Source organism: Hibiscus syriacus, unplaced genomic scaffold (genome assembly GCF_006381635.1).
Source record: "Hibiscus syriacus cultivar Baekdansim isolate YM2019G1 unplaced genomic scaffold, ASM638163v2 tig00110239_pilon, whole genome shotgun sequence".
Lineage (NCBI taxonomy): Eukaryota > Viridiplantae > Streptophyta > Magnoliopsida > Malvales > Malvaceae > Hibiscus > Hibiscus syriacus.
In genome coordinates, this window is record NW_024062641.1 from 920,551 (window position 1) to 992,639 (window position 72,089).

General features: G+C 34.6%; 1 pseudogene; it reads right to left on the minus strand.

Moving 5' to 3' along the window:
- Positions 1–18,540: 18,540 nt before the first annotated feature.
- Positions 18,541–26,485, minus strand: LOC120114648 (annotated as a pseudogene).
- Between the last annotated feature and the right edge of the window lie 45,604 nt (positions 26,486–72,089).

The window sequence follows — 72,089 nt, forward strand, 5'->3', positions numbered from 1 at the left end:
TAACATGTAATATGAACATGCCATATTCATCACCATAATGACTTAACAACCATACACACACATGGATCTAATTGAAAAATAATATATAAAGAGATATTATTAGAATTAACTTGTCTACTAACATGTACATCATCATAACGACTTAGCAGCCACACAAGTGCACACATATACTCTTTTAATTTTATTTGATAAAATAGGGATGTAACACCCTGAATTCTAGGTTAGTAGTTTCGGGTGGACTTGAGAGGTATGTGGGCCCTGTGGAGTTTCAATTAAAAATGCATCGAGCCATGTTGGGCTTGTTTGGACTAGGATTGAGCTGAAATGGTTGATAAAAATGAAATTATCCTATTGGTGAAAATGAAGCTGATTTCTTTGTATTTTATTATCCTAGGGAGTGACTTTTGGATAGAAGAAAACAAAACGCTTCATCATTCTTCATTTTTCTCCTTACGTCATATTTTTTTCCTTCTCTAAGTCTTCATAGCTCCTAGTGGATGGTAAGAACATCTTTTTCCTTATCCAATAGGCTTTTAATTTGTCTCAAACACTTCTTACAACCCTTTATATGTTAAGAAATCCTTGCATCTTTTGTTGGCTAGAGGAAAAGAGTTGAGAATCAACCAAGTTCTAAGATGAGAGTTGTAGTTAGTTAAAGGTGCTTTATTTCGAGTTTCTAACATCAAGGTTGTGTATTTCTAATCCTTTGTGGTGTTATGTTTTCATAATCATGAAGCTTTATTAGGATTTCAGTATTTAAGTGTTTTAGGGTTTGTTCTTGGTTCATGCCATAAGTGACATATTTGGTGCTTAGATTGTGTTATTAGGGTGTTAGATGACCCTAAGTAATTTCCCTAAGCTTTAGCACGTGATTTAGGATCAAAGTAGGACTCTTGAGAGGATTTTTGAGTGTTAAATGAAGCTATTTTTAGTATCGATACTTAATGGAGTATCGATACTTGACTAGGGAGTATCGATACTACATGTAGGGATAGGCATGGGTCGGGTTTTTGGTCCACCCGACCCGAGTACAAGAGAGCCTCCACCCGAGACTTGACCCGACCCGACCCGAATATATGACATAGAAACTCGATCCGACCCGACTCGAAATAATAAAAATATTTTTATTCAATAAAAACAATGACTTAATGGAAAAAATTATATATAGAGGGGTATTATTATAATTATCCCTAAATATATAGGGTAAAATTATATATTTTTTTCGGGTCGGATCGGGTCAGCTTTTTTTCACCCTAAACCCGACCCGACCCGAACACTACATAAGAAAACCCCACCCGACCCGAACCCGATTTGTATTAGAAAAATCTGACCCAATCGGGTTGGGTCGGGTCGGAACCTGTCAGGTCAGGCATAAATGCCCATCCCTAACTACATGTAAGGTATTGATATTAACTGTTTTGGATGATTAAATTCGACTTCGTTAAGGCCCATAAGAGTTAGGAATGACCCGCACCCGTAATAAAGGGACTTAGCCGGTAAGAGACTTAAATGGCTAAAGGTGCTTGAAAACACTCTTAGGAGTGGGTTATGACCGAAATAGCCTTAATGGGTGTAATACTTCTAAGTATCCTCAATCGACCACGTATTGAGTAATTGAGAACAAAGGATTATTAAGGAGGATATACCTAAAAATAATAAGATGAATTAGGTGATTTACGTGATAAAGGAATCATGTATCATATGAGCATCGATAATCAAAGACGCGCAAGTTGCCTATCTTGTTTGAAGGTGAATCGAAAGGTAATGTGACTTGAATGACTAGTGAGTTGCTATCGAATAATGAACCTGATTCGAGTATCAGGATAACAAGTAATATAACCTAGTGAGTAACGGTAGTAACAATCCTGTAAGATCATGAAACACCAAAGGTAACTGTAGAGGTGAAAATAACTAAACACCCTTGGGTGTTAAATAACCAGAATAAAGTGACTCAATGAACTAATATATATGAAAGACTAATAACCCCTTCTAAAACATTCTAGATAAGAGAACAAGCAATATAGCAGGCAGAAGTGATATAGCATCCAACGAGGGGATGACATCAATTGAGTATGATGAACTATGCTAGTGAGTAGGTAAACTACCTTAGTTGCCCTAGTGTGGCATTGATTTTTGTATGTGTGTGGCCTTTGGGCACCAAAGTATGCATTTGTAATTGCATTGGTATTGTATAGTTGGTATCCTTAATACTTGTCTTGACAACTGTGTGAGACTGAACCAATGCTCTGTTTGAGCGAGAATCGTATCGAATCTTATATAACACCGAGTTTACCTACATGATCTACATGAAAGCTTTGTAAGGACCATAAGATCATTTAATACCTTGGTGGGAATTTTCTAAGGCTTATGCGACATCAAGTTCCCCTATTTATGATTAGTATCTAACTATTGTGTGAGACCAAGATTGCATTCGAGAATGCATAGTAGTATGATATTGTGGTTAGAGACCTAATACATGTACTCATGGCGAGGTCCTTAGTAAAGGATTAAAGGAAGCATGAGGCTCATACTTTAGTGATAGAATAGTTGAACTTTAAGTAGATAGCACTTGATCATGATCTTGCATGTATCTACTGCTTATTACCATATATGTTAACATGATTATGTTTCTGAGATCCATAATGCTGCTCTAGATTAGCTAATATACTGATGGACTTTGTAAGCTCAACTTTCATATTTTTTGTTTGTAGATTAACAGTTTGAGCCATTCGAGAAGAACTATAGCATGATTCTCAGCATCCCTTCCAGAGTACTCTACTATTATATTTAGTGGGCATGTGTATTCATATGACCTTTATGTATTTGGATTTGTAAACTTTGAGTTTTTTATTTGATATAAACTATGTGTAATAGAGCTTCGGTTTGTAAAAGTATTTTATAACAGTTATGGAGGTCTATTTTGGAAAATATATCTTAATTTAAATGGATTTTTTTTAATTTAGTGGTTGCATCGACAACCAATGTGACACTTTTGGCCCAGTCAGCTTTATATCCAATTGAAAAATAATATATACAATTAACTTTCTACTGATATGTAATATGAACATGCCATATTCATCATCACAATGACTTAACAACCATAGTAACTAAAGCATCAACACTTATATGCACAAATCTTACAATCCTATCTAGTATGAACTTAAAAACATCATGACATAACTTATAATTACAAAACATATACACAACAAAATGAACATATACTACCATATAATATTTTAACAAGATAACACTTACTTTACTTTGAGAAGAGTGACTTACAACCCCTAAACATGATCGAAGAGCAATTGAACTTAATTTTCTGAAATGGTGAAATAAAGAGAGTGTAAGCTTATATAGCTTAGTGACACATTTAACATAATATATTAAGTTGTCTTTAACATGCTTGAATGAAAAATGACATATAATAAACATATCATAATATGAACTTTCATGGGACAATGTATATCATATTAAATTATAATTTACCTCGTTGGGCTATAAGTAGCTAAGAATACGCGGATATTCTACTCCCAAAATAACTGAGAATGATTTCCCTCTTCTTCTCTGGTGATCAACAACTTCCCCCATCATCGTCAAATAAAGATTGTAATCCAAACCTTGAAATGAGTTCAAAAGGATTCTATGACATGTCAATTGTCCTCAAACTAAACTTATCATCCAATGGCAATACTTATCTTTAACTTATCATGTTCACATTACTAACATTTTCTTACTAATGAAAAATGTTTTTTTTATAAACACGAGAAAAGATAGGAAGATTGTTTTTAATAAAACATGGAAATACAAACAAAAAAATAATCACATAAATACTGGTGAATGTATCTAGAATAAATACATTGTGAAAACAAGGAATTCTTCTCTTAACAAGTAGAAAAATTTAGAACATGTTAAAATAGGAGTAAACTCATAACACAAGAATAATCTTGTATACACCCGATTTTGATCGGATTTAAAAAAATTATAAATATTAATTATATATTATTATTATTATTAATACAAATTACATTATTTATGTAGGCCTGAAGTTCAAGCCCACTACAACAAATGCAATCTCGGAGCCCAATGCAAACCCAACAAGAATCCAACAGTCCTAAAATAATTACAAGTAAATCAATTTAAGCACATGAGCTGTTCCCATATACGCGTATGAGCTGCCGTCAATCATGCCACCACCAAATGCTTCTAGAAGTTGTCATCATCTGGTCATTTCACCAACTGGATCAAAACCAAAGTCAACACAAAATTATCAGTCTACCTAAATCTTTGAAATAAAAGTAAATCCCGAAAATTACGGGGTTAAGCATAACTGCTTCAGCACTAATCCAAGGAAAATGGTGGATTTGAAGCAACCATATGGAGGCAATTATTCAGAGTAAAAGGGGGAAAAAGCAGAAAACACAAACAGAGTAGAGAATTCACCAACAACAGGGGGCTCTGGATCAGAAAACATGAACAAGAGGTGTCCATTCGAAGAAGAGGTGGTTCTCGGTTTTCAACGTTAAATTTCCAACAACAATTGTAAGGGGATAAAGGGTTTTGCTAGGCTATTCGAAACTAAAAAAACAGTGTAATCCCATAGTTAAAAATAAAAAAAAAGCATCATAACTACAGATTTTCGTTTCAAGGTATTCTTCATCAATTTCTTATATTTTTTTATTTTGTCTTTATGTGCTATTATTATTTTAAAAAAATAGACAGAGAGATAGTGGTAGTATTACCTTAGCCATGGTTCTTGCCGAGAGAAAGAAAGAGTGAGGGAATGGGTTTTGAAGTGGTAAAACAGAATAGAATAGAGAAAATCTATTTTACCTGTTCATATGAGGGCTTCGCTGTTTGAAGCTTGCGTCGGAGAAGACGATCTCCGTGAAGTGGTTAGGAGTTTGTAAGGTTTTCAATTAGGGTCTCGTTTGGCCGATCTTAAGGGAGGATAGATGTCAAGAAGTGAGTTCAGTTCGGTTTAGACTCAACCTTTGTGGTCGTTGAGACTGGTGACCGGTGAAGAGCTTCGAAGCTCTTGGAGAAGAAGAAGAGGAGGGCGAGCAATGTTGCGGCCGAGTAAAAAAACGAAATAAATGGGGTTAGGGAAAATTCTTAACTAAATTAATTAATTTATCAAAACCGCAATATTCAATAGTTGTAACCATATGTTTTGCGTAGGGAGGGGTGAATCCTTTGGCTAATCCTTTGAGCTTTGAAGTATTCAAATCGGGTCCTTAAGTTTTTTAATTTCTGATTGTAGCTCTTATGTTTCACTCGCGTTTCATTTAGGTCCTTAATTGTAGGTTTATATGTTTATAATTTTGTTCCTCCATTTTATACGCATTTAATTTTAGTCTTAAAACGTATTGTGTTTAATTTTTTCTATTTTAGACATTGGACCCTTAGGTTTTTGCATGTTACATCTTGGTTGTGGGTATGTTTGGGTTTATTATATTTTTAGTCCCTTATATTAGTTATAATTTTATTTTAGTTTTTGTAATTGAAATGGTGAAATGTTGTTTTTCATTTCAATTGTTATTATTTTTGTAGTTAAAATGGCAAATTTATATTCTTTATCATTTAATACCTAGTTTAAATAATTTACTTAGTTTTTTAACTTTGCATTTTTAAGTGTTATGTTTCCCTTTATTTATTTTAGTAACATTGGTGTATTATATATATATATATGGTATAATGCGTGGAAATAAAGTATGTATATAATTGTTGGTAGTAAAATAACATTGCATGATATCTTAATCATAATATTTGTTTAATTAATTTTTGCATTAACATCATGTTGCATAATATGTACGATATCCTCATGTGTATGACTCAACCTATCACATAATTGGATTAAGGGTAATACCCGTTTAATTTAAAATCGTTTTAAGTGGGTTGTCTTAACTCATTCGAGGTCCGTTTTTAATGATGTTAAATTGAAAGTGTATCTTATTAGTGACACCTAAGAAATTGACTCATCACTTTAAAATTTGGTAATGGAAGAAAAAGAAATGTTCGACTATTTAAATTTATCAAGAAAAGGTTGTTATAACTATTTAAGATATGGGCTCGATATTTTTAAATAATCGAATATTCTTTATCTTTCTAAATGGCTTGGTAATTTTAATTTAATCTATTTGTGTACTTTTGAACATTGTAAAATTCATATGTTTTTTTGGGATCGTAAATCAAATTAAATTTGAACTTGTAAATTTCATTGCAAAGACAATTAATTAATCGACTAGGTACCGATTTAGGGCATTGTGGGGGTGCTAATCCTTCCCCCACACGTAACCGACTCCTAGACTAATTTTTCTGGTAATGCAGACTTTAATTTGTTGTTTTAATTAAAATTAATTTTTTATTTAAAATGACAACATTTTTGGGTGCCCAATCACACTCTAATCAAAGATTGGTGGCGACTTTTCGAGCTGTATGTTTTTTTATCATAAAGAAATCCCAAATTTTTCGAAACGAGAGGTTTTCTAAAATAACATTGTTTTTAATTAAAAATCAATCATAGAGAAGATAAATAAAAATGGCATGGTTTTTTTCAAAATCTCATATCTCTCTCTTTAAGAAAAACATCGCCACTGGGGAATTTTTTAGAGAGTCATGCCAATAGTCGATTAGTTAATTGTCTTTGCAACTGAAAGTTATAAGTTCGTTTTAATTTGGTTTTTTTATCCCTGGTTTGTTTTAATTTTTTGTTTGCATTTTAGTTTGTAACTTGATTAACAAATAAATAGTTGTACTAACGTGTGATTTACATGTTTCAGTTTTCTATCCTTCACTTTAGTCTTTTGTTTTTCTTGGATCGAGGCAAAGGATTATAAGTTTCCCCCCACTGTCGCTATAACCTTTCGATATTAAGAGCTTTATAACTGTGCTCTGTCCCGTTAGGTAGGGGTGAATGCTACGCTTACGTGAGAAAAATTAATTTTCTCCACATGGGCTTTAGCAAGTAACCTCTGGGGTACATATGCCTTATGTTTACGAGTGAAACATTGCGTTTTCTCGCACGGACACAGGGAAATGTATCCTCTCGATTTGAACTCGATTCGTTTTAAGCCTATAATGGGTGAGGGTCGAGGGTCTGGCAAGCCCAATGGGGCACCAGTAATGGACAATTCGAGGACCCTGTTAGTGTTACCAAAACTCTGCCCGTCTTATGCTGAATCTCTATCCGCAGACGCAGAGGGGAAATTCATTATAACATTTTCCTCCAATTCATGTATTTTTGCAAGAAGTATGAGAACTAGAAAAGCATGTGGTTAGGTTTTATATTTCCGTACGAAGCATGTGAATTAGATATCATGAGGTTAGGGTTTGTTGTGAATAACAAAGCATGTGGGTAGATATCATGTTGGGTAGGATCTACTAAAGCAATATTGGGTAGCTATTATGTAAGGGTAGGTTTTATTTGATGTTTACGGTACTTACTATCTTATTGTTTATCATACTGACCTATTTTTGTTCCGTGTCTATTTTATTGTGATTTTATTGCATTTGCATCTTCATGTCATTGAGGGGTGTTAATTCACAAGTGATTGACTAATAAGAAGGCTGGCCATATTGAGGCATGATATTCTCATCCATGTAGTCAAAACCGGGAGATCTGAAGATGTTCAAAGGATCCATGAAGAATGACATTCGATGAATGAAGAAACCTGAAGCTGATTGGAAAATTCCTTTAAAGGTACAAAGGCCAAGATGTTGACTAAAGAGATGGAAATAGTCATACCAAGGATGAGAAGACCCTTCATAAAGACATGAAGACCAATTCACGTTGGAGATTCCACGAAGAGTACGGCTCAAGGAAATGGAGAGATGAAAAATCACATTTATATTTTGACTACATGGTGTACTTACTGAATTCTTGTCGTCTAAATGAAGGTTGTTCTATAAGTGGTCACTTTCGAAATTAATACCTCGTTCATTTGCATTTGCATTCTTATTTTTGCATTAGCTTATTGATTTATTTTCCTATTGTTGTTTTTTGTCATTTTTTTTACCTTATTTGTACTAACTTGTTTTTACGTTGTTTGCATTGCATGATCATGACATAATCAAAAGGTGTCGATTTGTGAGTGGTCAGTATAGTAGAAGGTTTTAGTGATGAACAAGAGGTTTTGTGATCAAGCATACTATAACGTAACTAAGAGGTGGCATCCTCAGAAAGCTTCGAGAATAGTGGAAAGATCTGTACCTAATGATCACATAGCTGAGGAGGAGAAAAATGAGATAGGAGAGATAAAAGAGCAAATGTCCAGGATGATGGATAGGATATATGCTTTGCCCAAAGGAAGTTGGACTTCTATAACAGGAAAGAAATAGCTCGATGAAAGCATCATTGAGGTGTCAAATATGCAAGAGACTACTTTAGAGCATGATGTTCCTAATCAATATGAGAAATCATGCACAATCACCATTCGTATCAACAAGTTGTTTGGAGACCCTAAGGAAATGGTGACAATTGTAGAAGTCCAGAAAGATGAAAAGAAATCATGTAATCAGAACTCGTGGTCATTTGAGAGTATAATGTCAGGAGGAATAAACCTGAAGACTCCAGTTCCATCCAAGCCGAGAGGTGGCTCTCATTTTGATTATATCCCAATATCATATAAGGAGTTGTATGATAAGCTTTTAGAAGCCCGGGAGGTGTCCCCGCTATATGTGAAGCCTTTACAACCTCCATATCTGGAGTGGTACGATGCCAATACCAACTGTGAATATCACACAGGAGCTCAAGGATATTATATCGAAACTTGTGTTGCCTTCAAGCGTTAAATTAATTGCTTGCTAAAACATGGAGTATTGGAATTTGAGAATGAGGGTCAACCGGGTTCAATAGTCGAACATCTGGTCGAGGCGAAACTGAGTGAGTCTAAGGATAAAATCATTAGTAAGGGTATTCAAAACGAAGAGCGTCTATTGAAATATGAAGCTCAAATACTTCAATTGTAAAACGAAAAGGACATTCTAAACAGAGAATTGGAAGCCATGAAGGATGGTTTTTAAAGAATCAATCAAACCTTTCAAAGTGTTGGGTTATGCAATAATCCAGAAGAGTGGGCAAAAGAAGCCTCTAAATTGAAGAGTGGTGTCGAACAATGGAAAAAATTGTAAAATGCACGAAGAACGAGCTAAGAGGTGCTCTCGTGATCTACATATTGTAGAAAATGAACGTAAAACAGCCTTACAAGGGTTAAGGATATGGCAAACAAAGAATGAAATATTGAGAACAGCCTTACCGACACAGAAGTCTGGTTTTAAAACCATAATCGTAAGAAAGATATTGAACTCGAAATAAGTAGAGCTGATAATAAAACAATGACATAATTGGTACATGATTATAGAAATCTTGCACGAGAACTTCATGATCGCATCGAGTCTCTTAATAGAGAGAATGGTCAATATTGCTTACAACTTCAAAGGTTGAAATGTAAAGTGGAGAAAAAAGACAATGATATGAATGAGGCGGTTACTCAAGTAAGTAACGTGGCTCATAAGTTGGTCGAGTTAGTTGTCTTTGCAAGAGAATTGATGTAGATTGACTACTCGACTCCCGAGCATGAGTAGAAGTTAAATTGGCTTTTGAAGGAGATAGAAAAGCTAGGAGTGAAAGTTGTCTATTATCTGTAACGTTTGTTTGATGTATTGAGACCTTTGTGTTCAATGAAAGTTGTTTTAAGATGGTCACTCTAGAATGACACCTTTTGTATTTGCATTTAGCATGTGTATTTGCATTGATTATGCATTAATTATAAAAGCAAAGAAATAACATATGGAAGATTATGTGATAGTAATAACAAGATCATTCATTCATACTACTTTCTCATCATCATAAATAAACAAATGGAAGTAATGGAGCAATCTATTGAGGAATCTCAAGATCAGTTGCAATAGTAGTTCATCAGGTTACAACGAGGTACAAGGAATCAAAATCGGGTTCTCTGCAAGGCGCAACGAATCAAATGATCCAGGTGTTGGTACCACGAGCTGTTGGTGAAGAGAAAAGGGAGGATAAAGGAAATCAATAACATCAGACTGGTATGTCAAGAGTGATAATTTGCCCTGAAGTATCTAACTCAGACCTAGGGAAGATCCTCGTCAATTATGAGCTATTTGAAGACAAATTCAAGTGGTTGGAAGAAGCCATTAAAGATATGATGGTCGTTAACGCCTCTCACAAGGAGTTAGAAACTAGAGAACTCAGTTTGGTCCCTGATTTGTTCATCCCACATGAATTTAGGGTACCTAATTTTGAGAAATATGATTGCACCAGTTGTCCCCTAATTCATCTGAAGATGTTTTGTAGAAAGATAGAAGGGTACTTAAATGATGATAATTTACTGATTCATTTCTTCCATGATAGTCTTGTTGGTCCAGCTGTAGTATAGTATAATCATTTAAATAGAGAGCATATCAAAACATGAGTCAACCTAGCTGATGCTTTTCTGGGGCAATACCGATATGTTAGCGGCTTAGCCCCAAAACGTCATGACCTTCAAAGGATAAGGATGAAAGTTATTGAGAGCTTTAAAGAATATTTCCTAAGATGGAGAGGAGTGGCATCACAAGTTCAGCCTCATTTGTTAGAAGAAGAAATATCATGTATGTTTCACGATTCTTTTTTCGCTCCTTTCTTTGAGTTAATGCTGGGAAATTCGATGAGGGGCTTCAATGATCTTATGACAGCTGGGTAATTAATTGAATATGCAATCAGCAAAGGAAACTTGAAAGTCACTTCCAAAAGTCCAAGTGATCAAAAGAAAAAGGTTGATGAGGTGAATGAATGTCACATCCAGAGCTCCCACAACCATAAAAGAAAAGGGGCAGCAGGTTACTTGAGTCGTCCAAAGAAAGTCCCAAGATCGAAAAATACTTTGAAAGTATTCTAAACTTCTATCTCAGATTTGTATTCCCATTCGGTTAAAGGTCATACCTCACACCGAGGCTAGTGAAAGTGCAACCAAACCCTTTTGCTCACAGCTATGATCAAGATAGTGTCTGTGATTTTCACTTGGGGACATTGGGGCATTCTACGGGAAATTGTAGGCCGTTGTTGAAGAAGATAGAGACGCTTGTGGAAAATGGGATGTTGACACAAGAATTGTTTGAACAATGGATAACAAACTCGAATGGGGCATCAGAGCACAATATATAACATTTGATCGAATCAAATTCCATTGCATCAGATGAGTAATGGGGGCATCCTAATTATACAGAAATCCTTTCATCCTTTATGAAACTTTATGTCATTAACGTCTTGTTTGAACATGTTTTTTTATTCCTTTCTCATCATTTTTGTGATAAATAAATTTGTATTGCTTTCATGATTATGAGCAAGGAATCAAATTTTAATCTTGAAATTTTTGAGTATCAAGTGGTAAAATACAATTATATCTTTGGCAAGTGGTAAAATTATATCTTTCATATCTCATCCAAATACAATTACATGATTTATTTTTACCCTTACCAGAACCAAATTATGACCATACATTTATCTGAGACTCTGAAGTAATGTTTGTATCTTTTTTTGAGACACCAAATCCAGATGTTTACTTTCTTGGGTAGAGTTGATTGGTTTTCCACCATATACATGACTTCAAAAGTCACATATTTGTCCTTCATATTGGTGAAACCAACAGACCTCAAAAGAACCAAACTTTCAATTATCTGTGAATCTTCCTGCAAGAAGAAATGAGATGGGGGCATTATGGACCAACTTACCGAAGAGAATTTTGAATAATTGGGGCATGCTTGAAGTTAGAAGAAGAGAAAGAAAAAAAAAGAAAAAAAAAAAAATGAGTGTTTGATTTAAATAATTATATCATGCATTAATTACATTATTTTCATGTAAATAAAAGTTAATCCTGAATATTCATCCTGGGGATATCTCTTTTTACATAGACTTCTGTGTATAAAATGATGAACAACATTCTTTCATTTATCCCTTCGCAAAAGGAGAAAAATATATCCTTTGTTGTCCCCATTTGAGCCTGAATGATTTTTCTTTTGATTCAACCATAACCAAGGATCACCCTCCACATTAGGGGCAAGGTGAAGGATATTTGCTCACAGGAATAAAGATCATCAATTCAGTTTTTATCTCTATGGAGTAAAGAGAATTTTGAACCACAAGACAAGTCAAATATGAGGTGCTTCAAGATCAAATCTAGTCAAGAATAACAAATGCAAGAATAAGAGGAGGTACTCAAAGCAATTGAAGTCTTATACTTATCCATCAGAAAAAAGGGAAAAATAAAAAAAGAAGAAAAAAAAAGAAAGAGAAAAGAAAAAGAAAAAAGAAAAAAGAAAAGGAAAAAAAATTGAATCAAGATGGGTGATTCATTGAGCCATAAGTTATAAGGTTGATCAAGTGCAATTAGTTCAAAGATTCATATTCAACAAAAAACACAAGAAAGGTTGGAGATATAAGAAAATGGAAATGAACTCAAAAATTGGCAGTCTAGAGGGATCCAAAAAAAATGATGAAAACAAGTAGCAAAGCAGATCCAAGTCAAGCAAGGCAAGATTGAAGGCATCAGAATGAATTGATCCTTGGTTCAATTACACTTAAACACTTGTTTGGGCCTTTTTATCCATTTCTTTCATAACCATGAGCCCTAGCCTACATTACGTCCCTGAAAAGTCTATTCTAATCATACATGGATTTTTAAGTAAAAGAGACTATCTTCAGATTTTATTCCGCCTCTCAGGATTGATTTTTATTTATAAAAATTGGTTTTTTAAAACTCTTTAATGCATGATATTATAAAAGGGGGTTCAAGATGTAAATTTTAAAAAATGTTTTGAAACCAAATGAGGATTCGAGGTGAAAACCTGAAAAGGCAGCTCGAATATTGAATGGTGCAACAATGACATAAGAGACGATCTTAAGCTCTTGATGAAGAACCATGCATCCTAAAAATATTTCTGAGAGTCTGGAACCAAGAAGTATCTCTGAGCATAACAATCATTTCTTCAAGTTAGTGAAAGTTCAAAGAGACATTTGTGTTGGACCAACCTGAGAGACCTTTACCAGAATCAACCTACACCTTAAATTAGTCAATAATTTTTACACTTGCCATAGGACTATGATTTTTGAATGATTTAAAGGAGTAGTTGATTTATTTGATATTCATTAAACTCATTATTTATGATTTGATTCAATTGTGAACATGTAAGAAGCAATACTTTACAAAATTCTTTCATTCTTTGATAAAGAGAAAAGGAAAAAAAACATTTTCAAACAAGACAGTCTTAAATGTGAAAGGTCCTTGAAGCTGGTAAGGCTTATTATGCCTCTATTGGAGAAAAAGAATAACCGATGCCAGAACATGAAGTATTCCACAATTTTGAAGCAGATGGTCTAAGAGATCAGAATGACTGAAGAATAGAACTAGTAATACTTTATCGGGACGTCATCGGTAACCTATCAAGAAGTAGATGTTGCCATATTTGAAAGGGGCACATATCCTTGCTCGTATAAAAGGCAAGACATTGTGTTAGAAGGGTTGATCATTTCTTAAGTTTCCATGGCCACATGAAGAAAAGCCCTCAAACTATTTGATAACACTCATGTTTAGAGCACTAGAATGTGAGCATTCAAAGTTAGGATATGTTGGGCACGAAGAGATCTATGGGTACCCACTTTGGGGCATGACCAGAAATCCATATCATGTTGGGATGACAAGATTCATACCAAGAAGATATTGAGAATGAGTCTCACAACTTTAAGTGCCAGGGTTAGACCGTGAATTTGAGCAAAGCTTACCTTGTAAAGCAAACCAACCGAGCATCAATCAATGGCAGAGTCCTGAAACAACAACTCGGAAAGCGTCATTGAGTCCATAACAAAATGGGGCATTAAGATTATAAGTCTGATTATGGCAAGAGTTCCACAAATGAAACATTTATTTTGAGGCTTTAATGAAAAAACACAAAGATACAAGTGGATTAGATGGTTCATCGGAAATGCCAGCTTGAAATGATATTTTGACTAAGTGAAGGAAGACCGAGATCACCACTTTGAAGTCAAATGAAGATTGCATTAACATTTTTGCATTCATAAGAACATCATTTGCATCAAAGCATAATTTTACAGATTTTCAAGAAAAAAGAGAATGAAAAGATAGAATTCAAGTCGTGAATGAAGGGAATTATATTCTGAGTGGCAGAACCTCAAAGAATTGATGAACCCAATACACAGAACAATCATCATTTTTGAAGTGGGGCATGTTACCCAGCTAATGTGTTTTTAAAGAAACTAAGTCTGATTTTCGGAAGTTTCTTAATTTCTCAAATGAATTTCAAATAAATTAACCCTAATTTTTAGGGATTTTTCTCAAATGTTTTTTTTAGAAATTAATCCTTTTGTAAGTCTTTCGGGCCATCCATAAGACCTTCAGTGCAGGATGTTTTCAAATGAGATTTTAGAAACTAAGCCTTAGGGGGTTTCTTGATTTTTAATTCCTTTGGGTCATCAATAACCCTTCAGTGTAGGATGTTTTCAAATGATATTTTAGAAACTAAGCCTTCAGGGTTTCTTGATTTTTAAATCCTTCAGGTCATCAGAAAGTCCTTCGAGTATGATGCTTAAATCTTTCAGGTCATCTATAAGCCTTTTGAGCAAGATGATAAGTCTTTCAGACCATTCATAAGACTTTCGAGCATAATGTTTTCAACATTTCCAATGGAGAGTTCATAATGAGAAGAACTCATCCGATAGAGGGAGAAGACGTTCATAATGAGAAGAGCTTGTTCGACCTATCACTCGATTCACGATATTTCGAATCTGTGACACCTTGCTTGAGAGATCAACATTTCCAATGGAGAGTTCATAATGAGAAGAACTCATCCGACAGAGGGAGAAGAAGTTCATAATGAGAAGAGCTTGTTCAACCTATCACTCGATTCACGGTATTTCGAATCAGTGACACCTCGCTTGAGGGATCAACATTTCCAATGGAGAGTTCATAATGAGAAGAACTCATCCGACAGAGGGAGAAAAAGTTCATAATGAGAAGATCTTGTTCGACCTATCACTTGATTCACGGCATTTCAAATCAGCGACACCTCGCTTGAGGGATCAACATTTCCAATGAAGAGTTTATAATGAGAACTCATCCGACAGAGGGAGAAGAAGTTCATAATGAGAAGAGCTTGTTCGACCTATCACTCGATTCACAACATTTTGAATCAATGACACCTCACTTGAGGGATTGACATTTCCAATGGAGAGTTCATAATGAGAAGAACTCATCCAACAAAGAGAGAATAAGTTCATAATGAGAAGATCTTGTTCGACCTATCACTCGATTCATGGCATTTCGAATCAGGGACGCCTCGCTTGAGGGATTGAAATTTCTAATGGAGAGTTCATAATGAGAAGAACTCGTCCTAAAGGAGAAAGTTCATAATGAGAAGAACTTGTTCCTTTCAAATTCACCACAGAAGGGGGTGAACCAATATTTCCAGAAGAGTTCATAATGAGAAAAACTCATCCAATGAGGAAGAAGAAGTTCATAATTAGAAGAACTTGTTCAACCTTGGTTTGATTCCATCACAGAAAGAGGTGAATCAACATTTCCAGTGGAGAGTTCATAATAAGAAGAATTCATTCAACGAAGAAGAAGAAGAACAAGAAGAACATGTTCAATCTAATGCTTTATAACGAAATATATCCAAATCACATGTTAAAAAAAGAAGACCGGAAAAAAACTGGTTCTCTTTTTCATCTTTGCCCTATTCTTGTTAACACAAGAATGCGCAAAGAAGGGAAGCTGTAGACACCCATTTTTGATTGGGCTTAAAAAATTATAAATATTAATTATATATTATTATTATTAATAATACACATTACATTATTTATGTAGGTCTGAAGTTCAAGCCCACTACAACAAAAGCAATCTCGAAGCCCAATACAATCCCAATAAGAATCCAACAGTCCTAAAATAATTACAAGTAAATCAGTTTAAGCACAGGAGCTGTTCCCATATACGCGTATGAGCTGTCGTCAATCATGCCACCACCAAATGCTTCTAAAAGCTGTCATCATCTGGTCATTTCAGCAACTGGATCAAAACCAAAGTTAACACAAAATTATCAGTCTACCTAAACCTTTGAAATAAAAGTAAATCCTGAAAATTACGGGGTTAAGCATACCTACTTCAGCACTAATCCAAGGAAAATGGTGGATTCGAAGCAACCATAAATATGGAGGCAATTATTCGAGTAAAAGGGGGAGCAAGCAGAAAACACAAACACAGGAGAGAATTCACCAACAACAGGGGGCTCTGGATTAGAAAACATGAACAAGAGGTGCCCATTCGAACATGAGGTTATTCCCGATTTTCAACGTTAAATTTCCAGCAACAATTGTAAGGGGATAGAGGGTTTTTCTAGGATATTCGAAACTAAAAAAATAGTGTAATCCCATAGTTAAAAATCAGAAATCATCATAACTACATATTTTCGTTTCAAGGTATTCTTCATCAATTTCTTATGTTTTTTTTTATTTTGTCTTTGTGTTCTATTATTATTTAAAAACAAAATAGACAGGGAGATAGGGGTAGTATTACCTTAGCAATGGTTCTTGCCGAGAGAAAAAAAGAGTGAGGGAATGGGTTTTGAAGTGGTAAAACAGAATAGAATAGAAAAAATCTATTTTACCTGTTCATATGAGGGCTTCGCCGTTTGAAGCTTGCGCCGGAGAAGACGATCGCTGTGAAGTGGTTAGGAGTTTGTAAGGTTTTCATTTAGGGTCTCGTTTGGCTGATCTTAAGGGATGATAGATGTCAAGAAGTGGGTTCAGTTCGGTTTAGACTCAACCTTGTGGTCGTTGAGAATGGTGACCGGTGAAGAGCTTCGAAGCTCTTGGAGAATAAGAAGAGGGGGCGAGAGAGAAGGATTTGAGGGTGAGCAATGTTGCGGCTGAGTAAAGAAACGAAATTAAATGGGGTTAGGGCAAATTCTTATCTAAATTAATTAATTTATCAAAACCGCAATATTCAATAGTTGTAACCATATGTTTTGCGTAGGGAGGGGTGAATCCTTTGACTAATCCTTTGAGCTTTGAAGTATTCAACTCAGGTCCTTAAGTTTTTTAATTTCTGATTGTAGCTCCTAAGTTTCACTCGTGCTTCATTTAGGTCCTTAATTGTAGGTGTATATGTTTATAATTTGTTCCTCCATTTTATATGCATTTAATTTCATTCTTAAAACGTATTGTATTTAATTTTTTCTATTTTAGACATTGGACCCTTAGGTTTTTGCATGTTACATCTTGGTTGTGGGTATGTTTGGGTTTATTATATTTTTAGTCCCTTATATTAGTCATAATTTTATTTTAGTTTTTGTAATTGAAATGGTGAAATGTTGTTTTTTTATTTCAATTGCTATTATTTTTGTAGTTAAAATGGCAAATTTATATTCTTTATCATTTAATACCTAGTTTAAATAATTTACTTAGTTTCTTAACTTTTCATTTTTAAGTGTTATGTTTCCTTTTATTTATTTTAGTAACATTGGTGTATTATATATATATATATATATATATATATATATATATATATATATGGTATAATGCGTGGAAATAAAATATGTAAATAATTGTTGGTAGTAAAATAACATTGCATGATATTTAATCATAATATTTGTTTAATTAATTTTTGCATTAACATTATGTTGCATAATATGTATGATATCCTCATGTGTATAACTCAACCTATCACATAATTGGATTAAGAGTAATACCCTTTTAATTTAAAATCGTTTTAAGTGGGTTGTCTTAACTCATTCGAGGTCCGCTTTTAATGATTTTAAATTGAAAGTGCATCCTATTAGTGACACCTAAGAAATTGACTCATCACTTTAAAATTTGGTAATGGAAGAAAAAAAGAAATGTTCGACTATTTAAATTTATCGAGAAAAGGTTGTTATAACTATTTAAGATCTGGTCTCGATATCCTAAAGTTTAAAAACATTACACATATGGATGTTAAATACATACTTAAATTATTAACTGTGTTGTTTCAAGTGATAAGCAACTTGATATCATTTGATAAGCAGCTTGATATTGTTTAAGTAAAGTCTCAGGTTTGAATCATTGTGTATGCATAAAATTCCTATTGAGAGACTCACATATCAAAACCAGATGTGCGACATGGATTAATCCAGATTAATTAAAATAAAGCCCTGAAATTGGAAGTATAAAAAAATACATACTTAAACTTGTCTTCGATATGACTAAAACGGTTTGAAATGAAAACGTTATATATAACAATGCACCATCCTATATTAAATTATATTACAAATAATCAATATAAATATTGAAAACTCGTAATATTTATAAAATCACGTATTAGTCTTATATAGGAATTTCTGCATGCGATGTCTTCACTAAAATGAATGTATCTTCAGTTCCCGATATCAGATTGATGCGATTCAAGAATCATTGGAAAGATAAGAGACATATGGTTTTATCTCCAGAAGACATATTGACCAAATAAGATCAGAATACCATTCAAAAAGTCATCGCAAGTCTATTGTTGTTCTGTTCTTGTTTTCTAAGACTTGGACGAATGGATCATTTGAAAGAGTTATTATCTCTTCCTTTGATGTGAGCCTTGTGATACATATATCACTGGGCTTCACATTATTGGGAATCCACTCCATGAAGTATGATGAATTCTTGCTCTGAACATTAATCATCTATTCATCAACCTCTTTGGTGTCATATGTTCAACCTCTTTTGTGCTCTTCTTGCCCCGGAACATAGCTGAGAGGCTGTCAGGTAGGAACCGTGCTGGGGACGACAGTGCACATCATGTTCTTCGCATCCCACATCTTTTGAGTTAGCTCTGGTATAGTGAGGGAAATGTAATTCTGGGAACCACGTGATGTGAGTGGAGCAAACCCGACCATAAAGAAGAGACGTGGGAACGGGATCAGGTTCACTGCCAACTTTCGCAGGTCGAAATTTAGGTGCCCAGGGAACCTCAAGGAGCATGTTACACCACTCATAGTTGCAGGTTCAGATCTCCAACTGGAAATCAAAAGAGTGGAATTAGTTTCATCGTTTAAATGGATATCAAAATGAATATTTTATGATTTTTATCACTCACAACTTGGGGTAGTAAGCTTCAGAGTCCGAAAGCAGATATCATAAAGCGCCTCATTGTCAAGAACCATGCATTCATCAGCATTCTCTACCAGCTGATGCATGGAGAGGGTGTCAGAGACTTTAGGTGAAGGGATAACTGTTGGTGAACAACTTAATTTGCCATTAAATTCGTAACTACACAATGGACAGATTTAAGGCTGTTTTTAAATGACAATTTGAAGGGGAAAACGTTAACCATTATGGGTGTGTAACCTATCAAATTAAATCTATTGAAGTCTATTTTCAGGTGCAACAAATTTTAAGTCGGTTGGATTTCTCTAGAGAAAGTTATAGCAGTTTTAGTAGTGAAGGGTCAGAATTTACTGTGTTGTTTTCTGGTTTTGAGTTGTTTTAATTCTATTTTTAAATACAAATTTTAAGAGTCATGTCTAAGGCTATAAATAGATTTGTATTCTCATGTAAGAAGGAAAGAGAGAAAATACAGAAAGATAGTTTGAATAATACAAGAGTTGTTGTGAGAATTGTGTCTCTTTTCTCTCCACCGAAATATATATATCAAATACTTACAATTGGTATAAGAACCAATGGAAAATTACGGGAAAATGTCGGGTATGCCACTACCATGACTGATGAAAGCCAACTACAACAACTGAAGCATTCAAGTGCGAGCACTGCTTGGGGCCCAATATGCATGGGAAGTAGTCGAGAACAATTTCACCTAACTAGAGAATACCGAATATATGACAGTAAATGAAATCAAGAAATTGAAAAATACACGAATGAAGGACAAGACAGCGCTATACATGCTGTTTCAAGTGGTTGACGAGTCAGACTTTGAAAAGATAGCAAGCGTGACAACTGGCAAGGAAGCATGGGATACGTTGCAAAAAGTATTCAAGGGGGCTGACCGAGTAAAGCAAGTAAGACTCCAAACTCTACGCAGCGAGTTAGAAGGTATGAAGATGAAGGAGTCATAAGGTGTGTCCGACTACATCACACGTATGCAAACTGTGGTAAATCAACTCAAGTATAATGGTAAAACTCTAAAGGACTTTAGGGTTGTGGAGAAAATTTTGCGGTCACTAACTGATGATTTCGAGAATGTTGTATGTACTATTGAAGAGTCGAAGGACCTGGAGGAGCTAACTATAGATGATCTCGATGGGTCACTAGAGGCACATGAGCAACGCAAGAAGAAAAAGAAGAATGAGTCGCTTGAGGAAGCACTGCAAGCCAAGGTGTCTATCAAAGACGAAAAGGTACTCTATACTCAAAACTTTTAAGGTAGAGGCGCGGCCGTGGAGGTCGCAGCAATGGTCGCGGTGGTGGAGGCCGCAATCGAGGTGGATACTATGAGGAGAAGGGGCATTCAAGCCAACAAAATTGGTGAGGTAGAGAACGTGGTCGTGGAAGAGGTGACCGGTCAAATCATTCAAATGTTGAGTGCTACAACTGCGGCAAGCATGGACACTATAAAAAAGAGTGCAAATCAAATGTCGAGTGCTATAATTGCGACAAGCATGGGAACTATGCAAAGGACTGCTATTCTGAGAAAAAAAGTAGAAGAAAACGTGAATCTAGTTACGGAAGAGGAGACGAGAGAAGATGGTGTTCTCATGATGGCCTACGAAAATATCGTTCCTAACAGCGACACGGTGTGATATCTTGATACCGATGCTAGTAATCATATGTACGGGCACAAACACCTCTTTGTGGAGATGTAAGAGATAGAAGGAGGGCACATGTCATTTGGAGATGCATCGAAGGTTTAAGTAAAGGGCCGAGGTAAAATATGTTTTTTCTCTAAAAGATGGTAAAGAAAGATCGATTGAGGATGTTTATTATGTGCCCGATTTGAAGAGTAATATCCTTAGCATGGGGCAATTATTGGAGAAGAGATATTCAGTTTTCATGAAAGACCGAATATTGCACTTGAAGGACAAAAAAGTCAATTGCTTGCAAGTGTGGAGATGGCCAAGAATCAAATGTTCAAACTTAACTTGAGAAAGGTACGAGAAAGATGTTTGCAAGTCAACACGGAGGATAAGGCCTTGTTGTGGCACTTACGATTCAGACACTTGCATTACGGTGGCCTAAAAGAGTTAGCAAGGAAGGATATGGTACACAGGCTACCTGACATGGATTACATTAAGAAATTTTGCGAGGGATGTATACTCGGCAAACAAGCGAGGAATATTTTTAAAAAAGGCAGAATATCGTGCAAGGAGGTCTCTCGAGTTGATACACACCGACATATGTTGTCCTATCACACCAAAGTCATTCATTGAGAAGAGGTATTTTATCATTTTATTGATGATTGCACAAGGAAAACTTGGGTTTATTTTTTGAAGGAAAAATCTGAGGCATTCGAGGTGTTCAAGAAATTCAAGGTGTTAGTAGAGAAGACAACTGGTCATTATATCAAGGCTTTACGGTCAGATAGAGGCAGAGAGTACATGTCAACTGCCTTTACGAAATATTGTGAGGAACAAGGAATCAAGAGGTTTTTAACCGCACCCTACTCACCTCAACAAAACGGTGTGGCCGAGAGGAAAAATCAGACTATTCTTGACATGGTTCGGTTGATGTTGAAGAGCAAAGACATGCCTAAAGAACTTGGGCAGACGGTTCAATGCACACAAGAAGCTTGGAGTGGACGAAAACTGACCATATCGCATTTCAAAGTATTCGGTAGTGTGGCCTATGCGCATGTACCGGATCAAAGAAGAACCAAGCTCGATGACAAAAGAAAAAGATATATCTTTATTGGCTATGATGAAAAGACAAAAGGTTTCAAGTTGTTTGATCCAATAGAGAATAAAGTAGTAGTCAGCCGAGATGTGCATGTAAACGAGTCAAGTTCGTGGGATTAGGAAAAATCAACGGAAGTGATATTCGAGAAAGGAGAAGCATTTACCGGTGTAATCATTACACCAACAAACACACCGACAAAATCACCAATAATCGATGATGAAGATGAGCCAAGATAACCAAGGATGCGAAGCACACAAGATTTGTACGACTCAACAAGTGAGGTACATTTAATTTATCTTTTGGCGGATGCCGAAATAATTACATTCGAAGAAGCGGTACGGAATGAGAAGTGGCAAGCAGCCATGGATGAAGAAATAAAAGCAATTGAGCGAAACCAAACTTGGGAGTTGGTTGAATTGCCAAAAGGAAGTCAGCCCATAGGAGTAAAATGGATATACAAAAAGAAGATGAATGCTCAAGGTGAGATAGAGCGGTACAAGGCAAGGCTAGTTGCAAAGGGCTATCGACAAAAGGCGGGGATAGACTATGATGAAGTATTTGCCCCAGTTACAAGAATGGAGACGATTCACCTTCTCATTTCTCAAGCAGCTCAATTCAAATGGAAAATTTTTCAAATGGATGTCAAGTCAGATTTTTTGAATGATGTGCTAGAAGAAGAGGTGTATGTAGAGCAACCATCTGGGTACATGAACATTGGGGAAGAAAAGAAGGTGCTGAAATTAAAGAAGACACTTTATGGACTGAAGCAAGCACCTCGAGCTTGGAATACCCACATCGACACTTACTTCAAGAAGAACGAGTTTACTCAATACCCATACGAGCATGTTGTATGTGAAGAAAGAAAAAGGTAACTTGTTGTTTGTAGCTCTTTATGTTGATGATCTTATATTCATGGGGAATAATGAGGAGATGTTAAAAGATTTTAATGAGGCTATGACTCGGGAGTTTGAAATGACAGACGTGGGTTTGATTAAGTACTTTCTTGGCCTGGAGGTTAGACAAGAAAATACTGGGATTTTTGTGTCCCAAGAAACATATGCAAAAGAAATTCTAAAAAGAAACAAAATGAAGGATTGCAATCCGGTATTGACACCAATAGAACCCGGGGCGAAACTTTCTAAGTTTGATGGTGGAGAACGAGTAGATGCGACCAAGTACCGAAGTCTAGTTGGGAGTCTTCTTTATCTCACATGCACAAGGCCGGACATTTCTTATAGCATTGGTGTTGTAAGTAGATTCATGGAGGAGCCGGTCTACACGCATTTGAAAGCAGTAAAGAGAATTTTGCGGTATATTCGGGGAACTGAATCTCTTGTGTTATTCTACACAAAAGCTGAAGATTTCATGCTAGTGGGATATTCCGATAGTGATTGGTGCGGTGATGTGGATGATCGAAAGAGTACATCGGGATATGTTTTTTTGGGGGACACGACATTCACTTGGCTATCAAAGAAACAACCAGTCGTAACACTCTCTACGTGCGAAGCGGAGTGTGTGGCAGCAGGAGGTTGTGTGTCATGTGATTTGGTTGAGAAGATTGCTGAATGAGCTAAATTTTGCTCAAGAGAAAGCCACACAAATTTACTTGGACAGTAGATCAGCGATTGAATTGGCAAAGAATCCTATCCATCATGAAAGAAGTAAGCATATTGACCTGACGTTCCATTTCATCCGAGAACACGTGAAGGAAAAGGAGATAGAACTGGTGCATGTGAAAAGTGAAGACCAAGCAGCTGATATCTTTACAAAGCCATTGTTCACAAGAAGTTTTGAGAAAATGAGAAATCTACTTGGCATGAAGGACAAAAGAGAATTAGGTTTAAGGAGGGGTGTTGGTGAATAAACTTAATTTGCCATTAAATTCGTAGCTGCCAGTGGACAGATTTAAGATTGTTTTTAAATGACAATTTTAAGGGGAAAACGTTAACCATTATGGGTTTATAACCTATCAAATTAAATCTATTGAAGTCTATTTTCAGGTGCAACAAATTTCAAGTCGATTGGATTTCTCTAGAGAAAGTTATAGCAATTTTAGTAGTGAAGGGTCAGAATTTACTATGCTGTTTTTGGTTTTGAGTTGTTTTAATTCTGTTTTAAATACGAATTTTAAGAGTCATGTCTAAGGCTATAAATAGATTTGTATTCTCATGTAAGAAGGAAAGGGAGAAAATACAAAATAGTTTGAATAACACAAGTTGTTGTGAGAATGTCTCTTTTCCCTCCACCCAAATATATATATCAAATACTTACAAAAACAGAGAATGTCATCATCATCCTGTCTGGATATTCCTCTCTGATTTTTTATATCAGGAGAGTTCCCATGCCGGAGCCTGTGCCTCCTCCAAGCGAATGGCATACCTGGAGGCCTGGTCAAGAAGTAACGTAGACTAGTGAGCCTCATCACTAAATTTGAAATGAGAAAAGCCATTGTTTAGCAGCCAAGAAAATTTTGTTGCTAAGCGCTAATGGTTCAACTCAAGTAACCGTTCAAAATAAGTAAAAGAATTCAGTGGATAAAAAGGATTTTCACCCTTTACAACATACATAAGACCAGGAGATAAACAAGGTTTGAACAAGAAACAAAGGAATTTAAAACAAGAAAAAAACTCCAAACAGAAATAACTTAACCACAAACACCTGATGGAAAAGTTGTAAGAAAGCCACCAACATCTATTGAGACGGATGAAGTAAGTCATTATCGAACATTTTGACACAAAAAGGTATCAGCACATCTATTTGGGGTTCCATTAAAGTGACCTGGTTCAATAATCTACCATTGTATCTATGACATAATGCTACTAACACTACAGCAACAAACAATCCAAACGACTATAATAATAAAACTTCCAGACAACTCTAGATCCAAAGACATGGTTCTCTCTTTCTTTCAATTTTATTATTAGGTTCATAGTTAATATTCTTCCTAAAAGAAAACGGATAAAGATATGATATGCCAATTTTTGTAATTTAGCATGTCATTTGTATTATTCAAACGCATATGTTTGTGCATCTATGCTCGTTAATTATGAGTCTCCAAGCTCCCTGGATATTTTACGTTTTCTTCTTCAAAATTCAGGCATTAAAAAGTGACAAAGCCATAAAAATAATAAATTAAAGACAACAATTATTAGGTAATGAGCTGGCATGGGACGCCAAGGGTCCAGCAAATGCATTTAGAAACTTTATCAAGTTTCCTAAGACCCACCTTTATGTTAATTTTTGCAAACAAACAATAGAATAGTAAAAAAATATTATGGGTAAACTACACATTTAGTATCTAAACTATCAGTTTAGTTTGTTTTTACCCAACCTTTCAATTTTTTCAAAATCATACATAATATTTAGTTTTTATTTCATTTTAGTATCCTTCATTAAAAACTTAATGCGTTTAGTACCTAAATATCAATTGTGGTCTGTTTTAGTACCTAACCTTTCAATTTTTTCAAAACTTAACGTTAAATTTTGAACGAGATACTAAAATGAAACAAAAACTAAAGTTTTAACGAACTGTACTAAAATGAAATAAAAACTAAACATTATGTATGATTTTCAAAAAATTAAAAATTTAGGTACTAAAACAAATCAAAACTGATAATTTAGGTACTAAACGCACAATGTACCCAAAAAATATTGGTAAAATAAAGGAGAAACATCCAGCTGGTCAATCACAATCAAGATAAAAGACCCATGTAGTCCTTTGCTTCCACATTGGACAAAAAGAAGCTCCCTAATAACAGCTCAATCTCAATATTTACATTTTCACAGAATTATGGTCAATCATAAATATAATTCAATATATTTCTATTCTTTACAGTTTTTATTGATATAATATAAATTTTCTTGATATGGTCATCGGCTCATCGCCGAAACTTAAGAAATAAAAAAATAATATTGTATATCATTGTCATGGAACGAAAGTGATGATACAGCAACAGAGCTGGGTAAGAATTCGAATCCTGATATGAAGAAGAAACGAGCAGAGGAATTATGTCGGTATGGATCAGGTAAATGCTATTAAAAATTATGATTAGAATCACTTGCACGAAAATCGACTCAAATTTAGCCAAATCCAAAGGAGAAACATGAAAACGCAGAGGAATGGTATATACCTTGCAAGCAATCACAATTCTCAGCCTCTTTACGAACAACATCAAGAACAGAATCGATCAACTCTGAACCTTCGATATAATGACCTTTGGCCCAGTTGTTACCGGCACCGGATTGTCCAAAGACGAAATTATCGGGTATAAAGATCTGTTCGTAGGGACAGGATCGGATACTATCCATAGTACCGGGTTCAAGATCCCTGAGGACGGCACGAGGAACGTACCATCCTCCGGATGCCTCATTGTAATACACATTGATCAGTCCCAGTTGGAGATTGGATGACGATCCATCGGCGTTGTACCTTCCGGTAGGATCGACTCCATGCTCGTCGTAGATCACTTCCCAAAACTTGGCACCGATTTGGTTCCCGCATTGGCCTCCTTGCACATGAAAGATTTCTCTCATGTCTTCGATTTACAGGGGGAGAAGAGTTGGAGGGATTTGTGTGGGGGGGATGAAATGGAGAAAGGGAGTGGTAAATAATATAGAGGGGGATGAGTGATATTTTGGAAGGAGGATGCTATTTGTGTTGTCATTGGCACGTTAGGGAGGTGGTTGGTTGGTTGGGTGAATTATGGGGTTATGATTTGATTACCTTCCCTTGAGATAGATAATTACGGTGCGGTTATTTCTTAATTTAGTTGAAGGAATTTGGTTTCCCCAAATTACTGGATCATAGTCCTTGTCTTGTCCCAATCGTAAAAGGAATATTTATTTTAAATATTATAAATTTAATATAGGGTAGAGTACATAAATAGTCCATTATAGTTGCTTTGTTAAGTCTTACAACTATTAAAATGTTCATAATGGTCTCCTAATTATACGTCAATGCTTTGTTAAGTCTCTCAACTATTAACAGTTACAAAATGTTTATCCAACTACTTAAATGTTCCAAACTCATCCTTTTATGTTAAAAATTTGACGGTCCTCTAAGCTGAACATTAACTTGTTCAATGGGATATGATAAAATCTGATCCTGGAATTATTTAAGTTGTATTTTGTAGATTGAGTCTCCGTTTACATGCCGTCGAGCTAGTGCTTAAAACATTATGACGTTGAGCCAGTGCTTGAAAGCAACAATGGTGCCAGTAGACATCATTAAAATATGATTTTATCATATCTCAATCAATATTTTAACGTTCAACTTAGATAGTCGTCAATTTCTTAATGGAAGAGGATGAGTTTAAAATATATGAATAGTCGGATGTAACTTTTGTAACCCTAGACACAACCTATGTGTTTCGACTAAGTCTAACAGATTACATTAAAATTCTTAAAACATTTTCCAAACATTATTCGATAATTTAATTCCATATTTTAAATAACATCATGAAAACATATGATTATTAATAAATCCATCGGATAAAGATAAAACCTTAAGTAACAGAGTAAAATAAAACATGCCATCAGCAGTAGCAAACCAAAATAAGTCACAAAAACAAGTATTTAAAATAATGGCACATGTCACCGTATTTGAAGGAGGAGTGGTAGATAAACATTACAAAAATGATTTGTACTAAATGTGTCGATCCTCCAAGTGCCTGATACGGGGTGCCTATCCAAGAGTATCTGAAAGTGGAAACAGTTTGAAATGTGAGCTAGGGGCTCAGTGTGTCCATACACCATATGCATTCCCCATATTTGCATCCATACCTTATACCAGAAATATAGGAGCCAACCTAAAGGTCTCTTGGGGCCTGAGAGCTACCCAAGAAAGTTCTCGGGCCTCGGAGTTTACTCAAGGGTCACTTTAGGTCCGTAAGGAATTACCAACTTGATCAGAGCTAAACCTCCATACTCCAGTATCCTACCCAAACCGTATCTCAAATATACAGTTTGCACAGCAAACAATAAATTCCATAAATCCATAATCACGTAATCGTATTTCCAGTGAAAACTAATAACCATATAACATATATCATTCAACCATAATCCATAAGCCATCACCAATAAATCAATAAAACAATAAATCAAAATTTCGGTGAACCACATTTCAAAATAAATTAAACAATCATGTACACATAGGGAACACACCTTGCAAAATAGGGTCAAATAGCAGATCTATGAGCATCGACCTCGCCATGTTCTGTAGAAGTGCTCGAACCTAATTCATAGTAAATTGAGTAATATCAAAGTAATATTCTAGTTTGGGTATTCATAAGGTTCACGGGTCATACGAGTGACTACTGACTCACGAGGTCTAGTGAATCGAGAAGAGCTGGGTCGAGCTGTCGAGCGATCAGGAGTCTTGAGTACCTTCAAATAATAATACTAATCAGTCTAAAGTCTTAATTTAATTATTCGAAATTAAAACACTTCAGTACATATGCATGTCCGGGTTTGATGGTTAATTTGGAGGCTTTCAGGCTTGAATTTGGAAAAACGGACTTCAGATTCAAACTCAAGACGTCGAAAACATAAAATATGACTTTTCAAAAAATTGACTTTTTGGTCAAAGTCAACGGGTCAAGTCAAAGTTAATGGGTCGATTTAAGTCAACGGGTCGGTTCAAAGTCAATGGGTCAGACCGGTTCAGGTTGATCAGATCGGTTTGGGTTGATTCAGTTCAGTCCGAGTTGACTCGGACCGGTTCAGGTCGTCTAGATCGACTGGACCGGTCTAACTGGTTTTCTTTGAGTGGAACAAGCACCACGCGCACCATTGGTGTCGGCAGTGATGGGAGTCGGGGACGACAGTCGATCATTCCACGAGCAACAAAACAACAATATCAACCCAAAATAACATCCAATCAAGCCAAAAACGTGTAAAAATATTTGAATATGGCAGCGACCTTACCCACACTAGCGACGGGGGAAAACGATGGTGACAGCCTCACCCACTGGTCAGGTTTTGTTCGTACAAAGCTGGGGAGTCTTCCTAGAGTGGCGGTAAGGCAAGACAGCGACGGAGATGGCCGTAATCGATGTAAATATACGCACACGGGGGGTTTTTGACGAGGTTTTCTTGGCTCTTCCACTGCGAACGATAGCGATTCACGACGGGATAGGGGTCGGGTTTTAGTCGCTAGTCGACGGTGAGTACATTGATGGTGTCGGAGCAATGAAAGATAGTCGGATGGTGACGATTGGGGAAAATGGCGAGGGTTATGATTTAGGGGAAGTTAGGGATTTGGGTCTGATTTGGGGATTTTTAATTTGGGTATTAAACTTGGGCTTTAAGCCATATAAAAAATTTTAATAATAAAATTTTAGAAATAATACCTAGCCTAGTTATAGAGCCATGAGTATCCATACTAGGAGGCAGAGTTCTACACCGCGCAACACCTAACCATTTCTTTATTTTTTTCTCTGATAACATAGACTGGGTTAATTCGGGTTCAAGTCTCTGAATTTCCTGTGACTTTCTAAAACGGCCTACAAATTATGGAAACTTGCATTTGGTCCCAAATTTCATTAAATTGCTTCTAAATTTTAAATTTTTATTATAATTTCTTTAAATTGGGTTGTGAACTTTTAATAGTTGGGGGAACTTAATAAATATATCCTATAGATAGGGGACCATTATAACTTTAATAGTCGGACCACTTAATAAAACAATATCTATAATCAAAGAATCATTTGTACTTCACCCTTTAATCTCTATTTTTTTCGAACGAAATATTTTATTTTTATTATGATGAGTCATATTAAATTGTAATTCATTTAGTAAGTTTATATTAATAGAAAATTATCATAAATGAATAAAAATAAAAGTAAGAGTGTGAATAATAAATACATAAAATATAAGATTTATTGTTGTGATTTTTAATACGTGTAATGAAAAATATAATTAATGATTACTTTATACAAACTTAATGGTGGAATTTTGTTCGAAAAAATCTACATTTTAGATGATAATTGAATTAAATATAAAACGGTAATTAAAATAAACATTTTTTATTCATAATTATTTTATTCAGATTTAAATGAAAACATTAAATTAAAGTAATTTTTAAAAACTTGAGATTAAATGCAATCCTTGCTTCAAGTGTATCTCCTATTATGCCTTGGTTTTAATTTTTATGCCCTACCTGTCACATTGGATAAATTACCTATTTAGCATTTCACTTATTTTTGTATTTTTAATTTTTTTTTTATAAATTTATACTTAATTTTATATTTTATTTTTACTTTAATCATTAACAGTTTTAATATTAAAATGAATACATTATTAAATAAATTAAAAGTTTTCATAAAAAAATTTTGTCGAAACCAAACTCATTGAGTGCATCAATAATAATTAGAATATTGTTCCCTTGAATTCCTAAATTCGAACAGTTGCATGATTAATCCCAAACATCTCATGCTTTCTCTTCTTCTCCTCCATCAAATCTGTTGAGTTAATCGATACGGAATCGACCAAGAGGGGTGAATTGGCAATTAAAATTTCGCGGAAGCTTTTGCAGAAAATTTAAAGTAATTGCACAGCGGTTTACAATGGTTCGACTTTCTCAAACAAAGTCTACGTCCACTACCTTAGCTATCCACACTAAGGATTTTCCAACAAATTCACTAATTTGTTCTTTCTTTTGAGGGCCAAAGAGATAACCTTACAAATCCCTCAAGAGTATACCCCAACTCTGAGAACACTCTTTTTCCCAAAGAGAAGATTACAATTTGCAAACTTACAAGAAAACCTCACAATGTAAGATGTTTGCACAATTCTAGAACAAAGAAAAGAACACTCAAGGATAAATACATTGAGTACAAAGTGTTCTTTTGCAAACTTACAAGAAAACTCACAATGTAAGATGTTTGCACAATTCTAGAACAAAGAAAAGAACACTCAAGGATAAATACAATTGAGTACAAAAGTGTTCTTGAAAGCAAATGAATATTGGATGAAAAATAGGCTTGAAATACTCAAACTTGAGGTTTGATGCTTTCTCTTTGATTCTCTCTTGATTCTAGTTGATTGATGTTTGTTGTTGTTGTGATCAATGGCTCCAGAACTTGTTTAAATACCCCTTGAATCAATTCTGAACGTTGGTGATAATTAGTTGGGATAATAGAGCCGTTTAAGTGTGAAAACAATTAAATTTTCTAGGTGGAGCGTCTCATGCATCGTTGCATTCGTGTAAAATTCAAATATTTTGACCGTTGGAACACTTGATGCATGGTGCACCAAGTGTGCATCGATGCATGAAATGCATTCGATGTTTGAAAAATAGCCTGATGCATCGATGCATGGCTTGTGCATCGATGCATCAAATGCATTCGATGTTTTGAAATATTCAGAGTGCATCGATGCATGGAGAGTGCATCGGTGCATGGAATGCATTCGATGTTCAATTAATTCATCGATGCATGGACTGATGCATCGGTGCATGCCTTTGAATAATTGATTAAGGCTGTTTTTGGTTCAAAATACTTTGTGAAAATTGTTTCAAAAATAGTTTAAGTACAAATCACAATTTTACACATTTAGTAAGGATTAAAATTGATCTTGAAAAACTTGGAGTAATAATTTGATATTCGGTTATTGAATCGAATTTGTAAAATCATTTGTGAAATCTTAAAATTCATTTAACTTAATTTGTTATATCGAAATATCAAAAATGTTTTCAACAAAATCCATAAATTTTGAATAACTTTATTTGATTGCACTTCATAGCAAGAAATTAGAATCCACGATATGAAGTTCTACAAGGATGGACAAAGCAAACCTACTTCAAGGAGTTTCTACAATGCAATGACGACGAAAAAGATCGAGAGCTAAACAAATACAAGGAGGCAAAGCGAGAGGCCAAGAAAACGGTGGCTAAAGCAAAGGATAAGGCATACGAGGAAATGCATAAGAGATTACACCAAGGATGGACAAAACGACATCTTCAGGCTTGCAAAATCCAGGGAGAATAGGAAAAAGATCTAGGTAGCATTAGGTTTATTAAGGACAACAATGGTGTTCTTTTATTGAAAGATCATGATATTAAGAGGGTTTGGGGTAGTTACTTCTTTGGCTTATTTAATGACGGTGCCTCTCCCTGCAGGCATACCATGAAGCTATGGGAAAGGGTGATAGAGGGAGGTGATAGGTTGAGACAGGTTACTAGGGTTTCGGAAACCAATTTGGCTTTATGCCTGCAGGTCTACTACGGAGACGATTCATCTACTTCGACGGCTTATGAAAAAATATAGGGAAAAAATAAAGATCTTCACATGGCGTTCATTGACCTTGAGAAGCGTATGATAGTGTTCCCCCGCGATACGATCTGGAAGACCTTAGAACAAGACAAATCCCAACTGCTTATATCCGGCGATTTGTGATATGTACTGTAGATCTACTACATACGTCAGGACTACAGTTGGCGACACCGAGGCATCCCGGTGGGAAATCGGACTCCACCAGGGGTCGACTCGCCCTTACATCTTCGCCTTGATTATGGACGATCTATTGTGCGACACCAGACGGTGTTCCATGTTGTACTTTTAGGTGACTTGTCCTAGTTGCTGAAACAAAAACTGAGGTGAATAGTAGACTGGCTACCTGGAAGACTGCTTGGAAGAAAAGGTCTAAGGATCAATATTGAAAGGACAGAGTATTTATGTTCAAACTTCAGTGGGAACCAAAATGAAAGATGTAGAAGTATGCATAAAGGACACGTTCTCCCATCAAAGGATTGTTTCAGTACCTAGGGTCTATGATACATAAGATGGGGGTGTAGATGATGACATTACACACCGTATAAAGGCGGGATGGCTAAAGTGGAGGGCTGCTACTGGAGTTTTTGTGTGACAAGAAGGTGCCTCTAAAACTTAAGGGAAAATTTTATAGAATGACAATAAGACCAGCACTGTTGTATGGATCAGAATGTTGGGCTATCAAGAGATCGCGTAAGAGATGGAGGCCGCAGAAATGAGAATGCTTCGATGGGCATGTGGTAGGACTCTGTGGGACATGACACCAAACTCTGCTATTAGGATGTCCTTGCGGGTGGTGCCTGTATCCGAAAAATTGAGGGAGGGAGGACTACGGTGGTTTTGGCATGTCCGTAGGCAGCAACCGTTAGATGCAGTCAGGAGGTAGAGTCGTTTACAGTCGATGGTGCCAGAAGAAGGGACGACCAAGGCGGAAGTGGGAAGACTGCTTGAGATCTGATTTGAAGGATTTAGCCCTTACCGAGGACATGACCTCTGATAGGAAAAATGGAGACTTTAAGACCATGGTAGCCGAGTAGTGCGGGTCATCCATAAGGTGTATCATCTCTGTCTTCTTTTAATGCCTTTGTAGTATTTCCACTTCTACTTTTTATACGTTTCTTCTGTCATTGGAATTATGAAGGCTTAGAATTAGGTAGTGGAATAGTGTTGACTTAGTTTAGTTTTAACACATTTGACTTTATTCCTTCTCGTAGCTTGCTATCGTTGACTTCTGTGTATCATTTTCTTCATGTTTTTCCTCTTTTTAAATTTAGTCGGGTCTTACGTTTCTGTCTATATGCAAAGATTTTTAGAAATGGATTTATTTGCAGGGATTCTTCCATTATAGACGCGCATATGAAGACTGCATATGAAGACTGTCCAACTATGTATTTATTTACTTATTTAACATGCATGCATTTTATCTTTATTTTAAATTTTCTGACTGCCGGAGGTCTTCCACGGAAGTTGCTCTCAACCACGTTAGGGACAGCCTACTACCCACCTCCCTCTTACCCCATTGCATATGGAATAGACTTTGTTGTTGTTGTTGACATGAAGTTCTCACTAACCACACCAGAATGGTCATGAGAAGGACGAAAGAGTCGCCTCTTCCTCTCAGATCGTGATGTCATTATACATGCAGTTTACACCGTTGATAGTTTGGTTAGAAGAATCTCTCAGATGTACCAACTCTGCAGTAATTAATAATTCCTCCTCTGATTTTGCATTTTTGCACAGAAAGCCTGGTCACTTCACCCACCAAACTCTTAACCTTTCTTTTGAATAGAAATTCTTTAACTCAGCAGCCGTAATCGGCACAAATATTTTCACATTGGAAGTTTCTTTAGCCAGTTTTTTTTTTGGAAACAGAACCTACTATTTCTTCTCTTGAAGTTGCACATGTTCTAGTTTTTTTTTCCTTCCCATTCTCTGTCTATTTCATATAAAACACATAACTCGTTGATTTTTTTATTTATTTCTGATATTGATTTCAACTACATATTTATCAGATAAATTGTTAATGATAACCTCTTGAATTGGAAAAGATTTTTTTTTGTAACTTAGTTTTTGTAAATTGCTTGAAGTATTTCATTAACTTAAAAGGCCTATTTTACTTTAATCTGTGCACAAAAACTTGGAGTTCCACAAAACTTGTTACATTGTTTTTATTTTGCTCAGTGAAAGATTTTTTTTGATGAAAAAAAATAGAGTTTTGTTTTCTAATTTCTCGTTGCAAATTGCAAACAAAGAAATTTATCAATGTTTATGAGTTTGATAGAGGAAGAAAAAAGATGAAAATTTAAGGTTCGGTCCAAATTTTAATGAACTATTTGAATCGAGCATGTTATAATTTGAGAATGATATCTATATATAAATAAATACGATTGACAAAGAAAACAATAACACCAAGATTTACGTGAAAACCCCAAAATGAAAAAACTCACAGGCAATGAGAAAAATTTCACTAATATGAAAGAAAAAATACAAGACGAGAGAAAGGAAAAAAACATGATATCTAACCCTTACCCTTATTTATTTATAGTGATATACTTGATTACAAAAAAACTAAATAAAGTAAAAAGTCACTTTATAAAAGCTACTTTAATAAAATTCTATACTTTTAATCAAACTAAGTTTATTACTTTATCAATTAAATGTCACTTTGAATTCGGTCAAACTTTAATAAATCTCCAACTTGAAAGTCAACACGAATTCTAAAAGAGCAAAAGATTCGAGACAAAATACTCAAATTTGATTAGGCACAAAAATAATTCTTCACTTCAATGAACAAATCTTCACCTCTTCTACAACCTCCTCCAAAGGGTAAATCTTAAATGATGAACACCGACCAAGTCCAAGCAAAGCTCAAACTTGGTTGTAAGGAGCCGTTTTGTCATCATGTTAGCAGGATTGTCATGAGTGCTAGCTTTACTCACAACATATCACCTCGAGCAATCACATCACGCATAAAGTGATAGTGAATATCAATATTTTTGTCCGCTCTTGAAACATTTGATCTTTCGTTAAGGATATAACACTTTGACTATTACAAAACATTGTATTAATCTCAAGATATAACCCTCTTTACCCGACCTAGAAGGACTAATCGAATCTAGAAGACCCATAGACTGATCTCAAGAATTTAACCCATTGATAATTAAACTTAGTAAAATATTGAATTTTGCCAAAGCTCACAATATCCGAAAATGATCATTCAATAATTTAATTTGTAAAATAAAAAAACGTATGAAAATGTCAAATCATTGTCTCATGTCCATATTAAATAAAACATCCTAAAGTCCCAAAATAAATATATTGATAAATACCCAAATAGAAATTAAACAAATAAAACAATTTCGAATAGAAAAATCCAAGTAAAAATGCCATACTATGAATAATAAAAGTCGAACAATTCGCAAACCTCCAAGTACCGGTTCACCTAACTCAAGTATCTAAAAGAGAGAATTTAAGGGGTGTAAGCTATTGAACTTAGTATGTCTCTAAAGTGCAAACAATCACAATCATATCATATCCCCAACAACCAACAACAATCAAAACCCAATCATCCAAAAATAAATCATAATTTTGAGTCAAACACCGGTTCACCTAACTCAAGTATCTAAAAGAGAGAATTTAAGGGGTGTAAGCTATTGAACTTAGTATGTCTCTAAAGTGCAAACAATCACAATCATATCATATCCCCAACAACCAACAATCAAACCCAATCATCCAAAAATAAATCATAATTTTGAGTCAAACAGTGATAACACAAATTTAAATGTCATACAATGATCATGCACCCCATCCATACTCCTGTCACTCATCTGAAGAGTGGTTCACCAGACCACACTATATCAAATCACACCATATGAAGTGAGATCTTCTACAAAGGCAGAGGCCACAGATGAAAGTGACATTCACCCTGTCGTGTGAATGCACTGAACTTCCCCTATCAGAATCCATCCTAATGACATGCAGAATGACATACATATTCGAATACATATATCTGAATAATATATTTTCAAGTAACATATATTTAAATTTTGATCTGATATGAATGTAATAACCACATATACAATAATTTGAATGCTCTCATAAATTTTTGAGTCCTACATATCAACATATTTCACGTTGCATTTTCTGAATAAATCAAATAATCAATAATAAAAATAATGACAATCATAATTATACAAATCAATCATACTTACATGTTAACAACAATTAAGTCAAACAATCAAAACAAACGGTGAATTTAGCATTGAGCAGAGATATACCTCGATAAACAACTAAGGACGATAATATCCTTTTATTTGGTCAACCCGAATAATGGATCGACAAAAATCACAACGGTCAATACGTGTAACACTGGTCAATTTGAAGTTCACGGGTAACAACGGAGGAGGTGGTAACTCAGTTCCCGGTTCGACTTCTCCTGAAAAATTCCAATGACTGTTTTAAATCCCAATAAACCAACACAAAATAAAAATAATAATTTACGATGAATAAAAAATAATTGAGATTCGATTTGGGGAAATCGATAGCGGGTTCGGTTCAAATTAAAATTATGTATTGTAGAAAAAGGGGACTCCCAGCGAGTGAGTTACACCGCCAGCAACCTCGAAGGCCAATAACTTCACGGTCAGCCTTGTCGTGGCCCTAAACGGTCGGCCACCACACGACAACGATGGTAACACCCAAATAGAACTGTTGGGGAAAGGTTTCACGGCCAACACTGCTACCCAGCCATGACCCAGGCCATTAACGCATTCCCCAGTGAGGTATCGACCTCGAAGTGGCTATAAACGACTGATTTGAACCCTCACGGCGATGGATGTGTTAAAACGTGGGTTTCGCTCCACTGTGCAAAGACGGCTGTAGTGGACATGGTTGTGATGGGGGAAACATAATCTACGTTGGATACCTTATCTTGACGACGAACGGTGGCGATGTGAGAGTAAGGGGTGAACGGCGTAAGGTATTGTGGTAAAGAATAAAAGAAGAAAGAAGAAATATGGGAGCAAACCGCACAAGGAAGATGGGGAAGAAGAGAAAAGGCAAAAATTTGTTTCTAAATAAATTGGGTTAATTAATGAGTAATTTCTTAAGTTGATTAGTGTTTTTGAAACAGGTACAAAACTTTTAATTATTCTAATTTGGTCACCAACTGCAACTAGAGATTTAAGGCCAAAATCCTTAAATTTTAGGGTTTTAAATTCGGGAAAAGTGGGGTGCTACAATTCTCCCCCTAAGAAAAATTTTGCCTCGAAATTTACCAAAATAATAAAATGACTTAAGAAAATACCTTCACATCATCTAACTCATTCTAATCCTCCCCTTTAAGTAGTATACCACTTAGGTTCCCTCACTGCATATCTATCTGAACCTTTACTATGAACCGTTCTACCTCTACTAGCCGAACCAAAACTAGTTGGTCTAACTTGATCTCTAACTCAGGTCGGTGCATGAATTGGAGCCAAAGACTGATAAGGACCATAAAAATCAATAGACGGAAGAGGACACTCCTTGAAATAATGTTCCCTAGACCCACATCGAAAACACTCTAATCTTCCTTCAACACTCACGAATACCTGGTGTTATAGTAAGGGCACAAAGGTATCCATGCACCATTCGAACTATTAGTAGTAACAGTCGGAGCAACATATGTCACTGGTCATACCCTAGTATAACCTCAAGAGCCTAAATCATCTCTCAATCTCTTACTGAACTGATTCACTAACCCACTCAACGGCAATGGCTCAGTCTTTTCGGTAGTCCTGCTTGAGCAGCTAAACCGTTAAACACTATGTCATGGTGCAAAGCAACTCCCGACTGAATGATGGACGGAGACCTTTAAGAAACCAATCACATTTTTTCCTTCTCAAAAATCAATCTCGGCGCATACTTAACCAATCTCAGGAACTCGATCTCATAGTCGACCACAGACATATCATTCTATTTCATATTCAAAAATCCTTCCGCACTTCACTAAATACTCAACCCCCCATATAGCGATCCCGAAAAGCCTATCGAAAGTATTCCTAAGTGACATGTCTGGCCGAAATGATATCCTACTAAGATTTCCACCAATCCCAAGCCTCTCCGTCTAACAGTGAACAACAGCTCTCAAGCTACGATCAGCAGGATATTCTATTTCCTCAAACAGTCACTGCAGTTTTTTCTACTAATATTCAACATCAACGGGTCAGATTTGGTTTACCCATAAACACAATCATCCCAGTAGTTAAGAACTCAGTCGAGATATGTTTCATAACACCCTCAATCTAATGGAGATAATGAAGTAATTCACTATCAATGTAGCATTATCATTGCTAATGGTCTGACCATCCTCTGATTAATGTAAACCATCAACCTAAGTTTAATGTGCGTACGGGTTTTCACCTCCAGTCTGTTGAACTCCAGTCCGATCCATAGGCTACTTAACTCTGTCAGGCTCATTAGCTACATTCAAATATTGGGTATGACCTGCTAATAGAGGGTTAACTATAGCCATAGAAGTACAACCCCGACCTTGACTAATCATTAGACGATAATTCTTAAGAGGTGTCATATGAACTATATACAAAAGACAACATCTAAGATTATAGTTGGTACTGGGAGTTTTGATTTAAAATATTTATTTAACCTTTTCAAAATAAGAATAAAATAATTTGTATTCCCAAATTCTCATTTTTCCCAAAATACTTATGTAAATTTTTTTGTTAAAATTTTGTGATCGAGCACCTGAGGGTTGATCTGGCTATGATACCACTAAATATAACCCCTTTTACCCGACCTAGAAGGAATAGGTTAGATCAAGAAAGCCCATTGACTTATCTCAAAATTTAACCATTGATCATTAAACATAGTAAACTATCCCTAGCTTTGAATGTTTGTAAAAGCTCGCAATGTCCAAAAATGATCATTCAATAATATAATTTATAAAATAAATAAAGCGTATGAAAATGTCAAATAATTTATCTCATGTCTATATTAATAAACATCCCAAAGTCCCAAATAAATATAATTGATAAATTACCAAACATAATTAAACAAATAGAAAATTCAAATAGAAAAATCAGAGTAACGATGAATAACCAAAAGTTGAATATGTCGTAAACCTCAAAGTATCGGTTCACCTAACTCGAGTATCTGACAGAGAGAAACTAAAGGAGTGTAATCTAATAAGCTTAGTGTGTCTTTATAGTGCAAACAATCACAATCATATCATAGTCCGAACAACTAACAATAATCAAAACCCGAATCATCCAATAATAAATCGTACTCCTTTCACACCATTCGAAGAGTGGTTTCCCCAGAACTACACTATCTACAATCAAATCACACCATATGAAGTGGGATCTGCCACAAAGACAGAGACCATAGAACTTGAAAGTGACATTCACCCCGTCTAAAGTAAATGTACTAAACTTCTCATATCAAAATCCATCCCAAAATGAAATGCAAAATGACATACATTTTCCAATAACATATCGAATAACATATTTTCACGTAACATATATATGAATTCTAATCTGATTCGAATTTAATAACCACGTATACAAATTATCTGAATGCATCTCATAAATTTTTCAATCCGACATATCAACATATTTCATATAGTATTTTTTGAATAAGTATCAGATAATCAATAATAAAAAATCAATGACAATTAATAATCATACAAATCACTCATAATTACATGTTAACAACAATTAAGTCAAACAATCAAAACAACACAGAGAATTTAGCACTGAGTAGAGACACACCTAGACAAACATCTAAAGATAATATACTTTTTCTCTGTTAGCCCGAACAGTGGATGGGCCTAAATCAGAACGATCAACACCTGTTAACGATAGAGAAGCGGTAACTCGAATCCTGGTTCGACTTCTCCTGCAAAATCCATTAACTAATTTAAAATCCCAATAAACCAACCATAGAATGAAATAATAATTTACGATGAATAAATAAAATAATTCAAATTCAATTTGGGGAAATCAATAGCGAGTTTGGTTCGAATATAAAATTATACTGGTGAAGAAAAAGGGACTCCTGGCGACAGAGTTATATAGGCAACTGTCCCAAAGGCTGAAAACTTCATGATCGGTCTTACCATGGCCCTAAACGATCGGTCACCACATGATAACGACGGTAACATCTAACAGAACCGACAGGGGGGGTTTCACTACCAACACTACTGGCCGACCGCGACCCAAACCATTAACGTTTTTCCCGGTGAGGTCATGACCTCGCTGTGGCCACAAACAGTTCCTTCGAACCCCCACGGTGGTGGATGCATTAAAACACGAGTTTCGCTCAGCCACCACTCAAAGACGACGACAATAGACATGTTTGTGATGGGGAAGCATAACCAACATCGAGGACCTTACCTTGACAATGAACGGTGGAGATGTGGGAGCAAAGGGATGAGCGACACAAGGATTTGTGGTGAAAAGAAATAAAAGAAAAGAAATAGGGAGCAGACCACGTGGGGAAGAAGAAGGAAGAGGGGAAAATTTGTTTCAAAATAAAATTAGGTTAATTAATGAGTAAGTCTTGAGTTAATTAGGGTTCTCAAAACTAGCAAAAAAACTTTTAATTCTTTCAATTTGGTCACCAATCTCAATAGTGATTTAAGGAAAATCCCCAAATTACAGGGTTTTAAATTTAGGGGGAAATCAGGGTGTTACACAAAGTCTTCACTAAGTTCACTAAAGAGCTCTAAACCATATCGCTTCTTTATAAGCTTTAGTTATCACCATGTACTTCGTTTTTATAGTTGACAAGGCGACTGTATTCTGGAGAGTTGGTTTTTAACTAATGGGACATCCTTCAACCGGGAAGTCATACCCGATAAGTGATATTCTCTTATCAAGATCTCGCACAAAACCAGAATCAACATACCCTATGACTCCATTTTTAATTAGCCTGAACTATAAACAAACATCACTAGTACCACGAAGATACCTGAAAATTTATTGGACAACTTTCCAATGCTTTTTAATCGGGATTCTTCATGTATCTACTCATTGAACTGATAGTGTACACTAAATCTAGACGCGTACAAACTATAACATACATTAGAGATCCTAGTGGACTAGAATATAGAACATATGACATGTAATCTACCTCATCTTCTGAATTTGTTAAACAATATGATGGACGTTTAAAGTGAGCTATTACTGGAGTGCTCACAAGCTGTACATACATATTAAACCTACGAAGACCCTTTTCATTGTACCCCTTTTGACTTGGGTACAATTTACATATTTTTCTGTCTCTTCTAATTTTATTCCAAGGATATTATTCACAAAATATAACAAATCTCCACATTAACCTGAATTTCATCGAAAATTGGTCTTCAAGTCTTTAACAACTTCAATATTTATCTAAGTCGCATATATGTTGAAGCATTGTTGTCAAATCATCAACAACATTAATTCTTACACAATATCCATCAAAGTATCACTAGATCAATCAATAATTACTCTTCTACAATTGAAAATTCATTGTAGCAAATTCATCTTGCATGTCTCCAAATTTGCTAACAAAATTTGTAACAACAAATTTCTTCAAAACTCCACAACCCGAACCATAGCTCTAATACCAATTTATTATAATTTCGGAACGATTATCGATAAATAAATAAACAAGCCCGACAAAGAAAAAATAAAGAACACCAAGATTTACGTAGAAAACCCAAAAGGGAAAACCACATGCAGAGGAGAAGAATTTCACTAATATGAAGGAAAAAAATATAAGAGTAAAGAAAGAAAAAAATTGATATATAACTGTTACCCTTAATATCTATTTAAGCAAAACAGGACTGGGTTCTTTTATTAGTAATATTTAAGCAAAAAATAAATAAAATATTCAGCCCAAGCTTATTATAGTTAGTCTAAACAAATCCAACGTCCGAGACCACATTTAAATCAATTATTCAAGCAAAAATTATTTACTGTTCGGAACAATTAAACGTGGTAAATTTAAATTCAGATAAAATTTAGTTTTTACGGATTAAATACAGTAATCAAATTTTGAATTTCATCAACGTCTTAAACTTTCAAAGAGAACTAATATTCTTAATAATCATCATACATTTTATTAAATTTGAATTTAAAAATTTGATTCAGTTAATTCAAATTTATCTCGTTAACACACAAATTGATTCAAAACTGAAATAATTTAAAATGATCAAATGCAAAACTCAAAGAGTCCAACCATAAAATGATCAAACAGCAAAACTCAAATTGAAATTATCATTGTTAGAAAATTCATGTTCCAAAACTATAAATAACTTAGAATTAAATATATTTTAATTTAAAATCATTTAAAATTTAAATAGTAAATACTTTTTGAAATCTAATTTAATCAGAAGTAGATAACTGAGTCTTCTAAGACAAGGATGGACACAACATCTTATGTTAGGAGGCAAACTTTTAAAATTTTAAGAGGGATGAACTTATAAAATTTTAGGAGCGAAAACATATTGTCAATTAAAAATATCAAAAATATTTATTAATTTAAAATTTTCAAGAGGGTGACTGCCTCCATCCGCCCTTTTGCTCCATCCCTATTTCAAGAGACATGTCCATTATTATGAAAAAAAATATTAAGTTTAATTTAATGTGTTAAGAAGATGAATTTTTAAAAAAAAAATTAATATACTATATATTAAAATTATATTAAGTTTAATATATATATATATATATTAAAATTTAAATTTATTTTAAAATTTTAAATCTTCCACTAAATTTTAACTATATTTAAATTGATATAAATGAAAAGTCCAATCCACCAATAATTGCCATTTTCTTTTCTTGGGTAAACTACACATTTAGTACTTAAACTATAAGTTTTGGTTTGTTTTAGTACCTTAACTTTCATTTTTTTCAAAACCATTCTTATTGTTTAGTTTTTATTTCATTTCAGTATCACACTATTAAAAACTTAACATGTTTAGTACCTAAACTATCGGTTTTGGTCTATTTTAGTACCTAAACTTTCAATTATTTTCAAAAACTTAACGTTAAATTTTGAACAGATGTACTAAAATAAAATAAAAACTAAACTTTCGGTATATTTTGAAAAATTAAAAATTTAGGTACTAAAACAGACTAAAAACTGATAGTTTATATACTAAAAGCATAATTTACCCTAATTTCTTTTGAAGCCCGCTTTTTTGCATCAGCTAAGACTTTGATTTAAGAAATCAGCAGGCAAATTCATCAATCTTTCTAAAATATTCTTTTCCACCTTTAAGTTGCTTCAAATCATTGAGTTGATTTCAGCATTTCAAGATAAGACTAACCATCCCATGATATTTCGATTGTGCAAAATGTGAATTCATGAGTGGTAATCATTATTTTTTTCCATCAATGGATGCTTATGTATGTAATTATATATTTCTTCTTTTTAAATTCTTATTGTTCACATTGTAACCTTTTTCATGCTTCCACTCTTGAAACTCTTCTTTCAATATTTCCTCGATAAATCAATCATTTCAAATCCATAATTTTCAAAATTATTACAATAATAATAATGATATTAATATATTATATATATATTTTTGTCTTAAACTATCGTCATTTTTCCAATGACGGCAAATATTTATGTTTTGCTTGAAAACGAATGTCGAGATTGATGTTGAAGCAGTTAAGAAAAATGTGAATTTTATGCCGCCTAATACATGCTAGCTGTTAAATACTTTTCTTTTGGGATCAATAAAATAAGGGTGTGTAGATACTTGTTTTCATCTGGGGTATTTCAGTTTTTAGTATTACGTATATATGTTAAGTAGAGTCATAAATAAATAATATATATATATATATATATTATATAGTTTTTGAAAATAATATAAATATAGTTTGAAAATAATATAGTATATATATAGTTTGAAAATATAGTAGTTGAAAATAGTAAATATATTATATAGTTTTTAAAATAGTCTATTTTTATATAGTTTTTAACAGTAATATACTTTGTTTAAAATAAATATTTTCATAGCTTAAAAGCATATATAGATTTCAAAAAACAATATAGTTTTAAAGATAATAACCATTATTATATATCGTGTTTTTTATTTATGTTTTGTTATTATTAATTTTTTTTATTTTTTCATTTCAGGTCTAATATAGGAAGTCCAAGTCAGTCCAAGTCCAAAAGAGAGTCAATTATGGTCAAGGTCCAAACTTCCAAGGAAGTAAGCCTAATTGTGAAGCCCAATGCAACAACCCAGGTGATAGTTAGGGCTTTGAAGTCTGGTCAGCGCTGCTCCTCGTCTCAGTCATTAGATATGCCTCCCAATCTAACGACAAATTAAAAGTGGGTTAGGGTTTTTATAACCATGAAGTAAGCATGCACCACACATCCTGGAGCCGTCAGATTTGATTGCAAAGGTTATGGTATACAAGATTGTGATGAGTTCCGAGCTTTGGTCCAAAATATGATGAATGACAAGAAGATGCAATTCTACAAGGAAATTGAAGAGGAGGAAGAAAAAGGGATTTACGTATATGAAGGTTCTTCCAAAGAAATTTACAGTTTCAACCGTCCCCTTATCATCACACCAAAGACCCGAGTTACAAAGAAGGTGACACCAAAAGTGGTAATTACACCTCCCTCTCTATTTCCCTACAAGAGCAATCAACAAGTCCCCTAGAGGTACCAATGTAAAATAGAGAATGTTGGGGCACCAGTAGACATCAAAGGCGAGGTAGATAAAGTGGGCCATTTCACCTAAAGTGGTAGGTGTTACTCTCCAGATTTACCAAAAGAACTCGAGAAGCAGCCTATTGGTAACAAAGGGAAGAATGTCGATAATTTACTGATGAAAGAGGATGAGGCCATCATTAATGAGTCTGTAACTGCAAAAGAGGCTGCAAAATTTTTGAAGTTTTTGAAGCATAGCAAGTACAACGTTGCTGAAAAGTTGCACAAGCTACCAGCTCGTATCTTAGTCCTCATACTGCTACTAAGTTTGGAAGCGCACTGGGATGCCCTGTTCAAAGTTTTAAACCAGACGTTTATGCCAAAAGAACTACCTGATGATAAGCCGGACATGTTGGTCGCTAATATCCAAGCAGATAAATTTGTTTCTTTTTTTGATGATGAAATTCTCTCAGGGATGATTGGGAGCCACAAAGCTCTGCACATTACTATTAAGTGCAAGGGGCACGTGTTATCAAGGGTGTTGATCGATAATGGCTTTGCACTCCTTTGGTAACTATAAAGAAATTGCTCGTAGACAACACGAACTTGATAAATTGCCAAAATTTTGTTCGAGCCTTCAATGGAACGAAGAGGGAAGTGATGGGAAAGATGGACATTCCCTTAACCATTGGCCCTTCCACTTATGAGGTCGAGTTTTTTTTATCATGGATATCATGTCTACCTTCAATTACTTGCTGGGAAAACCTTGGGTATATCAGACCGGGGTTGTTCCATTAATATTGCACCATAAACTCAAATTTGTGATGGAGGGAAAACTCGTATGTATCAATACCGAGGAAGATATAATCGCTTTTGTTTCTACCAATGCCTCATATGTTAAAGTGAGTGAGAATGCTCTTTTAGATCCTTCGAATTTATTAATGCTTCCTTTGTGGCTGAAAGGAAAAGAATGTCGAAGCATAGATTGTCTGGATGCACCAAGATGGGAGTCAAGTTTGGAAAAGGAGAAAAAGTTGAAAAAGGATTTAGAAGACATCTTAAAGGAACAATCTATCTTGTGCTTCCATCTATCAAATGAGATTGTTTTGGCATGGGATATCAGCCCACTATGAGAGAAAAGATGAAGGAGATTCAGAAGAATCAAGAGACGAGAAGGGCTAGATAGGCTGTAGCAGACTTCAAATGGGAACTGATGACTTTTCCACTGCTTTATGACATATTTATGTTCGGAGGGTTCTTGTTTCAAGGTGATCGGCATGTGAAGAAGCCTATGGTTGTGGATACCCTGAATAACCTAAGTATCATTGCTATCTTGGAAGATGAAAGTGATGAAGAAATGCTGCTGGAATCTATCTTGCTCTGCCAGAATTTGTATTGAACAATTGGAATACATAGGAATTACTTATAGTTTACAAACAAATTCCAGAGTAATGCATAAAAACTTTCCCCATTGTTCAAACTCGGGGCAATGGGTGATCTTATGTAAGGGTTAAACTACATGTTTTAATAGACAATCAAAGATTTTTTTCAAGAAATCTCACATGGAAAACATTCTTTCATTCATTCATTCAATTTTTTTTTTATTCTTTACTATGTTTGTCTGATAGTCATTTCTATTTCAATATGGGATTGAGTCATCTATATATGTATATGTATAGATATCGTCTCATTCTTTATTCTTTCAGGACCCTGGATACTAATGGCATGGATGGTGATTATTCTGACCCATAGATTAATTTCGAGCTGCCCATATGTCAAGGGAAAATCGAGAATTGTGATAATGATGAGGAATGTGATTTACTTTATGAATTACTGAAATTGGAGGAAAGGAAGATAAGCAAATTCTTCCTCACGAAGAGCCGACAGAAATCTTAAATTTGGGATATGAGAAAGAAAGGAAAAAAGTAAAAATCGACACCACTTTGTCAGCTGAAGGACATCAAAATTTGATTTAGTTACTTTGAGAGTGCAAAGATGTATTTTCTTGGTCGTATAAAGACATGTCAGGTTTGGATACAGAACTGATAGTACATAAATTGCCAATAAAGCCCGAGTGCAAACCAGTGCAAAAAAAAAAGCTGAGAATGACAAGGCCCAAAATATTACTGAAAATAAAGGAATAAGTAAAGAAACAATTTGATGTCGGATTTCTCAAAGTGGCCAAATACCCCGAGTGGGTAGCAAATATTGTCTCAGTACAAAGAAAAATGGGAAGGTTCGTATGTGTGTGAATTACATAGATCTTAAATGGCTAAGTTAGAAGGAAAATTTCTGTTGCCACATATTGACACCTTAATAGATAATACTGCTTGAAATTTCCTGTTTTAATTTATGGATGGTTTTTCTGGATATAATCAAATAAAGATGCACCCTAATGATATGAAAAATACCACGTTTGTTACCATGTGGTGAACATTTTTCTATAAAGTGATTCCATTTGGGTTAAAGAATGCAGGGGAAACATAATAGAGAGCTATAGTAACATTTTTTCATGACATGATACATAAAGAAATAGAAGTCAATGTCAATGATATGATCGTTAAATCCAAAATAGAGGAGGAGTATTTCAAAATCTTAAGAAAGATTTTTCGAAGGTTGAGAAAATGTCTGTTGAAACTTAATTCGAATAAGTGCACGTTCGAGGTACATCTAGAAAGTTATTAGGTTTTATGGTTAGTAAAAAAGGGATTGAAATAGACCCTAAAAAAGTCAAAGCATTCAAAATTTGCCATCTCCGTAGTCTTCTTAGGAAGATTGAATTACATCACTCGGTTTATCTCACATATGATCGAGAAATGTGATCCTATATTTCGTCTTCTTTAAAAAATAACCCGAGTGTATAGGGTGATAATTTTCAGAAAACTTTTGATACAGTAAAGTTGTATTTTTCTAATACCCAGGTCTTAGTGCCACTAATCTCCGGTAAACCATTGATTCTATACCTATCAGTTTTTGAGAATTCGATGGGGTGTGTATTGGGCCAACATGACCATACTGGAAAGAAAAAAAGCAATTTACTATCTCAATAAAAAATTTACTGACTGTGAGATGAGATACTCTCCAATTGAAAAACTATGTTACGCACTGGTTTGGGCTACTCGTAGACTCAGACAATATAAATTATATCACACCACCTGGTTGATCTCTAAACTAGATCCCTTAAAATATTTGATAGGTGTACCAGCTTTTTTTTGGAAGATTAGCTTATTAGAAGATCCTATTATCAAAATTTGACATTCAATATGTGAGTCAAAAAGTAGTTAAATGGAGTGTTATAGTATATTTCATAGCAAGTAAAACTTCGGACGAATATGAGCCACTTAATTTTGATTTTCCTAGTAAATATTTAATGGCTGTAACATTAGAAAAAACAAGTACTCCTACAGATGGATAATAAAAGTTGAACTTTGATTGTGCTTCAAATTTACTAGGGCAGGGAATAAGGGCAATTCTGGTCTCACCCAAAGGAGATCATTACCCTTTCACTAGTAGATTGAACTTTGATTTCACAAACAATATGTCTAAGTGTGAAACATTTTTTTGGGTCTTAGAGTTGCTATTGAGCGAAAATTAAAAACACTAAAGGTGTATGGAAATTCGACTCTAGTAATTTACCAGCTCAGAGGTGAATGGGAAACAAAAGATCCCAAGCACGTAGAATACTGTAGATTAATCATGTAGTTGATTGAAGAATTTGAGGAGACCTCATTTAATTAACTCCCCAGGGAAAAGAACCAAATGGCAGTTGTTTTAGCTACCCTGGCAGCGGCTTTCAAAGTAAACGAGCATTCAAGTATGAGGCCTATTAAAATGCAAGCTTATGAGTATTCGGCTCATTGTTATAACGTTGAAGAAAATTAGGATGGAAATCCCTGGTACTATGTTATTTTACAATATATCAAGTATCAAAATTATCCCCGAGGAGACAACTGAAAATGATAAGGAACCATAAGAAAAATGGTTGTTAGTTACGTATTGGAGGGTGAGATCTTGTGCAAGAAAAGCACAGATCAAGTTCTACTAAGATGTGTGGATGACAACGAAACTAAAACAATAATTGAAGAAGTACATAAGGGAGTGTGTGGTACTCATGTCCAATAAGATCAACGTATTATTGGTCAACAATGGAAACTGATTGCATCAACTATGCAAGAAAGTATAATAAGCGCCAGATCTATAGAGACAAAATCCATGCTCCTCCGCGCCCATTACATGTAATGACAGCCCCATGGCCCTTCTCTATGTAGGGAATGAACGTTATTGGACAAATTACACTCAAGGATTCTAATAGCCATCGCTTCATATTAGTGGTAATAGATTACTTTACCAAATGGGTGGAAGCAGCCTCCTATGCAAGTGTAACTCAATCAACTGTGTGTAAGTTCTTAAAGAAGGAAATTATCTGTTGATATGGCTTGCCAAAAAGAATCATCACTGACAACACCTTAAATCCAAATAATAAGATGATGAAGTCAGCTTGCATATAGTTCAATATAAAAAATCATAACTCCACTACTCACCGTCCAAACCCTAAATGCGACCGTAGAGGATGCTAATAGGAACATTTGGAGGCTCTTGGAAAAAATGGTCGAAATTTATAGAGATTGACACGATAAATTGTCGTTTGCCTTGTTTGCTTAACGAACATATGTACGTACTTCAACTAGGGTAACTCCGTTTTCTTTAGTCTATGGGATGGAAGTTGTGTCACTTATTGAGGTAGAAATCTTGTCACTTTGTGTGTTATCAGAAGTGAAGCTAGATGAGGCAGAATGGGTGAGAACTAGATATGACCAATTGAACTTGATTGAAGAGAAAAGATTGAAAACTATTTATGATGGTCAAATATACTAGCAATATATGATGATGGCACATATAAGAAAATATGACCATGAGGGTTTCATGAAGGAGATCTGGTACCTAGAATGATCTTGCCAACCCAAAAGGATTTTCGAGGAAAATGGATGCCGAAATGAGAGGGACCTTATTTAGTAAAGAAAACCTTCTCTAGAGGAGCCTCGATCCTTACTAAGATGAATGGGCCAGAGTTACCCAATCCTATGAATTGTGATGTTGTGAAGAAGTATTTCACCTGAAGGAAAAGAAGAAAATATAAAAAGAGAAAAAAATAAAAAAAAAAATAAAAAAGAAGGAAAAAAAAGAAAACTAAAATAAAAAAGGAGGTTCAAGATGAAATTCCGTAAAATAAATCTTGAAATTGAATGAGGCCTCAAGTTGAAAACCTGAAAAAGAGGCTTGAGTGATGGAAGGTTCATGATTTATGCAAGGTGAAGGTCCTAAATTGATTTTAAATAGGCGATCATTTCTAGACATGAAGGTGGTAAATCTGAAGAAGTTTAATCATGTGAAGAACGTCAAGTGGGAATCAGTTTGAGACTCGTGATTGAAATGGTCTCAATGAAAAACAAAAAGTTCAACTGAATGCAAATGAAGATTCAATATTGGTTTTATGGCATCTAATTTTTGGAGATTTGGTAATCCAGAGGGAGCTTCACACCCTTAGACATTGTTACAATTCTTGAGATCCTCTTCACAAAATATACACATGAGTTACTCTGCAGCGTGCCAGTTCAAAATCATCCTTACTCTTGATATTTAGGAGCACCTATTTGATTTGATTTTACTTATTTTAGTCAAAGTTTGTCATGTATTTATTCAAAAACTCTTATATATATATAAAAGTGAAATAAAGTGTTTTCTTTGTTAGCTCCTTTTTGCAAGCATCTTATATTGAAATTTAATATATGTGGTTTAATTTACTTAAAACATAAGATAATGTGTATTTTTCTGCAAAAAGTCTTAGAAAAATACATGTGTTCTAAAGCTGATAGGGTTTAGCAATAATCTTTAGTAGATAGCTATATGACTGAAACATTGAAGTGTCTTATGGGTCCCAACAACTTGGGATGATTCAAAATCCTTGTCACCAATAGGAAAGGCACGCCTTAAAATATAACAAGTGTTCAGAAAAGAGGAAAATCCCGTTCTTTATTATTAATGGTGTCTGGATTCGAACAACGTTCATGACATCGTCACTTGAGGAAGGAAGCTTTTAGCCAATAGTTGAGTCTACAAATCGTTTGACTTCAAAGACTAAAATCCAATGTAGTTTGGGGTTTACCTGATCAAGATTATGAATCAGGGTGAACCAGTGGTTGCAGTAAAGCTTGAAACAAGATTGGATCCAAGAATTAATCAACAGAAGAATGATCTTTCCCCTTGTGGACCAAAAGTGCTGAAGAATTGCATTATTGCATACATTTTAGGCATAAATAGGAGCATGACATATATGTAAATGATTAAGTATTCTTAGGTCATTCCCAGGAAAAAAAGACCAACGGTAGTAAAAGCTTCAAGAAGTGATTCGTTCAAAGCCCCAGGATTAAGAAATTCAATGATCGTGAGATTCAAGGTAGAGTAGTGATATTTTCAAAATGTTTTGAATATATGCTAAAAATTTATAATATTTGAAATTTCAGGTTGATCGTCCTTGAAGAGCAGTAAAGCGGATCAATCTCAATTCAATCATCCCTAAAGAGTAGTGAAGTGAATTAAAGTTTTCAGGTCTGATCTTCTCTAAAGAGTAGTGAAACATATCACTTTTTACATATTTGATCTTCCCTAGAGAGTACTGAAACGGGCCGATCCCGATTCTATCTTTGCTAAAGAGTAGTAAAGTGAATCAAGTTTTTTGATTTGATATTCCCTGTATAAAAGTATAGCACATCCCTTTTTTCATATTTGATCTTCCCTGAAGAGCAGTGGAGCAAATCTAGCTTGATTCAATCTTTTCTGAAGAGCAGTGGAATGAATCAAAATTTTTTAGATCTGATCTTCTCTGAAGAACAACAGAGCATATCTCTTTTTCCAGATTTGATCTTCTTTTAAGAGCAGTGGACCAAATCTACCCTTATTTAATCATCCCTGAAGAATAGTAGAGTGAATCAAAATTTTTTAGATCTGATCTTCCCTGAAGAGCAGTCGAGCATATCCTTTTTCCCAGATTTGATCTTCCCTAAAAAGCAGTGGAACAACTACCCCGATTCAATCTTCCCTGAAGAGTAGTGGAGTGAATCAAAATTTTCCAAATCTAATATTGCCTGAGAAGAAATGAAGCAAATAACTTTTTTCATATTCGATCTTCTTTAAAGACCAATAAAGCAAACAGACCCCGATTTCTATCTAATGTGAATCAAGTTTTCCAGGTCTAATCCTCCCTAAAGAAAAGTTAAGCAGATCAAATTTGATCTCCCCTTAAGTTGTAGTAGAGCATATTCCCCTTTGAGATTTATTCTAATGTTTGTCGCAATTGGACGAAAACTTATATCTTTTATCTTTGTCCAATTTTTATCACATGATAATAGATAAAGAGAGACAGTTATAAATATCCGTGTTTGAATGAGGTATTTCAGGTTTTAGTATTATACATATATATGTTAAGTGTAGTCATATATATATTATATAATTTTTGAAAATAATAAATAATATTATATAGTTTTAAAAATAGTATATTTAGTTTTTTAAATATATATATATATATATATATATAATATTATATGGTTCTAAAAATTGTATATTTTTTATATATGTTTTAAAAGTAATATTCTTTTTTAAAATAAATATTTTCATAGTTTAAAAGCATATATAGATTTCAAAAAATATTATAGTTTGGTCAGCGCCGCCCCTCGTCTCAACCGTTAGATCTGCCTTCCAATCTATTGGCCCGGATTTAAAAGTGGGTTAGTGTTTTTATAAACCCAAAGTAAGCATACGCCGTACACCTGAGCCGTCAGATTTGAACTAATCCAACGTCTAGGTTAAATGAACAAAGATGAGTATTAGGGTTAAACCCTATCAAGCCCACAGTCAAATTTCAGCCGTTAGATCTGGCTTCAAGATCTAACGGCCCAGATGATGCTCGAATATCCCAAATAAATTTTGGGAAATCGACGATCTAGATGGTTATCTTATTTGGTGCTCAGACCAATCCAATAGCCCACGATCGACGCGTGGTATGCACTCGCGAGCTTTCTAGATCTCCAGGCGCCATTCAAGGTTTTCTCAAATTCTCATGCGTACGTGAATGGTTCCCCTTTCCCCCGTGTTGCGCCTCTGCTGTTTTTGTTATGAAAGAGGGCAAAACGCCTTCATCGTACGAAGGACAGAAGGTCGTTTTGAGAAAACTGGGGCCTTCTAAATCCATCTGCAGTAAGATCAATGGCGAAGGGAGAACCCTTTCACCCCAAATTTCACATGCAAAGCCAAAAAAAATGAACGATTTTTATCAAAAGAGCTTCTCTGAGCCCTTGGATGAAGCGTAAATCAGATCAACAACCCTCGTTTTACATGTAAACAAAATAAAAAATGAAAAGAAAATTAGAGAAAAAGGGGATAGAAAAAGAAGATCCTTTTCAAAACAGGGGGATCCATCATCAGCAAAAGATCGAAAAGAAAAAAACTGAAAGAAAAAGGGAAAAGAGAGAAAGAATAACTTATTGATCGGGGCTCATTTTCGTTCTCATCAGAGCAAAAGAGCCTCTTTTCGTGAAGGTAAAGCTTTGTTCACCGTATATCTAGGTTTTTTAAGGGTTAAGGGTCGATTTTAGGTTGGTATAGGTTTGAAAGGTAATGTTTTTGGGGTATATTAAAGGCGAGAGTGTTGTTTTGGGTTGGCTTTAGGAGCCATGGCCACCGATTTACGATGGTCGGAGTTTGTGTGACTCTTCTTGGGGATGGGGGAAGGAGGGGAGCTTTAGAGAGCATTTTAGGAATTTTGTTTTGGTAAAAAATGAGAAATGAAGGGAATGAAAAAATATTGCCATTTTGGGTATTAGGTTGAGGTTATGTATTCAACGCTAAACGACATCGTTTTGATGGGGTTCACTCTGTTTCGTGTTTAGAGTAAATAGCATTTTAGGTCCTCCTTTTCTACGTTCCTTACGTTTTGATCATTTAATGAAATAGAATTGTTATGTTTTAAGTTCCTCGTATTTTTTATGTTTATTTCCTGATCCTTGTTTGCTGTTAAATGGTGTTCTGTGAGTGGATGGTATATTTGCATCTTGTGCCCTTCTTGCTTACTTACGTATGACCATTTTCTAATGGTTATTTCCAGCAGTGGTCCTTTTAGTTTCTATTTCCCGTATTTTGGACCCCATATTTATGCTACTTTATGTTTTAATCATCATATTTTAATGTCTATGCATATTCCATATTAATTTTTAAATAGTACTTTTAATGCATAACATAAAGTGTTTAATATTAAATTATTTAGCATAATTATTTAGATTAGTTCACTATTGCCACGTCATTTTGTATGGGAATCCGTGAAAAAGTCTCCCAGATACAAGGGAATTGTTTTCCTGAGGATTGTTCATACATTTATTAGATCAATCTAGTTTTAACATTAGTGTTTGTTAAATATAATTTTAGGTTGATTTAATTAAAATTGAGTCACTGTATGTGTAATTTAAGGAAACAATCTCCTAGATACAAGGGGAGCGTGTTTCCAAGGATTATTCATACATAAAGGTCATAATTTAAATAATACTTAAAATTTACATTTCTCAAGAATAAAAAATGACATATAATCAATCGAGTACCAATTTTGGGCACTATAGGGGTGCTTATCCTTCCCCACGCGTAATCGAGTCCCGAACCCCGTTTTCAAATGGATTTCTAGTTCAAAGCAAATTGATTTACTTTTTTATCTTTTAATTTATTTTTTTTAAAATTATTTTAAAAGATAATTTTTATGTATTCCACCTACCTAACTCAAGGGTCGATGACGACTCCAAATTTATTTTTTAAATATAAGTTTTAAAATTAAATTGATTCAATCTCATTTCAACTATTCAAAAAGCTTAACAACTGTTCCGAGAGAGTGCTTTGTATTAGAGAAAAATGTATTCAAATACCTAATTTTTCATCCAAATAGTTGGAGGTGTAGCATTTGGATTCTATTATCACTTAATTTATTTTTTAGGTTTGTTCTCTTGTCCACGATCATAAATGCATAACACTGGTTTCCCCTTTCGTCCATCAATTTATGATGAAAGATTTTAGGCGCGAGAGATGGTACAAAGTTCAGATGTTTCACATGCTTACGTATATAAAATTAGGATCAAATATTAAAAAGAATATATTATTTAAATTTAAAATGATGAATGTTAAGTATTTAACCATAAAAAATTAAAAACTAAAAAACTATATTAAATTAAATTTGTTATAAATAGTATTTATTAGGGATGTTTATTCAGGTTTCTCCTTTTATAATTAATGTACTATAACGATTTAGATTTAATTTGACTGTAGTAACTTATGATTTAGAGCCTATAAAAGTTGTATGTACAAGCTCATAAGAGACTGTACAATAAAAGATTAATATTTACTCTCAAACTGTGTTCTATAATTATGTATAATCTCATAACACGTTATCAGCACAAATTTATTTAGAAATTTTTCTTACTAAAGATCAAGTATCCATTTTATCTAATCTGAGGTAAATTATCTATTTTTATTGATTTTTATTTTTCTTAAAAGTTCATGTCGTTGGATAGTTTTAAATAATACATGAAATTTAAGAATTTCATGTTGTTTAACTTGCTTTCTTTAACATCCAAATCGTTGAATATTTATTGTATTTTTTATCAATTTATCTATTGTTACGTTATTAGTTTTTTATCGTATTAAAGTTTACATAATTAGATAGTTATTAATAATAGAGTAAAGTATATAAATGGTCATTTGATTATAGAATATTGCTGAAAAATAAATGGTAATTAAAAAAATAAAAAATAATTAAGTAAAGTAAAGGGATTAAATTAAAACAAAACAAAATAAAAGGGAGAGCAGTGACCGAATTGTGAATAAGCTACTAAATAGGGGACTGAGTGAAAATAATCCATAAAGATAAATAATGAACAATAAAAAAAGTAAAATAACAACATAAGGACATGGATTTCGAAATAAAATAAAAAAACAAACATATGGGTGACCACTTTAAAAAATTTTGCTAAAAGTTTGGGGTCTTTAAACGAATTAAACCTAATTATTCTAAATGAAAACCTAATTATAACTTAACTTAGAACTAATCCTAACCTAATCTAAGTTAATAACACCTATTCTCTTCTTCAAACTCTCCCCTCTCTCAACTTTCTTCTTCTATTTTGGGAAGCCAGAATGAACGACCACGAAGCACCATGGCCACCGTCTACCCACAACTCCGATGAGGAGTTAAACACCCTTCTCGCCCCTCTATGACACAAATTCCCCAAGATCGAACCCTTTTCTAACCCTAAATCCCATTACCGAGCCTAAGACAAACCATCCAAGGCCGTAAATCGATGATGCTTCGAGCTTCGACCACCACTGATCGTGGTTAGGGTCACCTAAGAATCAACGTATAGCTGAAACTGTAACATCCCAATCATCGGGCCAGTTACCAAAATGTAAGAACTCAAAATTTAGTGGTTCAATTAGAATAAATTGAGAATTCAAGGATTTATTATGAAAATTTTTGGTTAGGACTTTATATTAAATTTGGATTAGTGGAAGGGCAATATGGTCTTTTACCTGATAATTTTTTATCTCCTCTCTTTTAAGGATATAGCATGTGGATTGGAGTATTTGGAAGCTTTTTCTTTCTTTCTTTCTTCTTCTTGCTGTGCTTCTCTCCACTCCCAAAGGTAAAATTCTGAAATTTGTAGTTTTCCTTTAATTTTTCGTTTGATAATGGAAGCTTGGGTGTTTTATATCCTTAAGGAAGGGTTGTAGAGGAGTATAACAACAAGATAAGTGAATTTGAAAGGAATTTGTAAAATGGGTTTTGAAATGAAATTTTGATATGGAGTAGTTTTTGAAGTCTTAATAAGATATTTGACTTGTCAATGGATTAATTAAAGGGTAAAGAGTGTTAGAATTTGTTAATAACATATTTGAAATTTTAGTATGATTTGAAGATTTAAGTGTTCAAAAAAGAATTTGGGATGTTTAAGAGTAGTAAACGTGTACAAGTTGGTTAAGAAGTATAAAGGTGAGTTTATAGACTTAAAGTATGTGTTTAGGAGAATATTGGAATGATTTTTAGGTGATTTTCGGGATGAAAATAGTTATTTTGGGCTTAGGGTATCGGTACCCTTATGAACAGGTATCGATACCTCATTGGTTAAATATGAGTAATTGTAGAGGGTTGTATCGATATTTGTTGATAGAGGTATCGATACTTGTTGATAGAGGTATCGATACCATCAGGGTAGTATCGATACCTGAGGGATGGTATTGATACCCTTAAAACATCGAATGCCAGATTGGTATCAGTACCTTGCGGAGGTATCAACCCTTGAAACATCGAATCTTATTTCGGTATCGATACATGCGGAGGTATCGATACCCTTGAAGGGTGGTATCGGTACCCTTAGGGTGGTACCGATACTTCCAAGCATGAAATGAAATGTAGGGTTTCTTACATCTCAAGTTATTTGGATTCGATATAATTGAGTTAAAGAATGATATTGATTTGATATTTTTTTGTGTAGTGATTGATCGTAACCAACTTCCGACATCCTGACATTTTAAGTATCGATTCGAAAGGTGTTAAAGATTGTATTAGAACTTTGTGAGGCAAATGTGAGTGTTATTTACTTAATTTATTAATGGTTGAAGGAAGGCTTGTGATGAGCCAACCTAAAGTGTTTTGAATAAAATGAAATGATATGAATATATGAGAAGATTTTCTATATGATTATGTTATATATAAGTAAACGAATACGTTGAATAATGATATGTAATATGAAATAATTATGTAAACTACTATGAATAGGTTATATATGTGATTTAATGAAAATAATGATTAATGCTTTGTGAAACAAAATGACATGAATAAATGTTTGAATGTGAATGAATAATAACATTTGATAACGTTATGTGATAAAAATTTATGTGAAAGATGATCTGAATATGTGTTAAGTGAATATGTTCTACGGAACATAAATGATAAGTGAAAATGTGAACTTTGAACAAGTGTTGTGGAAAGACTCTATGTGAGAAGAACTATGTGAATAAGAGACACTTCGAATAATGGTTGAACATAATTATGTAATTAATAGCCCAAAGTATATGTATGAGGATTAGAGGTATACTTAGCATGCCAAGAGTCGAGGGTTTTATGTGGTTCTTCGGGACAAATATGTGGCACTTTGGTGAAAACCTATGTGGTCCTTCGGGACAATTATGTGGTCCTTCGGGATAAATATGTGGCACTTCGGTGCAAACCTATGTGGTCCTTTAGGACAATTATGTGGAACTTCGGTGCAAATTATGAGATGTGGTGACAGCATTAGTGCACAACCTCAATGTACTCACATACCTAGAGTTCTCAGTATTATACATTTGGGCCAATTCAATAAATGGATATAAAATGAAGAATGTATCAGTCAACTTTTAGGTTATGAATTTAAAAGTCTATATGAGTACTGACTTGAAGATATAGTCAAAATAAAATAAGTATAAATTCTTCAGTTATTAATAAGAGAGGTTATAAGTTATTATACTGGTGTTTTTTTGATAATTTAACCCTATTTTTATAAAAGTATAAAATGTTGTATTGTTTTATAGTACTCATAGTGCCTCACTAAGTCATCGAATTAGCGTGTGAGTGTTTTCACACATAGGTTCAAAGAGATGCGATGAGTAATGCATGTAAGCATGGGGCAGGACAACATACCTTTGAAGATTATCCGATCAGAGATGTTTTAATTGTATGTGATCGTGGTTTGAAATATAGTTGCCATGTACTGTAAATATAGTATTTAGATACTCTGATATGTAATTTAATTTTGATTTATTAAGTTTTTTTATTATCAAATTCAAATTGCATCTTTAAAGAGTTAAAGTGTTTTAAAAGTCAATGTAAAGCCTCAGATTCATATCCAGGTCAGATACGGGTTAGGGGTGTTACATTTAATGGCATCAGAGCTTAGGTTTGTGTCAAGTTTTCGAAATAGACCAGCCGATCGACTGCCAATTTTGTTTGGTTTGTCATGCCATTGAAATAACAAAAATCTCTGATTTGATAGTGTAAGGAGTATGTCGTCTTTGCTAGTATAGTTAAATGATTATAGTTTAGTAGATGTAAGAATAAGATGTTCTCCAAAGTGTAATAAGAAATAGAGTTGATAAGAGAGGTAGTAACTCGACAAAATGAATATCAGAAGCTTCTGGGAGTATTTTTATGACGTTGGATGCTATTCTGAAGTGTTTTTAATCATCAACTTCCTCGTATTATTAGAATAAATATTGTTATAGAGTTAAAAAGGTTTACAAGTACCGAGTTTAAAGATTTAGTTAAGGAATGTTCTATTTTTGAGGATTTTTATTAAATATCGAGAAAATTTCGTTGGAAGATCTCTATTGTTTTGAAATGGAAAAGTTGGAGGGAACAATTTTACTTTTAATAGGTCCAGTATGTGTATAATGGATTAAGTGTGATACAAAGGATAAACATGTTCTCATCTGGGATTCTTGAAAGTAGTTTTTATTAAGATATTGATATAGGGTTGATAAGACCAGAGATTTATAGGACTAAGTGTGTCACTTGGAAGTATTAAGGTTATTGTGAAAAGAAAGATGAGTTATAAATTTTGGATGAATTAAGTAAAGTAACAAAGAATAATAAGTATTCTCTTCTGGAGATTTATAATCTTTTGATCAGTTAAAAGAGTTAGTGATGTGCTAAATTTTCCTTAGGTTGGAAAAAGGAATGTTCTGCCATTGGATAAAGAGTAAAGTGAAACGAGTATATAGTTCACTCAATTGGAAAAACAAGAATATCAAAATGGAGTAATGGTTAAATGTTAAGAACCACAAGGGCGATGATAAATACCATATAATTCGTTATCAAGGTTTTAAATTAATTTTGATTACAGATTATATATTGTTGTTGTTAAGCTCAAATAGATTGCTTGAAATAAAGTAAGGACATGAAGTAGAATTTTATTAGGGTTCAAACTTTCTAAAATAAGTTATTGATGAAGGGTTGAAAGTATAATTGATGTACGAGATATGGTTGAATGAAAGTTGAAAAAGTTATTTTTAATTTAGAATATATTGAACTTAGTTGATTATTAAAAATATTCATCGAGAAAACTTTCTAAGAACCCTCCTTACTAAGCAAGTTATTAGTAACGAGGCAATAGTTATTTGGATTAGTAAGAAACAAGGAAATGCAAGGTATATCTTATCAATTGGAAATTGATAGTTGAGAAAAAAATAAGTCGGACAAATAAGTGCAGTGTAGCAAAATATATTGGAAATGATTCTCAAGTAGTAAATAAATAAACAAGTGGACTTCATTGGAAGTATGAGAAATTTATTTTGAAAATTGAATAAGGAGTTAATTTTTTTTCCAGTTTATATGAAATCCAGAATCAGAATAACAAGTTTAGTCTAAGAGTAAATGTGGTAACCTGGAATTGAAAACTCGTTGGAAATTATTGAAGTTGAAGTGATAGAAGTATTTGAAATGGTTAAGTAATTATATGAATCTCGTCCTTGATGAATCGAGAGGAGAAAATTTCGTATAAGAATTGATTAAGAATAAGGTTCTCTGCAAATATTGTTGACTATTAAAGTTATGAATGAATAACGAACTAAGGAATTTAAGTGAATGAGTTTAAAGGATCAAGTATGATAAGGGTTATATGAGGTGTAGATTATAAGTTTGGTATGGAAGTATACAATTTTCAGTTCTCTGTAGAATTGAGAAAAAGTTACGATGTATTTTGTAACTGGGTTATCTTTGAATACCGAATTGTGAAGTATTCAACCAAGATTGTGCATTTCATTCATGCTCCAAATAATTTTTCATTGGATAAGTATGTGGAACTAGACATTAAGGAGATAGTTAGACTTTATGGAATGCCAGTTTTAAATGGTATCTGATGGGATCTAAAGTTTACTTCAAGGTTTTGGAATTATTTGAGTAAAGCTTCGGAACTCGATCTTTATTTAAATGGGTGGTCCGATCAGATTATTCAGATTTTATAAGTTATGTTAAGGCATATGGGATTGAGTTAAAGGATCAGGAGAAAAGTTGTATGCTAAGTTTCCAAGCATAAGTGTGGATTTTCTAAGGTTGTATTCCTTTTCCATGCAGACTCAGGTAAGAAAATAAGAATATAATCAATAAATATATTTTTTCTGACCAAGTTATTGAGGATAGACATATTACTTATTTGGATTGTTAAGTGTCAAGAAATGTTATGGTGTTGCAAAGAATATCGACATAAGTTTCAAGGTTGGTGAATCTGGAAAGGAATATATTTTCGTGCAAGAGGAAATGTTCTAGTTACTATAAAGTAATTAAAGACTTAAGCAAGAAAACAACTGAATTTCGATCTTGAGTTGGTAATATTTGTAGATATAAGTTGTGATAACACCCATAAGAACGTGATGAATGACATTATATTATGTTGATTCTAAAAGTCAAGAGTATGTGCGAAATTGAAAAAGTGAAAAGAAGAGGAAGGGATTAAGTTCTGTGAAGAATGAGGAAGTGTTTATCACTATAAAATAAAAGGTGAATGTGATAATTGATAGGACAAAGTTATAAGGTAATATCTATTTTGGAAAGTGTTGAATGCATGGTCTTTAAAATAAAGGGGAATGTTAGTGTTAGTCAGATATGAAATAAGTAGGAAAATTAGACTTAGTACAACCATAATTGATCAAAGGAGTTGAAGAAAAGGTTTGGGTGATTACGATTAATCTTAAAGTGGCATCAGACAGATAAAAGTCATACGCAGTTTTGAATAGAAAAGAAATTGAGTTTCAAGTAGGTGATAAAGTTTTCTCAATGTATCATTTTGGAAGAAAGTACTTCATTTTGGGCGTATAAGAAAACTCAGTCTTAAGTTCATTGGAATTTATGAAGTTCTGAAGAAAATTGGATAGTGGCATATCAGTTAGCGTTGCCACCAAAGATGGAAAAGATTCATAATATCTTACATGTGTCTCTTCTTCAGCGATATCGATTAGATCATGCACGTATCATAACTTGACATATGAGGAAGAAACAATTTAAATTTTAGCATACGAGAACAAATAGTTAAGGAGCAAGATGTTTCCGCTAGCTAAGGTTCTTTGGAGAAACCATAAAGTGGAAGAAAGATAATTTGTATCGTAAAGAAGATTTGTGGAAGCAATATTTCCACCTCTCTATGTAATGAAAATTCAAGGATGAATTTTCTTAAGGGGGGATTTGTAACATCCCAATCATCGGGTCAGTGACCAAAATGTAAGAAGTCAAAATTCAGTGGTTCAATTAGAATAAATTGAGAATTCAAGGATTTATCATGAAAATCTTTGGTTAGGACTTGATATTAAATTTGGATTAATGGAAGGGAAATATGGTATTTTCACCTGATAGATTTTTACCTCTTCTCTTTTAAGGATATAGCATGTGGATTGTAGTATTTGGAAGTTTTTTTTTCTTTTTTTTTTCTTTTTCTTGCTATGCTTCTCTCCACTCCCAAAGGTAAGATTATGAAATTTGTAGTTTTCCTTTAATTTTTGCTTTGATAATGGAAGCTTGGGTGTTATTTATCCTTAAGAAATGGTTGTAGAGGAGTATAACAACAAGATATGTGAATTTGAAAGGAATTTGTAAAATGGGTTTTGAAATGAAATTTTGATATGGAGTAGTTTTTCAATTCTTAATAAGATATTTGACTTGTCAATGGATTAATTAAAGGGTTAGGAGTGTTAGAATTGGTTAAAAACATATTTGAAATTTTAGTATGATTTGAAGATTTAAGTGTTCAAATGAGAATTTGGGATGTTTGAGAGTAGTGAATGTGTACAAGTTTGTTTAGAAGTATAAATGTGAGTTTATAGACTTAAAGTATGTGTTTAGGAGAGTATTGGGAGGATCTTTTGGTGATTTTCAGGATGAAAATGGCCATTCTGGGCTTAGGGTATCGGTACCCTTATGAATAGGTACCGATACCTCATGGGTTAAATATGAGTAATTGTAGATGGTTGTATCGATACCTGTTGATAGAGGTATCGATACCATCAGGGTAGTATCGATACTTGAGGGATAGTATCGATACCCTTAAAACATCGAATGACAGTTTAGTATCGGTACCTTGAGGAGGTATCGATACCTTGAAACATTGAACCTTATTTCGGTATCAGTACATGCGGAGGTATCGATACCCCTGAAGGGTGGTATCGGTACCCTTGTGGTGGTATCAATACTTCCAAGCATGAAATGAAATGTATGGTTTCTTACATACCAAGTTATTTGGATTCGATATAATTGAGTTAAAGAACGATATTGATTTTAGATTGTTTTATGTAGTGATTGATCGTAAACAACTTTCGATATCTCGACATTTTTAAGTATTGATTCGAAAGGTGTTGAAGATTGGATTAGAACTTTGTTAAGGCAAATGTGAGTGCTATTTACTTAATTTATTAATGGTTGAAGGAATGCTTGTGATGAGCCAAGATAAAGTGTTTTGAATAAAATGAAATGATATGAATATATGAGAAGATTTTCTATACGATTATGTTTTATATAAGTAAACGAATATGTTGAATAATGATATGTAATATGAAATAATTATGTAAACCACTATAAATAGGTTATAAATGTGATTTAATGAAAATAATGATTAATGCTTTGTGAAACAAGATGACATGAATAAATGTTTGAATGTGAATGAATAATAACATTTGATAACGTTATGTGATAAAGATTTATGTGAAAGATGATCCGAATATGTGTTAAGTGAATATGTTCTACGAAACATAAATGAAAAGTAAAAAATGTGAACTTTGAACAAGTGTTGTGGAAAGACTCTATGTGAGTAAGAGACACTTCGAATAATGGTTGAACATAATTATGGAATTAATATCCCAAAGTATATGTATGAGGATTAAAGGTATAGTTGGCATGCCAAGAGTCGAGGGTTTTATGTGGTCTTTCGGGATAAATATGTGGCACTTCGGTGCAAACCTATGTGGTCATTCGGGATAATTATGTGGTCCTTCGGGACAAATATGTGGCACTTCGTTGTAAACCTATGTGGTCCATTAGGAAAATTATGTGGCACTTCGGTGTAAATTACGAGCTGTGGTGACAGCATTAGTGCAGAACCTCAATGTACTCACGTACCTAGAGTTCTCAGTATTATACATTTGGGCCAATTCAATAAATGGATATAAAATGAAGAATGTATCAGTCAACTTTTATGTTATGAATCTAAAAGTCTATATGAGTTCTGACTTGAAGATATATTCAAAAATAAAATAAGTGTAAAGTCTTCAATGATTAATAAGAGAGGTTATAAGTTATTATACTGGTAATTTTTGATTATTTAACTCTGCTTTTATAAAAGTATACAAATGTTGTATTGTTTTATAGTACTCTTAGTGTCTCAATAAGTCATCGACTTAACGTGTGAGTGTTTTCACACGTAGGTTCAAAGAGATGCGAGGAGTAATGTAGGTAAGCATGGAAAAGGACAACATACCTTTGAAGATTATCAGATCAGAGATGTTTTAAGTGTATGTGGTTGTGGTTTGAAATATAGTTGGCATGTATTGTAAATATAAAGTTTAGATACTCTGATATGCAATTTAATTTTGATTTATTAAGTTTTATTTTCATTATCAAATTCAAATTGCATATTTAAAGAGTCAAAAGTGTTTTAAAAGTCAATGTAACGCCTCGGATTCGTATCCGGGTCGGATATGGGTTAGGGATGTTACAGAAACCTTCCCCAGTTTGTTTTAAAACCATCAACCCCGTATCAAAAACCCACATGCAAACATGTAAAGGTCTAAAGAAACTCACTCTTCGGCTTATCCTAGCCCCGACGCTCAACTCCGGTGATGATCTTGTAACACCCCCAACCCATACCCGACCCGTATATGAGTCAGAGATACTACATTGACTTTAAAACACAACTCTTAATAAATAATAGTAAAATATTTGAACTTATATTAAGAAAATACAATAATATACATACTGTAATATAAGTTTACCAAAATATTCAGAGCATACACAACTTAACCCTTTAATTACATGCCAACTGCTATTTACATAACAAAATGACCTACTGATTAAGTTGCTTCTGATCTGATGGTTGCAGGAGTAATACTGTCAAGCTGCTTCACCTGTCTCGTCTAATTCCTCGGATCCTACGTGTGAAACACTCACACGCTAAGTCATCGACTTAGTGAGGCAATAATAATAACAAGGCAATGTAATGTAATGAAAATGTCAGGATCATATGAGATGAGATGCAAACATGTACTTAATCAATGTAGTATACTTCATCAATATCCATACCTGTAAGCGTATGACTGTAACATTCATGAATCTGTATTAATAAGTTTATTGGCCCATGATAGCATATTGAGAACCTAAGGTATCGGAGTAATGTGAGGTTGTGCACTATGCTGTCACCACAGCTCGTATAAATGCACCGAAGTGCCCCGTAGAATTGCACCGTAGTGCCATATAATGATGTCCATAAGGACCACATAGAATTCCTTAAGAATCATATACATATGCTATGGATCAAGTATGTGTCTTTCAAGACTTCACACATGTTCCAAAGGATATACATATGTCCTAAAGAACCGCGTAGAATTGCACCGTAGTGCCATATAATGATGTCCATAAGGACCACATAGAATTCCTTAAGAATCATATACATATACTAGGGATCAAGTATGTGTCTTTCAAGACTTCACACATGTTCCAAAGAATATACATATGTCCCAAAGAACCGCGTAGACCCTCTACCCTTGGCATGCCAACTATACCTATAGTTCTCATCTACATAACATGGGCTTTTACATTTCACGTAGTCTATATCGCGTAGACATGTAATTCCTTACCTTTTCACATAGCTCATAACTTTTCCCACATATTCATGTTATATAATGCATTTTATATGAACTCATGTCATGTCTCATAATACCGAATATGCTCATGTACCAAGATATAAAATCTAGACTTATCACAAGTCTAGAATGGAGTATATTTCTATAATCATGCTATGCATATGCACTCACCTATACTTCTTTGCCTTTTCCTCGATCGATCCTACTTGTAGATTGTTCCCGAACTCGTGTAGGCTCGGTATCTACATAAACATAATTTTCAAGATGATCATCAGATGTCTATGTCTTGAAATTAAGCTTTAATAGCTTACTAATTTAAGAAATTAATAGCTTAGTCTTTCTTTCTTTTCTTATCTTTTTTTTTCTCATGGGGGAATCGGTTCCCCCCCTGGGGGTATCGGTTCCCCTCTAGCATTCTGGAAATTCATATTCGTTGAGGGGGTATCGGTTCCTCTTGAATGGGTACCGATTCCCCTAGCCCGAAAATCCTATTTTGAGCTCAAAAATTCTTTCCTTTCAGCTCAAATATACATATTTCACTCCCTTTAATACTCTTAGCTCTCATACACTTATTTAAACTAATTATTATCCATTCAATACCGCTAAAACTAAGAAAACTACTCATCCATATAGAATTGAAGAATCTTACTCCAATTCCAACTTGTTCTAATTTCAATTCTATTACTTCATACTTCTTAATTAGCTTATTGACAAGTCAAAAATCTTATTCAAACATCAAAAACTCATCCATATCAAAATTTCATCTAAAAACTCATTTTCCAAATCTATCTCTAAAACACTTATCTTGTTGTTTTAATGTCATATAAGCTTTCCTTTAGCTTATATAACATCCAAACTTTCATTTCAAATCTTAAAAATCAAAGAAACTACCAAGGTTCAGCTTCTTACCTTTACTTGCAAGCTCCACGTTTGGAGAAGGAAGAGAAGAAGATAAGAAAGAAGGAAGAAGAAATGAGAGGATTCTGGAAACCTAATGCCCACGTGGGTTCTAATATAATCCCCAAGGAATATTTAATTATTTCATTTACTCAATTACTCTTTTACCCTCTTAATTCCCCTTCTTTATAATTCAATCCTACACCAAATAACTCAATTAGATCATTACACTCTTCCATCATTTTACTTAAATCACCAAATGTTGAAACTTTGCAAATTAATCACTAACCCGGCATGGAGGATGTTACAAATCTCTCCCCCTTAAGAAAATTCATCCTCGAATTTTTCATTGCACGAACAAATGAGGGTATTGATGTCGCATATCCTCTTCACGCTCCCACGTTGCTTCTTCTACTTTGTGATTTCTCCACAACACTTTGACCAAAGGAATAGTCTTGTTCCTCAATTGTTTAACTTCATGTGCTAAAATTTGAATCGGTTCTTCCTCATAAGTCATATCCGGTTGTACCTCGATCTCTTCTGGATTTACAATATGGGAGGGATCCGATCGATATCTTCAAAGCATTGAAACGTGAAAGACATCATGTATCTTTTCCATCTCAGGTGGTAAAGTTAGCTGATATGCTACAGGTCCTACTTTCTCTACAATCTTATATGGTCCAATAAACCGAGGACTCAATTTTCCTTTTCGACCAAATCTCAACACCTTCTTCCATGGAGACACTTTTAAAAACACTTTATCTCCAACTTGAAATTCAATTTCTTTCCTTTTTAGATCTGCATATGATTTCTGTCTGTCTGCTGCAGCTTTGAGATTACTCTGAATTATCAGGACCTTTTCTTCTACTTCCTGAATCAACTCAGGACCAAGCACTTCTTTATCTTTAAGCTTGTACCAGTTCAAAGGCGTACGACATTTCCTTCCATAAAGAGCTTCATAGGGAGCCATCTTTATACTCGACTGATAACTATTGTTGTAAGCGAACTCTGCCAGCGGTAAATACTTTTCCCATGATCCTTTAAATTCCATTACGCATGCTCTCAACATATCTTCTAATATCTGAATAGTTCTCTCTGATTGCCCATCAGTCTGAGGATGAAAAGTCGTACTAAAGTTTAGACGAGTTCCCAACGCTCCATGCAAAGATTTCCAGAATCTAGAAGTGAATCGAGGGTCTCGATCAGAGACTATGGAAACAGGTACTCCATGCAATCTAATAACTTCTCTAATATACAGTTCTGCATACTTTTCCATATTGAAATCCGTTCTCACCGGAAGGAACTGCGCTGACTTAGTTAATCGATCAACAATTACCCAGATTGATTCTCTTTTGTTCGGGGTCAAGGGTAACCCCGAAACAAAATCCATCGTAACATTTTCCCATTTCCATTGAGGAATGAAAAGCGATTGCAATAATCCTGATGGAACTTGATGCTCGGCTTTGACTTGTTGACATATCAAACACTTAAACACAAATTCGGTGATGCTTCGCTTCATCCCTGACCACCAAAATCAATCCTTCAAATCCATATACATCTTGGTTCCACCCGGGTGCATTGTTAACGGACTGCAATGAGCCTCTGTTAATATTTCTTTCTTCAAGTCGTCATTGTCGGGTATTACAATTCTTCCCTTACAATATAGATTTCCATCTGACTTAATCTCAAAATCTTTAATCTCTTTGTTCTTTACTTGTTCAATTCTTTTCAAACACATTTCATCTTTACTTTGCAATTCTCCAATTCGTTCCAACCATGCTGGTTTAAGGGTTAATTCTGCACAAAGACCACCGTCTCCCGTTAAAGATAATCTTGCATCCATAGCTCGTAAAGCTGCAAACGTCTTTCTACTCAGAGCATCTGCTACCACATTAGCCTTTCCGGGATGATAGTCAATTATCACATCATAATCCTTTAAGAACTCTACCCATCTACGTTGTCTCAAATTTAATTCTTTTTGAGTCATCAGGTACTTCAGGCTCTTATGATCCGTATACAAGTAACAACGCTCCCCATAAAGATAATGACGCCAAATCCTGAGAGCGAATACTACAGCAGCCATTTCTAAATCATGAGTGGGGTAATTCCTTTAATGTGGTTTCAACTGTCTCGATGCGTACGCTACCACTTTTCCTTCTTGCATTAATACACACCCCAACCCGTTATGGGATGCGTCACTGTATACTACAAAATTCTTGCCAGATTCCGGTTGAACCAATATCGGAGTTTCCGTCAGAATTCTCTTTAAAGCTTCGAAGCTTTCTTGACATTCAGAAGTCCAAACAAATGGTACATTTTTTCTCATTAGCTTTGTTAGAGGCAGCACAATCATCGAAAAATTCTTAACGAATCTTCGATAGTAACCGGCAAGTCCCAGAAAACTCCGAACTTCAGACACATTCTTAGGAACTTCCCAATCCATTATAGATTTAACCTTCTGAGGGTCTACTCTAATCCCAACTGCCGAGATCACATGCCCTAAGAAAATTACTTCGTCTAGCCAAAATTCACATTTAGACAATTTCGCATAGAGATTTTTATCCCTGAGAATTTGCAAAACTAGCCTCAAATGTGTGCTGTGCTCTTCAATGGACTTCGAGTAAACCAGTATGTCATCAATAAAGACAACAACAAACTGGTCCAGATAGGGCTGAAAAATCCTGTTCATAAGATCCATGAAAGCAGCAGGTGCATTCGTTACTCCGAATGGCATTACGATGAATTCATAATGACCATATCTCGTTCTGAAAGCTGTTTTCGGAATATCTTTCTCCTGGATCTTCAATTGATGATAACCCGAACGTAGATCGATCTTCAAAAATACCGAAGCTCCTTTTAGTTGGTCAAACAAGTCATCAATGCACGGAAGGGGATACTTGTTCTTGATGGTCACCTTATTAAGCTGTCGATAATCAATACAGAGACGCATTGATCCATCCTTGTTTTTAACAAATAACACCGGAGCTCCCCAAGGTGACACACTTGGTCGAATAAATCCTTTTTCTAACAAATCTTGCAATTGATTCTTTAACTCTTGCAATTCCTTCGGAGCCATCCGATAAGGTGCCATTGCAATCGGAGCTGTTCCCGGTATTATTTCAATTTGGAATTCTACCTCTCTATCCGGAGGTAATCCTGGCAACTCAGCCGGGAAAACTTCAGGGAATTCTCGAACTATTGAAATCTCCTCTAACCTTTTCTCTTGAGCTCTTGAATCAATCACATTTGCAAGAAAACCCTGACATCCTTGTAGCAATAATTTCTTGGCAGACATCACTGATATTACATTTGCTAAAGGATTAAACTTTTCACTGTTCACACTTATCTCTGTTCCTTCTGGACTTTTCAGAGTTACCTTTTTCAATCTGCAACTAACATCTCCATAATAACGGAACAACCAATCCATTCCCAGAATCACTTCAAACTCGTCAAAGGGTAATTCCATCAGATTAGCAGGGAATTCAATTCCCTGAACCTTTATGGGACACCCCTTATAGACTTTATTCACCCGGGCACTATGGCCTAACGGAGTTGTTACTATAATCTCATTACTCGTAGCTTCTAAGGAAATCCCCAACTCCTTTACTAACTTACTTGTAATATAAGAATAATTAGAACCCGGATCAATCAGCACCAATACTAATTTATCATACAACTGAAAAGTACCTGATATAATATCAGGGTCATCACGGTCTTCACTTGTCTTTAGGTTGTATACTCGAGCAGTGGATCGAACTTCAGGTTGAGCAGAGAATTCAGACGGGTTTCTTCCTCTGCCTCTTCCTCGTCCTCTTTGGGAGAAAGAACCAGCTCTTCCAGATGGTGCCGGCTCACCAACAATCAATGGATAATCCCGGACAAAATGTCCGGCATCTCCGCATCGAAAACAAGTCCCAGCAGCCATACGATAAGCTCCATAATGGTTTTTCCCACAATGCTGACACTGTCTCCCTTGACCCGGAGTAGATCTCCCAGTACTAGATTCCACTGACTGCGTCTGTCTAGGTCTTGCCTGACTTGCTCCCCTAGCAGACGATGCAACTGATTCTGATCTAGTTTGTGATCGAAATCCCGAGTCTCTTCCCCTTTTTGTTGGTACTGAGCTAGAAGAAGTAGTCGTCCTCTTTGATGTCTGAACTCTTGAGTCCCCAAATCGTTCATTCTGAGCCCTTTCAAGAGCTTTTGCACGATTGATCACCTCCTGGAACGAGGACAGGTTTAATACTATCAACATTTCTTTAAGTCTAGGGCGCAAGCCCTCCACGAACCATTCGCAAGCATCTTTTTCAGTAGGCACAAGTTCAGCTGCAAACCTGCTCAGCTTATTAAACTCACATTCGTACTCATATACAGAGCGGCTCATCTGCTTCAAATTCATAAACTCCTGCTTCATTTGTCGGATAAACTGGTCTCCAATATACTTGTTTTTAAATTCTTCTAAAAACAAAGACCAAGTCAACTGATCGGTTGACATCCTCATGGTGACGTTCGTCCACCATATCCTCGCCTGACCCCTCAATAAAGACACAGCTCCATCTAATTTCTACACTTTGGAACAGTGGAGACCATCTAACATGATTTTCAAATCATTCAACCAAAGATCCGCTGACACTGGACCTTCCTCGGCTTCTCCCTTAAATTCGGGAGCTCCTAAACTTCTCAACTCTTTTGCTAAATTAATTCTTTGAGTTAGTGGAGCAGGATGTTGAAGACGCGTCAGAATAGCGTCTAACATTCTGAAGAACGTATCTTGATCTTGCACATGCACTCCTTGAGATGCCTGTTCTTCACCCTGCCTGGCCAGGGCAGGTGAATTACTACTTTCAGCATGCTTATCTTCTCCCGCTTCACTTCGGGAGCTATTATGTCCGGACATTTAATAAGAATAAACACATTGTTCTATTAGCAAAACAACATACTCATACTATACCAGATCAGAAGTTCTCGCTATTTGTTGGCATGTATTCCATTTAAAGACTCTATAGACTCTGGTTTATGCCTAGAATCGGCTAAACCATAGCTCTGATACCATTAAATGTAACACCCCCAACCCATACCCGACCCGGATATGAGTCAGAGATACTACATTGACTTTAAAACACAACTCTTAATAAATAATAGTAAAATATTTGAACTTATATTAAGAAAATACAATAATATACATACTGTAATATAAGTTTACCAAAATATTCAGAGCATACACAACTTAACCCTTTAATTACATGCCAACTGCTATTTACATAACAAAATGACCTACTGATTAAGTTGCTTCTGATCTGATGGTTGCAGGAGTAATACTGTCAAGCTGCTTCACCTGTCTCGTCTAATTCCTCGGATCCTACGTGTGAAACACTCACACGCTAAGTCATCGACTTAGTGAGGCAATAATAATAACAAGGCAA